Source organism: Neltuma alba, unplaced genomic scaffold, assembly GCF_004799145.2.
Source record: "Neltuma alba isolate B1F8T4 unplaced genomic scaffold, ASM479914v2 tig00012699_pilon, whole genome shotgun sequence".
Taxonomy (NCBI): Eukaryota; Viridiplantae; Streptophyta; class Magnoliopsida; order Fabales; family Fabaceae; genus Neltuma; species Neltuma alba.
The window spans coordinates 1-70,763 of NW_021637126.1; the positions used below are offsets into that span (position 1 = coordinate 1).

General features: G+C 34.1%; 6 protein-coding genes, 1 non-coding gene and 2 pseudogenes across 8 annotated transcripts in view; 2 read left to right on the top strand and 7 right to left on the bottom strand.

The window, feature by feature from the left end:
• Positions 1-4,717: 4,717 nt before the first annotated feature.
• LOC114730034 (phosphatidylinositol 4-phosphate 5-kinase 8-like) lies at positions 4,718-7,461 on the bottom strand (annotated as a pseudogene).
• A 7,469-nt stretch (positions 7,462-14,930) lies between these two features.
• On the bottom strand, positions 14,931-18,674 carry LOC114730035 (casein kinase II subunit beta-2-like; annotated as a pseudogene).
• A 3,642-nt stretch (positions 18,675-22,316) lies between these two features.
• On the bottom strand, positions 22,317-26,387 carry LOC114730036 (calcineurin B-like protein 1). 2 transcript variants are annotated; one of them, XM_028917058.1, is made up of 9 exons: positions 26,194-26,387; positions 25,374-25,507; positions 24,436-24,518; positions 24,164-24,223; positions 23,647-23,755; positions 23,492-23,544; positions 22,991-23,071; positions 22,680-22,792; positions 22,317-22,591 (listed from the first exon to the last, which is right to left on the bottom strand). In XM_028917058.1, the coding sequence occupies exons 2-9, from the start codon at positions 25,450-25,452 to the stop codon at positions 22,528-22,530; spliced, it is 642 nt and encodes a 213-aa protein (XP_028772891.1). In that variant the 5' UTR covers positions 25,453-25,507; positions 26,194-26,387; the 3' UTR covers positions 22,317-22,527. The 2 variants fall into 2 exon arrangements, with proteins under 2 accessions (XP_028772891.1, XP_028772890.1); XM_028917057.1 differs by having other exon boundaries at positions 25,374-25,536.
• Positions 26,388-34,809: 8,422 nt separating this feature from the next.
• On the top strand, positions 34,810-38,059 carry LOC114730049 (serine/threonine-protein kinase SAPK3). Its single transcript, XM_028917069.1, has 10 exons — positions 34,810-34,945; positions 35,075-35,284; positions 35,803-35,877; positions 36,244-36,345; positions 36,442-36,495; positions 36,577-36,669; positions 36,755-36,847; positions 36,951-37,055; positions 37,160-37,258; positions 37,508-38,059. Exons 2-10 carry the CDS (start codon positions 35,162-35,164, stop codon positions 37,772-37,774), a joined length of 1,011 nt encoding a protein of 336 aa, XP_028772902.1. The 5' UTR covers positions 34,810-34,945; positions 35,075-35,161; the 3' UTR covers positions 37,775-38,059.
• Positions 38,060-41,203: 3,144 nt separating this feature from the next.
• Positions 41,204-41,275, bottom strand: TRNAW-CCA (transfer RNA tryptophan (anticodon CCA)). Its single transcript has one exon. It is a non-coding gene; the product is annotated as a tRNA-Trp (tRNA).
• A 534-nt stretch (positions 41,276-41,809) lies between these two features.
• Positions 41,810-44,910, top strand: LOC114730039 (uncharacterized). The gene is made up of 5 exons (XM_028917061.1): positions 41,810-42,529; positions 42,865-42,963; positions 43,789-43,833; positions 44,245-44,382; positions 44,497-44,910. The coding sequence occupies exons 1-5, from the start codon at positions 42,128-42,130 to the stop codon at positions 44,836-44,838; spliced, it is 1,026 nt and encodes a 341-aa protein (XP_028772894.1). The 5' UTR covers positions 41,810-42,127; the 3' UTR covers positions 44,839-44,910.
• A 358-nt stretch (positions 44,911-45,268) lies between these two features.
• On the bottom strand, positions 45,269-47,117 carry LOC114730041 (protein TIFY 10A). Its single transcript, XM_028917062.1, has 5 exons — positions 46,859-47,117; positions 46,198-46,270; positions 45,828-46,096; positions 45,684-45,741; positions 45,269-45,568 (listed from the first exon to the last, which is right to left on the bottom strand). The coding sequence occupies exons 1-5, from the start codon at positions 47,028-47,030 to the stop codon at positions 45,472-45,474; spliced, it is 669 nt and encodes a 222-aa protein (XP_028772895.1). The 5' UTR covers positions 47,031-47,117; the 3' UTR covers positions 45,269-45,471.
• Positions 47,118-57,182: 10,065 nt separating this feature from the next.
• LOC114730044 (light-harvesting complex-like protein 3 isotype 2, chloroplastic) lies at positions 57,183-59,400 on the bottom strand. The gene is made up of 3 exons (XM_028917065.1): positions 58,938-59,400; positions 57,642-57,779; positions 57,183-57,533 (listed from the first exon to the last, which is right to left on the bottom strand). The coding sequence occupies exons 1-3, from the start codon at positions 59,332-59,334 to the stop codon at positions 57,280-57,282; spliced, it is 789 nt and encodes a 262-aa protein (XP_028772898.1). The 5' UTR covers positions 59,335-59,400; the 3' UTR covers positions 57,183-57,279.
• Positions 59,401-64,804: 5,404 nt separating this feature from the next.
• LOC114730042 (GATA transcription factor 26) overlaps positions 64,805-70,763 on the bottom strand; it is a 6,543-nt gene continuing 584 nt past the window's right edge. The window contains exons 2-8 of the mRNA XM_028917063.1: positions 68,730-69,101; positions 67,747-68,176; positions 67,482-67,545; positions 67,016-67,119; positions 66,504-66,690; positions 66,296-66,407; positions 64,805-65,555 (exon numbers count right to left, since the gene is read on the bottom strand). Of these exons, the coding sequence (XP_028772896.1) occupies positions 65,251-65,555; positions 66,296-66,407; positions 66,504-66,690; positions 67,016-67,119; positions 67,482-67,545; positions 67,747-68,176; positions 68,730-69,101 (1,574 nt within the window). The 3' untranslated portion in view covers positions 64,805-65,250. The remainder of the gene's footprint in view (positions 65,556-66,295; positions 66,408-66,503; positions 66,691-67,015; positions 67,120-67,481; positions 67,546-67,746; positions 68,177-68,729; positions 69,102-70,763) is intronic.

A 70,763-nucleotide genomic window follows, 5' to 3' on the forward strand; every position in this document is an offset into this window, starting at 1 on the left:
GCAAAAAAGATCTAATGTGACCTTGAAAGCAAAACAAGTCACCAATCAAGGTAGGTATGAAGGCGAAAAAAGGAAAAACAAGAAGCATTAGAAGAGAAAGTGATGGCTCGGATGCTAAGAAGCTTCAAATGAAAGATAGAAATGAGGTAGGTCAACAAGTGGGCCTATTAGAGAAAGAAATAGAGCCTAAGGTGATCTGATTATGGGCCCTAAAAGAGTGCAAGAAGTAGGCAACATAAGACTAATAAATAGAAGTGGAGGAGAAGTGCGAAGATATTCAGGTGTGCGATGTGTGAGCCTGGAGAATGAGTTTCATGAAGCAATTATGTGGGTTGGACCAAGACCTCAATCTGATCATCACCCAATCTTCATTTTCCTTTCGGAATCACAAAAAAGGAATAGAAGACACCCACTTAGGTTAGAAGCTGCGTGGCTGAAGGATAATGATTGAAGAGAATGTTAAAAGCAAGTTGGATAGGGACAAAAGAGGTGTGGCATGAACTTGCAGACCTAGAACCAAAACTGCTAACCTGGAGCTAGAATGTTTTTGGGCATATTGCGAAAAGGAAAAAGGAACTAAGTTGAAGAATTGAAGGAATCTAAAGGACAAACCAAACAGGGTGAGTCATCATCTTGAAGATCTTGAAAAACAACTATCTACTGAGCTAATAGAGGTTCTTGATCAAGAGGAAGTACTTTGGTACCAAAAATCCAGAAGGAAATGGTTGAATGACGGCAACAGAAACACGTCTTTCTACCAGACCAAAACAACAATACAAAGGAGAAGAAACAGGGTACATATGTTAAAGATGAGTCTGATCAATGGATTAGGGGGATGAAAATGTTGGCTGCCTCATAAATAATTTCCTTTAGAAGCTTTTAAAGAAGAGGAACCTAATAGAGGTTGGGTAACTACTAGTTATTCCTGACTGTCAATCTCTCAAGAGAAATGGAAAGGGTTTGTAGATGAGATTACTCCTAAAGAAATAAAGCATGCACTTTCTCCATTGGTAGTTTGAAAGCACCAAGAGCATATGGCTTTCTTGCTATGTTCTTCTAAAGGAATTGGGATGTGGTGGGAGAAAGCATCACCAAATATGTCACAGAAATGTGGCATGACCTGGAGAAAATTAAAGAGGTTAATAATACTCTAATAATGCTTATCCCAAAGGTTGACTCATCGGAGAAAGTGAACCAACTAAGACTAATTTCATTGTCCAATGTTACTTAAAGTGTTTGTCAAGATCATTATGCAAGGTGGAGGTCTATCATTGCAAATCTTGTCTCGTCATTCTAGGTCAGTTTCATGCCGAGTCAGAACATACATGATAATATATAGTTGTAAATGAGATGATACATTCTATGAGAAACAAGAAGGGCAAAAAATGTTACATGCCAATTAAAGTGGATTTGGAGAAGGTTTATGAAAAAGTGCTCAAAGAAATCCAATGTTCTACAGAAATGATTTGTAGATTAATGAATTGTATTGACACTCCTACCACCATGATCCTTTGGAATAGAGAAAAGCTTGAACAATTCAAATGTTATCAGGGGCAATGACAAGGGGATCACATCTCTCCCTATCTTTTGTACTTAGAATGGAAAAACTCACACACGTGATATTAGATAGAGTGAGAGAGAAATGGTGGAGAGGATTGAGAGCTAGCCGGAGAGGCTCCATTATATCCCATATGATGTGTTTGTTGATGATCTTGTTCCTTTTTGCATAAGCTGATTCTCAACAGATTGAATTAATTCTCAAGTATATACAGGAATTTGGTGATATGTCAGGACATAAGATCAGTGAGGACCCAAATCTTCTTTTCACCCAATGTCAACAATCAAACCAAGAGGAGTACATGTAATAGAAGTGGCTTCAAACAAATGGATGACCTCAGGAGATATCTTGGAGCAACCATTTCGGGGGTGTTTAGATTGCTCAATAATCACTTTTAAAAAAGCACTTTTATGCAAATCGAGACAAACTCTTTCACATATTTACTTTATATACCGTAAAAATACTATTAAAACCATGATTTTGTTTTATCCAAATACCTCTAAATTTATCACCAAAAAAGAGAAGAAAAAAAATAAGTACAAGATTGTGGTGAAAAGAGTGAAAAAGAGAATAGCTAGGTGGCAAGCTTTGAGCCTTTCACTAGCAGGACGAATGACACTTGTTAAATTGGTCACTAGTTTGATGGCTCTCTACCCAATGCAGCTTTATAGGTGGCCACAAGGAATAGTTGAAGATATCCAAAAAGAGCAGAGGAGGTTCATTTGGGGAGAACAACATAGTGCTAAACGAAGACATGCGGTTAGCTATAAAGGAATGTACAGAACTAAAGAGGCATTGGGTATAGGACTTAAGGAGTTTGATGAGTGATGCACGATTACCCAAGCTCCTGTGGAGAATGCAAAATAATCCTGACGAGCTTTGGGTCCATGTTCTTAGGGGAAAATATGGTAGAAACAATGATCAAAGAGAGAAACCAGAGACAAAAACTGGGGGCGCAAAACTTTGGAGAGAACTTGGCAAGTTGTGGGACAAGCACCAGGAAAATGTAGTGGTAGAAGTGAAAAATGGTAATAAAGCAAAATTCTGGGAAGATGCGTGGACCAAAAACGAAAGAAAATTAATCCAATGTGTACAAGAACTCCGAGAAGCAAAGTGCTCACTTGAAGTCATTCAAATGGTCAAAGAAGATGCTAGTTGGGACTCGGAGGCCAGAGAGGATATTCTTCCTGCATCTATCATTGAAAAAATCAAGCATATGTGGCCACCGAATGGAAAAGAGGAAGACGAACTCAAGTGGAAACCGAATGGGGATGGCAATTTCAAGACTGGAAGGACGTATAAATGGCTTCTAAATGTGGCACCTCCAAAGCTATTGGAAAGACATTGGAAACTTAAAGTGCTCGAAAGGGTTAGAGTGTTTATTTGGCTTTCAGCTCATAACAGACTTGTCACCAAAATTCTCACAGCCAAATGGGATGGAGGGAATGGAATTTGTGAAATATGTAAATGTGAAGTAGAAGACCAGATTCATGCTCTACTGGACTGCTCGCAAATTGCTGCAATCCGGAAACAACTAGTGCCTTGGAATGTACAGGGGAAATTCTTCAATGAAAATTGGGAAGACTGGTTTACCAAAAACATAAAACTGAAGGGGAGGAATACTGAGGATATTACCTGGCCAGAAACATTCGCTATAACGTGCGTAGTATATGCGGAAATGGAGAAATTTAAAGATACATGCAGAGGATTTCGAGATGTCCTGCCTGGAATGCCATAGAAGTAATCAAATCTCAGTTGGAAAGCGATAAGAGGAAATGGGAAGAAGGTTTTTGTCAGCAAAGCCCAATGACGTTATCATGGTCTCTTGGAAGCCACCACCACAAGGATGGTGTAAGTTGAATGTTGACAGTACTGCAAAAAAGGGAGAGACTGGATGTGGAGGCGTAATTCGAGGGGATAGTGGGGAGTGGATTAAACGTTTTACTGTCAGATTGAGGGAGTGTGACGCCACTGAGGCGGAAGCTTGGAGCGTGTTCCAGATCCTTTTAGTATAAAGCATTGAAAATTGAGGGATATGGATTGAGAGTAGAATTAAGAAAATCTATTTAAAAAAGTTTAGCATAAGAGATTGCTTGTTACATGGGATTAGATAAAATTACGCATGTGAAACTGGGGAATATCATAGGGAGAAGTAGTATTTCCTAATCTCATCTCAATAAGTTTGCCTAATCCCATTTAACAAAAATTATTCATATTAAATTTTTTATTGATTTTTTTCAATTACAATCATAGTCCCTATTTTTATTTTCAATACTTTGTACCAAACGGGATCTAAGGGTTAGAGTTGTGCTGGAAACTGGGCTTTAAGAAAGGCATAGTTGAATGCGATGCGAGTATAATGGTGAAGCAATCAACCATGGCAAGGCAATAAACGGATACCATCTACTTTCAGTGAAAGATTGGAAAGTTGAAGCGCACCACATATATAGAGAAGTAATAGGAGCGCTGATGCTTTAGCGGCGTCAATACAAGAGCAAGGCAATAGGAAGGCTATCTGGACTACCCCCCGTCAGTGTTTTAAGGACGTCTTGCAAGAAGATTGTGCGGGAAGGTGTTTTCCGCGTAGGATTTGCCAGTTTTTAGTGTTTTTTGTCGTCACCAAAAAAATAAAAAAAAAGTCTTTGAACTGTTGGATCACCTTATAATTAAACAATGCATTTATGACCGTAATCCTTTAATGGGAATTGGTTATATTTTTGAATTGAAGTGATCGTGTTTGTTCCTTCATCCCAACTTAATATGTTTTTTTTCAGCTAGTAATTTAACTAAACAGCAATAACTTCTTATGATGTAACTAATAATAAAATAAACACACATATTAGAAGATAGATAATGATACATTTCATAAATTGTGATGGAAAACAAAACCACCATCTTTATGGCACTTTTGCTTAACCTTGGAACTCGAAACACTCTTGTTCTTAGTCGTCCTGTACATACTGAAGCCGTCATATAAGGCAAAGGAGGAACCTGCCTGCTCCACAATCAACCATCGAGTCTTAATGACAGAATGTGGTTCCAAGCAGGCGCCTCGTAAATTCCATCAGTATCACAATACTATAAAGGAAGCTTCGTCCCCCAGGAAGAAGGAAACGAAGCAGAAACACTTATATTAACAATCAAACTTCGGAGAAATTTCATTAGTTCGCCTCTTCTTGGTCCATCTCGTTTCTCAATGTACTAGTGCTCTGTAGTCTAGGACAGAAGATGACAGCGCTGAGATTTTCATTTCTCATTGTTGTTATGATGCATTCTATTCTGCACAGCTTTTACAGCTACAACTCTCGCTGCGTTTGCTGCTTTATTAGCAACTGCAACAACTTTATTCACCCCTTCATCCAACTTTGCCAAACTTTGAGCTCTATCAGCTGCACATCGAGCATCCTGTTTGGATTGAAACATTTATTATAAAATGCCTTAATAATTATCAGCGCACCATTTCAAAGTCAAAGAAATCACACCATTTGGCTTATGAAGAAAGCTCAGCCTGACAAGATCAGGGAAAGTAAAGGCTGTCTTGATTTCATTATTTGAATGCCTTTCAAGATGTCAATATATATGATACAAGAAGGACGAGTTTTTTGTGTTTTGCACAAAACTCCCTAAATTAATTTATTGTAAATGTGTAACTGGACTAATTACCTGGACTGCTTTAGAAACCTTGGCATGATTCGCCACACATGGGGATTCATCCACATGAATTATCTGCGTTTCAGACTCATATAGCATCCCATTTTGCCAATAACCAGACTGCGTTTCCCCAGTTCTGAAAGTATACATTCCAAATCCCTGTCTTCTTCCTTCATGCCATGCCCCTTCATAACGGTGCCCATTTTGAAATTGATAGACGCCAAAACCATGCATTTTGTCAGAAAAATACTCCCCAGCATATATGTCTCCGTTTCTGCAGTACAGCAGCAGCATACAGAGAGTTAGCATAATGGCACAATAGAACAGAACTATGTTCCACATGTGACCCTTCAGGCCTTGCATAACTAAATCTTACATATTTAATCACAGTGCTTCATTAGCAATGCGTTTAATATAACATGGAAACATCAAGATAGAACGAGGGTAACACGGCCAGTTAAATCATGCGAGAGCAAGCTAGTTCAATGATGACAATAATAATCTAATACTCACATTCAGAAAGTTGGCTTTTTTTACTCTCCATAAATTCAAAAAGGAAAACATGTCTTGGGAAATGTGTATAAGATACTGCAATTATAATTTACCGGAAATGTGTATCAGAATTCAAATGCCCAGTTTGAGGGATTCAGCCATTAAGATTTAAAGGTTAAGAAAGATAAATAGGAATAGTTGAAAGGGCTAATGCCTAATAAGGAAAACAATGAAGAATGGGATGCATTCATTTGATTCAAATCCATCTTTAACTTCAGGCTATGTTCAGACATAAAAGCATGGCGGGAAAAAATTTATATGGAGTTACTTGCATCCTCATTATCAGATTTTTCATGATAAATGTACGGTTTCAATAATAATATGAGATTGCATTACTTTTGTAAATAAATTTTACACGGGCCTTTTCATTGAAACCATCCATTGTTACATTTTAATTAGAATATCTAATGAGCGAAGATATAACAGCACTTTATACAACCCTAATCTAAACATGTGAGACATTTAAAGACAAATACACCAGTTGAATTCCCCAAATGTTCCAACCAGAAGATCAGACTTAGAATATGAGAATTCTCAATATTCCCAACGCTCCGAAATCTAGATCCTCTACTATTAAAGTGGCATCCGGGGATGCTGTTCATTAAAATATATAGATCCCCTCCACAGAGCAAGCACTTCAAGCAAGGAATTCAAAGTACTTTCCCAAGCTGTATTACAGCGCCAAACAGTTAAGTGCGCATAACCTAATTAAACGCTACGCCATCACTGCTTAAAACCTTTAGCTACACCAAAATGATAAACTTGAACAATGTAAATTGTGTAGAATATGGAGCACAATTCCATTCACACACGGGCTGCCGCCGATCAAAGAACTGAAACATACCTGAAATGGTAATGGCCGACTCCATGTTTCAAACCCCATTTAAATTCTCCAATGTAATGGCTGCCATCATTGCAGTTATGAACTCCACAACCATGACATTGGCCATGGACCATTCTCCTGCATACATATCGCCAGTATAAAATTTATAGATGCCGATTCCATGCCTTAAGCCCTGCCTATACTGCCCACGGTACCGGCTTCCTCTAGCCCATGTCTCAACACCATAACCATCGTACTTCCCATCAATCCATTCACCTTCATATCTCCCACTCAAGTGATAGTGATAGACCCCCATCCCAGAACACTTTCCCTTGTGGAATTCACCCTCATACACGTCCCCATTACTGTAAATTTGCACCCAGGGTCCTGAAATAGTGGTTTCCTCTGATTCGGGTTTCGACCCTATAGACCACAGAATGGGCTGAGGAGAATTTGTTGCAGAAAGAGACGAAGAGAGTTTAATCGGCAATGATCGGGCGAGGAACAGGCGAATTGAGGGTAGACGAGGGAGAGCTAGATTGAGAGAAATGAAGAGCACGGCTGAGAAACCGATCACGGAGAAGAAATCGATCAAGAGAGAGCGAAGGTCTTGAAACGAAAAAGAAAATGTACGGCAGTGAAAGTAGAATAAGGAACCGGAAACGAATCCTGTGTGGTCGCACGCAACGAAAAAGGGTAAGTAACTTGAAGTTCTGAAATTTCGAACCAAAGGCAAAGGGGTTTGCAAATAAACTACAACACGAAAACGATGGCCAAGACGACTTCGCACGCAAGCATGGCCTCTGATTATGGCAAGCTGAAGAAGAAATCATCGAAGAGGAAACCAAAGAAGAACCCTGATTCATGGTATTCCTCTTGTGGGAGAAGAACCGGAGATTGTGAGGCTGATGGGTATCAAGGAAGCGATCATGGTGAGAATATTGCCGGCATGGTTTTGTCGGGTTGTTGGCGGTGGTGGAGGTGGATTGGGTGGGAAGTGTGGGAAAGAAGACACGGATTGTCCTTGGAATGAGAAATTAGATTGGGAGTTGTGTTGGGTGTTTGCAGGTTGGGGTCAAATTGGGTTTGAACACGGAGGTTTGGAGGACAAAAAAGAGGCGGAGCTGAAGTTGAATCGGAAGAAAGGCCTAAGCTTTCTTTCCGATCTTCACCGCAGATTTCTGGTGATGCATCAACTTGCAATAAGGGTATGAAACTTCTGCTTTTTCCTCTGAACTCTTATCTGTAGGAGTGAGTTCTCTGAAACATGTGGATTATGGTGGTTGCTGGATGAGGAAAGGCAAGTAGATTGCTGCTGTTTCCGGCCTCCGGAATGCGATGAATGGATTAATAAATAGGAAAACTGAAAGAGGTCGCTGAATTACGGCAAATTGCTTGATCTGTGATGTACGGGCCGACTTTTATTCCCTTTCATGTATGTTTAATCCTCATTGTATCCGCTCTTTTGACAATAAAATGAGACCATAAGAGTATTAGTATTATGCTTTTGCCAAGTTTAGAGCCTCTTTTTTGAATTTCTTTCTACGAGTCTTTGGTAGATCATCTAAACCCCCTCTTTTTATCCATTATGTGAAGCAGCAGTTCATTAAAGACTTTTTCCTTAAGTTTAATTCTTATAATGTTTACTTATTGTAAGTTGTAACTCTCGTTATTCTTAATATATATCATTTTGTCGCGCTTAAAAAAAAATTATATTAATATCCATGATATGAGTTTATATTATTTCTTTTATTCTTTATTTATGTTTACAAATTGATGGGTTTGCAGATTTAAACAGCATGAATAACAGAGTATGTGAAATATTACTGGAAATAAAAGAAAAATAAAGTGAATAAAAAGGAGTTAAGTCAAAAATATATGATATATTAGAAGTAAAGTTAAGATTAAAATTATTAGAAGTCAAAAAGGAGTTAAGATTAATATCCATGCTTTCAATTTTTTTTAAAAGTATACTAACAAGGAATGGATTTAGCAGAAGAGACTAATTTCTCACAAACAAGGACTAAATTTAGCAGAAGAGACTAATTTTCACAAATTATAGTTATGAATAAAATTACACTACTGAAATTAGAAGTAAAGTTACTCATTTACCCTCAATAGCCTCAATTTGAGATACATATATCTATTTCCTCCAATTTAATATAGGGAGACACATAATGGATTTATAGATATTGAAAAAATTAATTACTTTAATTATTCGTAACAAAATATATATTTATATATTTGAGTACAACTAATATATATTGATTTCTCTGAAATGCCTTCTTTTATTATTATTCTGTTCATAAGAACTCTCTTTCTTGGTTCACAAGGATAATTGAAAAAAATTTATAAAATTAAATATAAAATAAATTGTCTTTTTATTTTTATTTTTTTCCAATGAACAAATATTCTAATTAGCTCTTTTTCTTGTCAAGAATATTCTAATTAGTTGTTATATTTAGAATTAGGAGAACATGCATTATACTTCTACAGATGTATTTATTCATAACTCTCCATTTCGATATATTTAGAAGGTTATTTGGGCATCTTTAGAGAGTTATTAATGACATTTTGAATTATTTGTATGAGCTAAATAATTTGAAACATTAATTAGGGGTTTCTTTTTAAATATCAAAAAACAGAGTTACTTTATTTTATTTTAATTTAATTTCTTTTTTATTGGGAAAATGACATAAAAGAATTAAGAAATTGCAATATTTTAATTCAAGCATTTAAGAGATCAAAATTTCAAGGAGGAAGTGGTGCTTGATCTGGTATTTGCAAATATAATCAATGACAAAATATAAGTTCAAAATATTTAAATACAAAAAATATATTTAATTAGAGATCAGTATATATTATATTAGTTTCTTGTGTAACAAATGTAACTATGTCATTTAGTGTTAACCCTTGTTATACCAGTTCACAACTAGTGATAAATAACTTGTCATTACCAGTATATTTTTGTCATTGCGTTTAACACTTGCATTGTAGTTTCAACTTGTTAATAAACTCTTTGATACAATGCATTTTTGTCATTTAACTACATTTGCAAAATACCTGATAAGCATCACTTTCATGATCTGCTATTTTGTAAATGTAGTCAAATGACTAAAATGTCCTTATATCATATTAAAAAAATATATCAAATTTGTCATTGTCCGCACATTTCTTGTTATTAGCCATTTAACACTTATCATTATCAGTTCACAACTTATTACTCCTTCCGTTCCTTATTATAAGAGACATTTGATGCTTATGGCATGTTCCCATATATAAGAGACACTTAAAAGTTGTTTTTTTTTGTATGATTTTCTATTTTACCTTTTTATATTTTTGTCTTCAACTCATACTCTCTCTCTCCCACTTCTCTCTCTAATAATTTAATTGTTTTATCTCATACTCTCTCTCCTTATTAATGGGGGGCATTGTTGGAAAAAATATTATACTTTTTGCATATTAATTGTTCTCAACTAATTTTAACTGTTTTTTTATCAACGTAACTGGTTATTTGTCTCTTATAATAAGGAAGGAGGGAGTAATAAATAAACTCGTTATTTTCATTACACTTTTTGTCATATTCTGTTCAACACTTGTCATTGTCAATCAAATGTTAATGAATTTTATGATATAAGGAAATTGTTGTCATTTAACTACATTGCAAAATATCCGATCAATATTCACTGTTTTTTTTTTTTTGAAATTTTGAAGTTTTAGGTACTTGAATTAGAATATTGTAAATTTTAATTTTTTTATGTGTCAGTATTCCTTGTTTATTCAACTTTTACTTATTTATGTTTCTTTTCCCACAGGGTGCTCCGTTTTGGATGCTTTGGAACTTGACGATGGATGCACATGCTTAGAAAACAATTGGAATGAGGACAGGAGGAGACGACATCGTTTGGGAGGAGATTTTGAAACCTAAAAGCTACTGTAGACTTTTTCTTTTTTCTTTTAAGGCACCCAGGGTAATTATGACTTATATCAGTGGATTGAGCTTTGTTTTTACTGATTGAGGATGTTAATTTAATAAGAAATTGGTTACTCTAGGTGGTCCTAATTGTTCTAGTTAATTTGATAAAACTTTGTTTTATTTTATTTTAATTTCTTTTAATTCAATTTACATTTAATCTTGATTTTCTCAACATAAAAAAGAGTTTTATTACTTAATCACTGTTAATTGAGTTTTTTTTTTTAAGATCAACCTTGATTTGTTATACTTTGTTTACAGGCCCGTATACTTGTAGTGCTTATCTATATTTGATAGCATCATTTTTCCAGTTTAAATGCTACTTCCAGTCCTTAATATAAGATCTTACTCTTCTAGTCCTTAATATAGGATCCAATTCTTGAGTTGGTTTTGGTTCTAAATATAATACCCATTTCTCATATTTATCAATTTTCTCTAAATTACTCCTATGGATACTCCCTCAACTATAATTAAGTAGAAAAAGAAGAGGGGTATTAAGAAAGATGATTATGGTGTTTTAGGAAAAATATGTCACTTTTCTTATAATTAATCAACTTATCTAACTTCCTTAATCTAATCAAATAAGTTAAATGGGTCTATATTAAAGATCAGAGGAGTATTTGATTTTTTTGATCTTAAATATAAGACTTCAATCCACATTGTCGTTCATATTTATTCATTTTTTTAATATGATCCTTGTAATAATGATAGTTCTAGCCAATACACTTGATTAATAAAGATATTTTAAGAAAAAAAATACATATTTATTATAAATAACTAATTTAACTAGTTTTTTTTAATCTATTCCAATTATTATAACTAAAATACTACTAACGTTAAAAGAAAGAGCGTCTTAATGCTAATAGTATTTCTAAAATGACAATATAGTTTAGGGGATCCTAACAGACCAATAACGGAACTAACGGTCACTGTAAACTTTGCTACGTGGCGAAGTGATTAACTGCCACGTATCCAAAAAAAAGAGTTTTGTTGACTGTTAAGTCTAAAACGCCACTTTTCTCCGCAGCTTAGACGAAGAAAACCAGATGTTAAAAGGTTACGGGTCACGTGCTGATTCTAAATTACGAAAACGCCACTCTGCCCTTTTAAAGAAAAAGTCACAAGAAAGTCAAAATATTTTAATTTTAAATTTGATAGAAAATTTTCAATTCTTTTAACCCTCATAGTAATTGTTTTATTAAAAATATTATTGACATAGGGCTGTGTTTGGGTGCTCCAAAACCGTGGTTTCAGAAGCAATTTCCGTAAAACGAGATAACCTCCTTCATATATTTACGTAATCCGTAATCCGTAAAAACACTTCTGAAACCATGGTTTGGTTTCTATTCAAACACTCCCAGAATAAGTTTGGTTATTCTAAAAGATAACAATTATTGACTCAAAAATATTATTTAAAACTAACGGAGTCAGGAGATTGAAAAAGTATTTTATAAAACGAGGCCACGAAACTAAAACATTTTATATGGTTATGTGATTGGTATATGTCAAGAACTAGGGCCAACATTTAAGCAACACAACACACATAGGAAATTGCAGTCAATTGCAGTCAGCTTTGAATTATAATTATTGGCGAGGTAGCAAATCTCACAACGTCCTTCTTATCCAAAGGATACAGCTCACTTAATTTAATTTAAATTTTATAAATTTTAACTTAGTTTTGTTTTAATATTTAATATATGTTTGTAATGTTGCTTTAATTATTTATCTCTTATAACATTTTTCCATACGTTCTCTTTCATTATTTTTCTTATTTATTATAAAGGCATCTTTAAAAAAAAATATTTCTAACCTATTTATTATTTTAAATTGATTTTAACTAATTATTAATTATTTGTAATTAGCTGTTTGAAGATTATAATAAATATAGAAGGGAGTATTAACAAATAATTGAGCAGAAGCATGGAAAATTGGGGAGTGATAATAGAGGAATATATTATTATAAATAAAATATTGTGATAAAGTTGCAATTTTTTTTTTTTTAGTTACAAGATAAAGTTGCAAGTTGAAGCAAAGGGTAAAGCCTCCACGTCTGAGTGAGCGTGTACAGGGTGGCCTTCCTTTCTTCTTATCTTTCTGTGGGCGTGTGGATGCATTTCTCTCTCAAACATGTGGGCCATAGTAGCCCTTTTTTTGGGCCAAAAAAAGCATCCACCTGAAGTTTTTTAATTTTAAAAAAACAGTTTTGTGTGGACGGATTTAGGCAAAGAGGTTAATCCAAGTCACTTAAGAAAAATTCGATACTTTAAATATTAGGACTTTGACACTCAATGACTCAAATTTATGAAAGTAGTGGACGAGTCATTTGATTAAACATGTTGGAGAAAAGGATATAAGGCTTCACCCTTCAAGGTTTTAAACCTTTTTTTTTTGGTCCACTAAACTGAGTTGGGTTTTAGGATCTCATTAGGGACAGGACACACCTCCAGACTCAGAGTACTTATAGAAGTATTTACATATCGCTCATCAACAAAGTACTCGCATCGACAGTGAAATTCAAATTCACAACCTTATAGGTTATGAGTCATTCCTTACCAATTGAACCAACTCTTGTTAGATCAAACTTTGTACTTCGGAAAAACTGCACGAAGAAAGTATTGTTGTTTACCATAATTAAATAAGAATATGGTGTAAGTAGTTGACCAAAATCAAATATGGTGTAAGTGAAAAAAAAATGGAGATAAAGGCCTTATTTGTTTCCTATTTTGAAAACAATTTTTTTAAAAAATAAAGGAATATTACCATTTTTTTAAAAACTTAGAACAAAAACATTTTTTTTTGCATTTCTTTGCATTGAAAAAGTTGAAATTTAATATAATCGCATGGGGGAAAAAAAAGCTTCCTTTAAAACTTGACCATACCCCTTCTCTAAGTTCACCATTGAAGCATAATATGTGATCCTACTCTTTTTTTTTTTTTTAATATCTAACTTGTGCTTCTGGTTTGCATATTTTGGAACAAATAGGTTCAAGAATTTCAATTCTTACGTTAGTTTTGTTTATATTTAATTTGACATGAAGGTTTTCATAACAAAATTGACCAAAAAAACAAAACCACAGTACGAACAAAATTGTAGGAACAAAGTTCCTAGCACTTGAAAACTAGCAATTCCTTTGTCTTAATGTGACCAGATACTGTGGATTCACGATGAGGGGTGACGTTAGAATGGGTACTTTGCTGCTGGGTTAAGGTTATAAATCCCAACCCCTTTTTCCCCCCAAAACGAAGTGTTCCATCTTTTCCACGGATTCTATTATCACTAGAATTGCAAAACATAACAGTAAAAGTAACAAAAATGAATATTAGTAAAAAAGCATCAAATGGTATCAGAGTCTTGTTGTATGGGTATTCTTGTTTTTCTGCTATTCAATTATTAGTTACCAAAAAAAAAAAAATCCTCGCTTGAAGATCCTATCTTGCCTCGACAAAGTCTCTCTCTTCTCTCTAAATTAGACTCAATCAAGCTCTATGCTCATACGTTCTATTTTTAGGACACGATTTGCAGAAAATTTGTCAACAATTTCACTTTATAGTTGTGTTAAATTACCTTTTTATGTTCACCAAAAAAAATTACGTTTTTATTTTATGCTAATTATTGGATTGGCAACAATTTCATAATTGTTCCGCTGGTCAACACGTCTGTCTTGAATTAAAATAAAATAAAATAAAAAAACAAGCCAAAAGTATCTATCACTAAAATGATTGGTGCAGTTGAGCTACTATTACCACAAATTTAAATAAAATAAAAAATTAACGCACCTGTCGAGTAAGATGATCATTTTTATGTTTGTTTGAGCCTTGGCTGGCAATATAATTATGTTGTTCGTAAATGCCGACCGGTCCCTATATTGAACAACCGGTTCACTTAGTCCTTGATATTTTATTGCTTGCAGGTGATTTTCTTTTGTATACTTAAAAATGTTACAGGCATAACACGAAGTTCAGATTCTTTCAATATTATATGCGGTGCCATCAAAATATTATAAGTACTTCCACACTAATGTTCAAAAATACTTATAAACATATTTCATGCAAGTCAAGACAAAACTCTTCTCATACAATTATTTCATATTCTGTAAATCACGAATGAAAAGATATTTATAAGCTATTCCACACAGGTTCAAAGTAGAAGGGGAAGCCCATCTCAATAAATAGTCCTTAGGGACATGTGTCCTGATTCTCCTCAAGCTTTTCACCAAGATAAACCTCTCCAGAGTAGGATGTAGTTTTCTGTTACCTTGTGCCTCAGTTCTCAAGCTCTAGCTTGCCATTTGTATCCAAAAGATAAAAAGAAAATTCACTCCAACGCATTTGAAAAGAAAAACTTCACAAAATGGAACAATACCTCAACCATATAAAACCAAAACAAAGGTACACGAATCTACATGCTAACAATGATAAATCTTATTCACACTTTTCAACCAGGTCTGGACAGATGATAGGTTATGACGACACAGAATTTGAATCCAGTAGGGATTTGGTATAAAGTCAAGCACCCCAAAAAAAAAAAATTTGGATCAAGCCATTAAAACACAGTTCAAGTACCTGTTCTAAAAACCTATTTATAAGATGAGGAAAAAAATTTACAAAAACTGACCGACTTTGAAGCTGAAAGCAAAATTAACCACTTGCTGGAAATGGTGGACATATCTTTATATGTTCCTAAATTAGTAACAGGGTAATCTGACTTGCGCTGATTTGGGAACCTAGTAATCCACTGATATTTTTGAGGAATACAACAAAGAAATAGGTGATTAAGACATAAGCAGACTCTCTGATGCATGCAGCCTCATGGCTTGTGGATTTTATAACCAAAAACTCTTGGAACATAGCTCTGAGACGGCTTTTGTGACTTCAGATGCCCGTATGTCATCAAGAAGAGGTGAGGAAATGTGGTTCCAAAGTAAGCTCCATCATTGTCTAGATATAAATTAAGGAAACATGGGTCTAAAACGAAGCGTAAAGAGGGAAACCCACAATTATAATATTGATAAAAAATATTGAGTGCAAGCTACTCAATCCTAAAAATCACATACATCTCATATAATCACAATGAGAAAAGCTCTAAGGAATGGTCACTAGACTTGCAATCCGAAAAATATTTGTTCGTTGAGTAATAGGGAAACTCAACACACAAGTCGAGCAGAGCTTCTGAACCTCAGAATCAATATCAAGATAGAAGAGTCTACTAGAAAACCATCTAAAAGAACCGGAATTCTAAGATGCCATTTTTCCGTTACTTTATTTGTTTCAAGGCAAAAAAGGAAGCTACTTTTGTTTTTATCACTTTAATTTCAATATAATTTTCATAAATTCTTTGGAAAGTGCTCTCTGATAGAAGTATATTCCGCAGCAAAGCCACATAAGCACTTAGCCTAGTCTTTTGTCTAGTGCAGTGCATCAAATTTCAGATGGAATCATAGAGAACGAAAAATGATATACGTTGAGGGGGAAAAAAAACATAAAAAGCAGCATGAGTGAATTTAGTGAAAAGTGGAGCCCCAATATAAATATATAAGGATACTACCTTGATACTTTGACCGAGGGTAATAAGTGTCTTCACACTTGGGGCAATAGATTTTTACAGTACTACAACGAGGAATGTCTGACAGACCAAGTGGAAGGCAGGGTTGTCCTGAGCAGTAAACTCTGGACATCTTCCAAAGTCATAGTTCTTGTACTTGTCCAGCTGAAGATGATCCAATTCCAATATCAGTGCTAGCTAAGCATAAAAACGTGGATATTGGAAAGCAGAAAAATCTTACCATAGCACCCATCCCTTTACTGGTCAAAATGTACCGAGCATGAATCAGGCCATAAAGCATCTCTGCTGCCGATTCTATTAATTCATTTTGTTCCTCTGTGACCATGTCAGCTTTATGTTTCAACCGACCCAAAGTAGCATTAAGAAAACAAATTAAAAAATGGCTAGGCATGTAAATTGGACATTCAAAGCAAGTCACATCAGTGAAAAATTCAAATTCACCTTCAAGGGGAAAACCACCTTCGTTCAATCAAAATATTTCCATATCATTAAAACAGAAGTATATTCATCACATACCATCACTTGTATTCTAGATTTGCATCAGAAAATAGAAATATGCAAAACTAAGCTTACCATGACAGGACTCAACATCCAAAATTAGATCGAGTGCATAATCATAATAAGGCACTTGACTGCTTAATCCACAGAGGTTGAATTCATCTTGTATGTAATCATCGTCTATCTCGCAAAAGAACTCATTTCCCCTGAGATTGCAAAACCATGAGATCCAAGATGTATCATCCTCATCAGAACCACTAACATCTGATGCTTCAGTGTCTGTTTCAGATTCCTCTGCAGCCAATAGATAGAAATTTAAGTAACAGATCAATGTCTTCCTCAGCAACTCTAAATCATGCAAATGTGTTCTGTATTTCCCTATCTAAAACACATGCACTTAGGCCTTCATCTTCATGCTGACCTGACAATCTCTTTGGTGAACTAGGTCCAGCTATGGTGTGATAAATGCTCGTGTGTGAATTTCCGCCAATTCAAACTCAAGACTAGATGAGTGGAAACAGCAAGCTCTCACCAGCAAAATCCAAGTTCGATAGGCTTTGATTTGATAAATGCTAGCCTTGTCTTTTCTTTTTCCTTTTTTTTCCCCTCTTTAAACCCTTGTATATTTAACAACATACAAATTTGCAGATAGCCAAAAAAGTATAGGACAGAGTGTCCACCTCGTGCATTTATGTGAAATAATAATCACTCAACACTTCTGCTAATATCAGCCTAATTTATTTTCCCCTTCTTTCTACAAAATACTCCCTCCGTTCCTTATTATAAAAGACATTTGATGCTTATGACATGTTCCTATATATAAGAGACACTTAAAAGTTGTCTCTACTTTTTTGTGTTAATTTCCTATTTTACCCATATTTATTGTCTCCAAGTCACACTCTCTCTTCTCTCACTTCTCTTTCTTTTAATAATTTAATTGTTCTCTCTCATGCTCTCTTTCCTTATTAATGAGGGCATTTTTGAAAAAAAAGTTATACTTTTTACACATGATTGTTCTTAACTAATTTTAACCTTTTTTTTAATTAACGTAATTCGGTTATTCGTCTCTTATAATAAAGAACGGAGGGAGTACACAATTATGATCTTACATATCAGACATAAGAAGTTAATAAAAAGAACTCTAGACATTGTCTTCTCTTATTCAGCAATAACTTTGACTGTCACTAGAAAAGCTCAATCGCTGAGTTCTTCAGGGCATTCAAGTGAGTTGATGTTTTAATGGTGTAATAATAGAGTTTAGGCATTCTCACATGATTATAATATAAAGATTTGGAGAGTTGACACTTGATACTATTTATCCAACACTAAGCAGGGGAAGAAAGGGAGAACTACCAGAAAATAATATAGAAAATACCCGCGGTAATCGGCCCTCGCACCATTCAAAGGAACTCAGAGTAAAACATAAAACGTTGTGAACATTCCAAACCAGGATTTATCAAGCTATGAGAAAACGAGCATGACTCACGTCCAAGAAATGACGTTTCGGTGCAGTCCATAATCGAATTAGGTTTTATGCATATAACACTGTGAGATCAAAGTTCAACTATTGTTTATGCAAATTGTTTGGGTGGAGGCCGAAAAGCACCCAGCACAATGTAGGCTTTTACCCCTCATATATTACCAAGCAGATATATTTATCAAAGCATCACAGATCAGATCCTAATGTTATTATTCAGAAAAACCAAATCACAAAGCGGTTCTAACATGTGAGAGCACAGTTATTCTAAACATGCAAGGGACAAACAAGCCAACCAAAGGAGAAGGGTAATCATGGGTCCTAACCACGTGAAGTGTTGGAATTCTTAGAGATGGAGGCAGGGCGCTGCGAGTCCCTGGGATCGGAGGGCGGCTTAGAGGGGAAAAGCGATTGATCCGACGACCTATCCTTGGCTTTGATAGCCCTAGAAGTGGACGGAGACGATCGCTCGAGCTGCTTATCGAGGACGTCGTTGATTCGCTTCCGATCGACGGCACCCACCTCGGACTTGGACCCAACGACAGCTCCTTGCACTCTGTACATGTGTCCTTCCACCTTCTCCCTCCTCACCCTAGCTCGGTTTCAAACAAAATGTCACTCAATCATCATACTTTCGGGCTTGCAATTGACACACACGCCAGATTCAGACACACCCAGAAAACCTCTCAATCTGCAATTTTGGTGGAGAACTCGGGGGTATCGATTGATGGGGGAAAATAACAGCGGAGAGAATAACAGAGAGGATATAGAAAGACGAAGAAGGGGCGATAACAAATATGAATACAAGTATAGTTTAGAAATAACAACTCATAGATTTGTGAAAAAACCTTGGAATTTCAGAATATCTGTTGCCCATAAATCGGTGGGACAACACTGTGCTTGGATTTAATATGAGGACAGTACTATATCTCTATCCCTCCGGGACGCATCTCGGATATGCACCAACATCACCATAGCTTTTGATTGTTTGATTGTGACTGTGATCCTTCAAAAGTAGTTTTCTGTGTTACGTGTCAGTACTCTGCTTCATCACCTTGGTCCCATTCAAGCTTACATGAGATATTTTTGGGTGGGATTTGTTTTTATATACAAACCAGAGTTGTATGACACTCATTCTTTTACTGATTTATGTGTATCTTTCTCTTTACAAAATATCTATTTTTATTTAAATTTAAATTATAGTATGCCCCATGAATTTAAATTAGCCTCAGATTATAAGTGGCGACTGGTGAGTCTCTTCTTAACCCATTTTCGTATCATTAAATTATATTAGTGCGGCTTTTTTCTTGTTAGGAATATTGAGTGAAAAAAGTTTAATGTTTTAGACAAAACATCTTAGAAAAGCTGATGGAAATCTTTATAATGAGAATTCGGAGGGATTACCATTTAAGAGGGGCCAAGAAACTTTTGCATTCCTAAGGCAATACTTGTACGTAAAACTGAGTTTCATGCGTTAACATGCAAATTAGTTTTTATATTCTTTAACCCTATGCTTCTCTTTTATTTTATGGACTATGAACCATCTGATATAAGCATACATAATTTAAATTTAATATTTACAAAGAACTCATGATTAAAATTGCATGTTTTGAAACTTGCTTGTATAATCATAATGATTTGAATTATGTACCTTTTAACAGTTTATAGTTGGAAAAATCTCAAAAAGTAACTGTTGAATTTCAAAATGACAAGTCAGAGATTACTATAAAAATATGTTGTTATTTGTTTTGTAAGTGTAATCATTTTCTTTATAAGTGTAGTAACCAATACTAATTTGTTATTTTGAAATTCAATAGTCTTTTTTTGGGATTTTTTCTTTATAGTTTCAGTCTATAAAATTTAAGCACAGTGTGATAATTCAACTGCATCATTTGACATGATGGATTATTTTTGTTAAGAGCGAACAGGTCTTATGTAAGCATGTAAATGCGTGAAAATAGTTGTTTCACTTTACGTAAAAAAATTTAAAAGCGCTCATCATAAGTAGGTACAAGCCCTGTATTATTTTGGTGGTTTTTTTTTCTCCCAATTTTTTCTCTTTAAGGGGCTCATCATTCAGCTCAAAAAAAAAGGGGCTCATCATGATGAGGACCCACTTGACAATTTTCAAAGAAGGTTTACAGCACATTTACAAATTCTCTACCAAGAAGATCTTAACAGCGACATCATTCATTCATTCAGAGAAGTGCGTTTTTGGAAGATTTTTTAGTTTTTTTTTTCTTTTGTTAATGTCCTAACATATACTGAATTTTAAAATCGTCAATACTGTTTCACCGGGGGGAAAAAATAGTCAAAACACCCAATTTTATCCAGGGCCCCATAAAAATATTAAATGTAAATGAAATTAAAAAAAAAGAAGAATAATAAAAGATTGATATCCTCCTTGATTCTTTCTTGGAGGCTAAGTTTGAGAAATCTACCATATGGGAAATAAAAAAAAAAAAGAAAATATCCCTCTTACAATAAATGACAATAAAATAAAAGGTAAGAATTAAAAGCCAATTTGGGAAATATGAGGTGGACACATTAAAGAGGGAAATAAGAAAATCAGAAAATAAAAATAAAGATTTTTCATTTAAGATGATTGGCTCCTCAATTTAAAAACATATTTTGGAATTATGATAGTAGAAAAAATAAAAAACGAAAATTAAAATAAAAAAATCACAATTTGATGATGATTTGGTGCTTAAATAGGAAGTTATTTTATGAGTCATAATTAAAGAAAATAAAAAAACAAAAATTAGAAGAAATTTGGAAAACCCTAGTTAGAGCCTATAAATTGGAGAGTAAGAGTTAAAGGAAGACAGTTAGAGTTTCCCAGTGAAGAAGGGAGGCAAGGTAGAGAGCTCTTCTATTATCTTATTTCATTGCAATAAGTTGTTTTGGGAAAAAAGAGAGAAGGCCTAACTAGAGAAAAATCTTTTTTTTCATCTTCTTCTTCCTTTTATCCGAGGAAAGCCTATGCTCTTGTGATTGATATTACATTTATAAGCTGGAGCAGTGATGGCTAGAAGGTTGGATCTAACATAATTTTAGTTAATCCTCACTCCCTCTTTTTCTTTGGGATTTATTCAAAATATGTCTTTATCTATTTATCCCTACATGTACTCATTCCAATATCCACTTCCTTCTTTTTTAATTTCCATTTTATTTCATTTATTCTATTTTTGGTTCATGCCTTTTTACCAATATGTGTATATAATTTTTATTTATTGACTTATTATACAATGTATTTTTTAACCAATTGATAAGTAAGCATCAAGTATGAATTTTCATTCCCATCTATTATGCTTAACTTGAGTCTTATGTTGACTTTTTTTTTGGTTCTTTCTTTTTATTTTTAAAAGTGCTTCTCTTTTTAAAATCTTTACCGTGTGAGGTTTTTAGAACCTCCGCAGGTATCTAGATTCATTAGTAAACGTGTGAGACTATAGGAGTCTCTGCAGGAATACCAATATGGTTGTGCAAATTTTCCTTTTGAAATAAAAAGAAAGAAAATAAGTTTGACACCATCTTTATAAATAAATAATAGAATAGAATTTTTTTAATGTACAAGTAATCACAAAATGTTTTTTTAGAGACGTGTGAGGTTTTTAGAACCTCCACAGGCTCAAACAATTATTCCCCCGTGTGAGGTTATGAGAACCTCCACAGGAAGGGTAATCCAAAATCTCTTTTAAAAATACTTTTAAAATAAAAAAAACTTTGTTTTCATATATTAAGAAAATACAAACCCACCAAAAACACTTTTTTTAATTGAATAAATATTTTCTAAAAAATACTTACCAAGTGACACGCATTTTTACCTTCAAATTACATGGGTTTTGATCCTTTTAAAAGGTATGTAAGTCCTAGGTTCTTATCCTAAGTCAAGTCCAACTTCATAAATAATTTTTTTTTAGTTTTTGTAAATAATTTTTTCTTTTTTAGGGTAATTAAAGTATAATTAAAAAGGCTATATTAATTTTAGGTAGTTGACTTATAGTAACCGTTCTCCTGAATGGGCGTCGTGGGGTGCCTAACACCTTCCCACACACAATTGACTCCCCAACCATATCCAGTTTTCGTAGACCATATATTTTTAGGTTCCCAAAATTATCCTTTTAAAATTTTAGTGGCGACTCCTCTTTTCTTCCCTTCTACGGATGACCAAGATCCGAACACGACAACTGTCATGGAGGCAAAGCTGACGCACCTGACTGGAAAATAACGAAGGTTGTAAAAGCATTACCAACAAGAATGCTCACTGGAAATTTTCAAGAATGTGATTTACAGATTGCTGAGAAAAGCTAATTACATTAACACTATATTACTCTCTTCAAACACTAATATTCAAAAACAAAAGAAAAGGCACTCGATCGCTAACTGCATAAACTAAACCCGCATGCCCTCGAATCTCGAATCGCAAATCTCAAGTGGCAATTTCATCAACTTCGGAATTAAATACAAAACTTGGGAACGTAGTTGTTATGTCCCTGCATTCGTTTCACAATGAAGGTCTTTAGAGGCCTCGAATGAAAGCAGTTCAAAATATCAGAGCTATATGAGAAGTACAGCACATACCTCAGGTAGGGTAGGGTCATGATTTTGAGTAGTGAGGGATTCTTTGAAACGAAGTCTTGCCATTCAGCCTTGTCTATTTTCCCATCTTTGTTCAGATCAGCGTCCAAAAATGTCTGACCACAACAAATATATTATTGACTTGGTTATGTTTATGCCATTCACTTTAAAGACAATTCTCCAGGAGAGAAAAATAGGTTATAGTACTGCTTAAATAAACTTAATACTTCCCAGAATGTTGATCCGCTTGCTAACTTAAGTCAGTTTATAACTATGTTTTGTATGACATATGATTTTCTTTTTCACAAACTCACCTTGTCAAGAATTGCGTCTATGGTCTCATCCGCCAGCTTCATTTCAGACTCACAAAGAAGTGCAATTAGCATTTGCTTGACCTGGCAAAAGTCAACTGATAAATAAATAAAGAGATGCTCGATGAATTAGTGTGCTCATTGCAGGTTGGGTTGCTTTTATAAAAGGAAGGGATTGGGTTGGATCAGTTCTATACCATACCAGGCTAGATACTAGGCAAAGTGCTTGCCCAGCACGGGATGAACCTAACACGCACATATATATAGAGGTGAAGTAGTTAAAAGCAGTGGCGAAGGTAGGGTGGGGTAGGGGCAGTGGTTAAAGACTCAAATCTTCTTGATGTTGAAAGAAAAAAGAAGTAAGAATACCTGATGATAATAGGCTATAGCCATTAATTGACTCAGGCTAGAGAAGAATACAAAATAAGATCTTTCCTAAAAGGGGGTTGTCACTACTTTGGTTACTTTCAAAAGTAATACACAGATAAGAACTGGGTTACCTACCTCTTGCCGCTCTATGAAGCCCGTGCTATCCAAATCGTAGAGCCTAAATGAAACTGAAAGACAGTCCGGGACATAATCCATTAGTACAGCTAGATCACAAAACAGAAGCAAGGATAGCCTAGCCATCTAGATTTGAGAATTTAATCTTCGACTACAATCTATCTTGTCTTCTTGTGGTGCATTTGGATGGAACACATTGAGTGATCTAACGAAATCACCAAAATCAATGACTCCCTTCTTTTTAACATCAAACAGGTCAAAGATCTGCAAGCAGAATGAATCCAATATATTACAGAAATGGCCCCTAGATGCATATATTACAAGCAGTAGAGCATAAAATTTCAATGATATTATGCAATTACAAAGCAAAACAAGATGTTGTTTGAGTTTGCAGAAGATGAGAGACTTTTCTCCTCTTTCAGTTAACTAAAGTTATCTTGAAGATCTGAAATTAACTAATAATTGGAGCCAACCAAACACTAGCTATTTAACAATAATAAGGTGGAGGAATTAATTTATTAAGAGTTTCTTCCAGAAGTACGCAGTAAAACAGCAAATTTCTTGAAGTTGTGAATTACAGATACAAAGACAGCATCTGTGAGCATCTGTAAGAACTTAAATTGTCACATATTATGGCATTTTTTAACAAAGCAGAAGGATCCTTTTTTGTACCCGATTTGCAAAGAGATTCTCCCTTTTCCTATTCTTGAAAATTGCCAACTGAAATTCTTCCTGCAAAGATAGAACACTATGATCACGACATGAAGAAAGATTCCAATGTGTAAAACACGTTATTACAGATATAAACTGTAACTGGATAGGCAATGATTCATAACAAAGTCTATAAAATGAAAAAGCAAAAGATAAGTTAGAAGAACCACAACAGTAGCAAAGCAATGACTAATTTTTTAAGTGGGGTAAAAACAGCATTTTCCATACTGCACCTTGCTTATTAATCCATCATCGACAACAGAACCACTGATGCTCTTAAAAAGTTCAAACAGCGCTTCAACCTCGCTAACAGTGACTGAAAAAACCAAAAGATGAACACAACACTTTTAGAGTAAAAAATTAACAAGGGTGCCTGAAAGCAGAAAAGAGATAGAGGAATTTCATAACAAATGCATCAAATAGGTGAGGATAAAGCCATGATGGACAGTTATTTTTATTTGTCTATACTCTATAAATATTAACAGGAAGTAGAACTGAAATGCGGTCACCATGTCCATTCCCAAATTGATGCGCTGAGCCGCATATTACATCCAATTATTTTTCTACGTTCTATGCTTCAGTCTACACCTTCAAATCGAGACAAATTACATTATGACCTTGTAATAGTATACACCCTAATAACCCTATGTCAATACTGATGAAGAAGCCCACATTAGGATGATCAAAACATGATGGGCTAGAGGGGACTTGCTTCTTTCTCATTCAAGCAGCAGCCCATTTTCAATTTAAACCCAATAAAGTGAACCACAATTTGTTTGTCCCCTGCAACCCAAACACAGCATGCAAAACTACAAGTCCCCACAGAATATCTCCTTTCCCAGTTTATTTTTCCTTGTCTCTTTCTTACTTAAACTTAATCATTATTGAGCTCACTTGATAGAGTTGTACAGTGCATTTAGACAACCTCAGTGGAACAAGACTTGTTGATTTTAAATCATCAATCATCATTGAGCTCTTAAGATTCATTCAGCAGGGGGGAAGTGAATTCAGAAAGAATCAGCAGGGAAGCATGTATAGTAAAGCAATTATAATTCAACAGTGGAGTTGCATCATATCAAGATTTTCTCGTCGTGCAAGAATTAGTTTTCCATGGTCAAATAACCGATATCAAGAATTGTACTTTCACAGGAGGGGAAAAGTATCTACTTACAAGCTGTCTGTGATGCGAGAGTCACAGGATCCTCATGCCCCGGAAATTGCCTTCTTACTTTAGAGCCGAAACAACCCATTTATGCTATGGACGGAGTGCAGGTAGCAAGGTACTAGACCAGCGCCCCGGCTTCACTACAATATATCATCAAAATCATCTTAACCTTGCAAATTCAAACCCAAAATTGAAACATCACGAAGTCAAATAATTAGTAATTAAATCAATCACAAATGTTAGCATAACCAAAAAAAAAGACCCGAAACAGAACGGAAAAAGATACGTGCGCAGCTCAGTGAGTGATAGAGTAGCAGTTCAGAAAAGATAAGGTGACCACGAATTACCATTCATTAATTGGAGATTTTAGAACAAGATGGGGCATGAAGACACGGGAATTAGGACATTAAAAATCAATTTTGAACTAAATCCAATGGTAAACCATGGAACAATATTACAAAAAAAAATGATAAAGAAAAAAAAAACCTCGACATCGAAGCAAGAAGAGAATAAAGAAGTAATCAAAACAAAATTTTCCCATAAAGCGTAAAGCCAAACAATCCCCTGGATCCTGAGTAAGTAATCAGATACAAAAATTTAGTCATATACACATAACTTTCAGAGGAAATCAAAGATGCAAACTTCAAGAAGATCCAGTAACAATACCAACTTTCACCGATCAAGATAAAAGCATCAAAATCCCCCCATAGCGAAAATCTTAACAATGTCTCAATCAAACCAAACTCTACTAAAGTTCCAGGGAGAGAAATCACCATACAATTGGGAAGAGGGTAATTATGAGGAGGAAAGATAAGCTGGGACTCACCTGAAGAAAGGCGAATCCGACAAAAGGGCGCCGGCGGCTGGCGAACAGACCCCAAAGATATAGAAAAAGCGAGCAGGTAAGGAACGCGGACTTCTTGAAAGGGAGAAATGGCTGGCGAGGTGAGATGGAAGTGAGGTAGGGATCGTGGGATTCCAGAGCGATTTACGCTTCCGTTGTCTCAAACAGTCCAAAATCCAACTTGTAAAAATGCGAACGGAATGTTTGGGACGACGATCACTTTTAGAGATTAACGGACCAGTCTCCCACCCGTGACCCGCACGTGATTCCAAATCAAATTCACTTTATCTTTTTTTTTATTTACTTTTTAAATATTATCAATTGTTATTAAAACGCAATAAATAAAACTGATTCAAAATTTAAAAATATTTTTTTAGAATTCTTAGATGTGGCATTTGAGACTTCTAAGTGCTGTATTTGGCAAAAAAAAAAACCTATTGGAGTTGTCAAAATATTTGACATTTGATTTTCAAATCTCAATCTCATACACAAAATCTATTTAATTATGACATTAAAAAATGTCGTGTGAAAGATAATAAGAGGATGTCTTATAAATAAATCTAGAGCCTATTCCTGTAGATATAGTTTTACATTTTGGCAACAATTCTCATTCTGAGTTGACAAAACAGAAAACATATATATTTGAGTCGTCATCCTGACATCACATTCCTAAGTTACATACATTTGTGAGATACTGTTTGGGTCCTAAGTTACACACTAGTATAAGGATCTTATATCCGGAATAGTAGTTCTATAAAACGTTTGTGTTGCCATTAAAGTGTATTTTTAAAAATATTTTAATTACAGTTTATTTTTCTCTTTTTCTCATTTAGTAAGGTTATTCGTGATGACGAATATGAAGTGTACATGCTATTCACTGTGTAACTAAAGGTGAGGACATCATTTTCCCCTTCATCATTTACTTTACTAATGTTTGTGGTGCTTTTGTTTTTGAGATCTTCTCATGAAGATTCTTCGGCAACGAGAACAGTTGGATTCTTGCCAATAATACAAAAAAGGTGGGTCTTCGAAACCCCACCTCTTCCAATGACTTCGAATCCAGCGACGGTGTTTCTCTGCCCGTAATTTCTGGTGAAGGGATTCTAGCATCTTTGGTGGCTATGGCGGCTCCCCTCTAATCTTCGGTGATAATAGTACTCCTTTCTCCATTATTGAGATTTATTTTTGGTTCCGGATCGTCTCAGCGGCCCCTCTCCCAGCGTCCCTCACCTTCTCAATATGCTGCGTCCAGATTGGTTCAAGCAGCGGTGCTCAGGTGGAGAAGATGATCCCTAGTGAAGATCACCTCCAGCTCTCTCCCAATGTGTCTCCCAGGTCACGTCTCTAGTCTTCGATAAAGATGATCGCTGATGCAGAAAATAACGTCGCTGGTTGATGGAAAGAAAGAAAAACTTCTTTTATAATTTTGTTCAGAACCGTAAATTATTACTACTATTTGATATCCAACAATATGTGATGAGAGACACGGGACACATGACTTTGTGTCGCTTAAAATATTTTTTTTTAAAGCTTTTTGGCCTCTTCAGGAAGTGTACTGACAAGGATTTAAAATTTTTTTTTATAAAAAAAAAAAATCACTAAGCCGGGGCCATTTCGGGCTAGTTCGAACAGGCTAAAAAATTTTGGATTCCGAGCAAGTTAGCCGGGTTGAGGATTGTTTGTTCAGCCCTAGAACAAACAACGTTATTGTTGAACCACTTTCATCGGGCAATGTAACTATTGTTGTCATTTTCCCATGCTCTGTATTGGATGAATTAAGTAGTACTCTGTTTTTCTTTGTTAGAACTATATAATTTTATTTTTTAAATGAACACAAACTAGTGGACACAATTAAAATTATACCATGCGATTGTATGTATTCTTTTGTCCTTACTTTTACGAATTATATGAGTTTCCTTCAAATAAATATAAGGTTAGTATAATCTTTAATCTCCTAAGTTTGCACGAATTTTAGTTTTAATTTCTCAAGTTTTAAATTTTAGGTTTTGGTCTCTCAAGAAATAAAATGACTCAAATTTTTATTAAATTATAGAAACCAATGGTTTAAATAGAAATAAACCTAAATGATCAAAACCTATTATTTGAGATTCGAGAGACCAAAACCAAAATAAAGACAAATATAAGAGACAGAAAATTATATTAACCCTAAATATAAAATTGGTCAAACCTCAAATTCACTTTATATTTTACAAATATGCATAAATTTTTAGTAAAACCGACAAGATTAGCGTAAATCACTTTTAAGTTTAGTGATAAAAATAAATTTTACATAATTTGAATCTAATTCAAGCGGCGCCTATGTAATTTAATTCCCATTGTTGGGAATAAAACTATTTAATCTTAATTTTTATTATTTATTTGAGGATGATACAATCACAGGAAAGGATTACACAGAAAGGGCCCCAGCCACTAAGATAATCTCAGGACCGTCAATGAAAGGAGTGGGCATGATTAGCAGTTGAATATGCTCCCCTGATTTAATTTAATACTCCTCCGGTCCTAATTATAAGACCCAATTGACTTATTTGAGGAGATTAAGGAAGTAAGTTAAGTTGGTTATTTATAATAAATAAGTATTGTTATTCCTAAAATATCTTTGCTAATTAAGTATATTGGCTAAAACTATCATTATTAGAAGGATTATCTTGGAAAAAAATGCATAAATATAAGAGAGAAAATGGATTGGGTCTTATAATTAGGACCAAATAAAAAGTCAAATTGGGTCTTATAATAAGGACCGGAGGAGTAATTGATTTAAAGCCATTATTGGAAGAATATATTTATTAAAAGGAAAGATAGGACGGTGGAGACTGGAGACTTGGAGGGCACATGGGCCAAATGTAAGGACGCCATCTACTGACCACTCAGAATTGTTCAAAGTTCAAACCATGGAGTCTTATTTTTGATTATTTGATTGATTAGTACTTTTTTTGTCTCTAATGTAATATCTATTTAATTAATTTAATTAGATTAAAAAAATAGTTTAGTTAATAATAAAAAGTAGAGTCAAGGTGCGTCTGCACCTCGAAGTATTTTCCAAAGTATACCCACTCGAAGTATTTTCCAAAGTATACCCAGTGTATTAAAGTTATTTATGGCACATTTTTGCTCATGAAGTATTTAAAGTGATGCGCCCATATCCAATACTAATAGATCCGTTTTCTTTGACTGTCAACCGATGACTTAGCTTTAATTTGACCAAAATACTCCTATCTGACATGGCCATTAAGAGGTGATGTGTACTTCTTGACAAGAATTCTTTCATTTTGTTAGAATGGTTTTAATTTTGTTTAACAAAATTTTTTATTACTCTGAATTTGCCCAAAGAGAATTTATCGAAGAGGGAAAAGAAAGTAATGGCAAAGGCGACCTTTGGGTTTCTCCTTCAGCAGTTCAAGTTCATGTACTAGTGAAGCTAGTATGGTGCAATAGATTGAGGTAAGAGTCGGTTTCTCCATTTTTTTTGTTTGTTTGCAAGTGGGTATCAGTATTGAGAGGTTTTTTAAAGTAGAACATAGGAGAAGATGCGAATCTCAGGGACGATGTGGATTGGGGGGCAACATCTGATTCAAAATTAAAACACTGGAAACACAAATAACTTTTCATATCAAAGATACCAGAAGCAGATAAATCAAAGAAATTGAAATAAATTAATGTTTCGATCCAAACCAAAAAATCGAAGATCTAGGACTCAATCGAACCAAAGATCCAAATCAAACATATATATCGAAATCAAAATGACTGTGAAGCACTTGACTAAGTTGCCTCTCAGCTTGTCTCCGTCGCAGAGCAGTAAACACTGCTGTTGTGGCTGGTGGTAATGAGTTACGCTGTCGTTAGCAGAGATGAGTCGCCACCGCCACATTGCAAATCAAAGGACGATGAGAAGACAAAGAGCTAACGTCCATCGTCATCCTCACCAAAGTCGCTGCTGTCTTTCGTCGTCTCACCGAAGTCACCGTCATCCTCTCTGGTCCTCATCAGCGTCCTTATTGTTGAGGTATGACTCAAGAGGTAACATGGTTAGACCCTCTATTCTCAGCTGAATTTAGCGGTGCAGATGCTTAGGGCTTTAAAGAATGATCTTTGCCTGAGACCAACAAGTTTCATTAGCCACCATGGGGAAGACGACTGAACAAGCCCTTGGGATTGTGATTTTTAGATACAAAATAAAACAAATAAAAGATTTCTATTTCTATTAAAAACAAAGCCATGTCATTAGCTTATGTGTACAGAAAGTTAGGATTGTTTTAGTCAAACCACAGTTGAGTCATCAGTTGACGGTCAAAGAAAATGGATCTGTTAGCAATGAATATGGGCACACCATTTTAAATATTTTAGGGGCAAAAATGCATCACAAATAACACTGAATGCACTTGAGAAAATACTTTGTGATGCTGGACGCACCTTAACCTTAAAAAGTATGATTTTTTTTTTCTAAAACATTATAATTTTTTTTAATATCCTCTATCATTTTTACCTGGTTATGATTAAAAAAATATCAATAGAAATAATTTAAGAAAAATAATAAATATAAAAAATAAGGTTATATTTAAAAATAATATCAACTCAATAATTATATCCTCTATTAAAAATCAGTGGAGTATTCTCATTGCCTTGTGGCTTATCTTTAAGATATTCCTTCTTCACTTTTGCCCCCTGTTGGAATGTTCCCTTCACTTTTTTTCACCTCCTCGCTTTAATGTTTTTTATAAGAGAAAATCAGTAATCTTATCCCCACAGTGTAATTGCACATGGCAAATGATATGTTGTACTTACAGATCATACTTATACTTACACTATTCAGGTCTTTATGACCTATTAAAATTTCAGATAGGGATTTTTTTTTGCTAATTTTCCCTTTTATAAAGAACAAAATACGTTATAAATAAAAATAAAATATACAAGAATTAAAAAGAACTGAAAAAAAGGACCTGAAAATTGAGGGTCCTAAACTTAAAACAGCAGCAAAGGCATCTCCTCGCTTTAATAACAGCATGAAAGTGGACATATCTCATATCATGGTTTTTCCCTCTTACCTTTGTTCAATTGTAGAGTTATCTTGTTCTCATTTTAGCGGGGTTTTTTTTTGGTATTCTTTTACTTAGTTTTTGCAAGGGTTAATATTATATTTTTGTAAGGGTTAATATTATATTTAACATTAAAAATTTGATCTCATTTTCATTTTGATCCATGAAATTTGAAATAAGTGATTTTAGTTCCTCAAATTTTGTTTCGGAATCAAAACCAATGTTATGGCTAAGGACAAAAAAAAATTCAAATTTTAGAAACTAAAATCAAAGTGGGTCAAATTTCAAAAATTAAAAATAATATTAACCTTTTTAATGAATAAATTGTTTTCTTATTAAAAAAAAACATGAAAGCGGATAGATCAATATTAAAAGGGCTTGTGCTTGTTTGAAGTTTTGTTATATAAGTGTCCCTTCAATCTGTATTATATGGTGTCTCCTAGAATTAATTCAGGGTCCTTAATATAAATCATCTGAAAAATTATCAATTAACATACTCCTCCGGTCCTAATTATAGGACCCAATTGACTTATTTGAGGAGATTAAGGAAATAAGTTAAGTTGATTATTTATAATAAATAAGTGTTGTCATTCCTAAAATATCCTTGCTAATTAAGTATATTGGCTAAAACTATCATTATTAGAAGGATTATCTTGGAAAAAAATGCATAAATATAAGAGACAAAATGGATTGGGTCTTATAATTAGGACCAAATAAAAAGTCAAATTGGGTCTTATAATAAGGACCGGAGGAGTATTTGAATTTCACTTAAATTGCAAATCACTAAAAGAAGCACATGTACAAAGGGGTTTGTAGAGGTCATCGTTAGGTGCAAGAAAAGCAAATACCTGCTTAGTGCTTGCAATTTTCTAATTCTTTTATTGGATTCATACAACATGAACTCTTGAGATGCTAAAGAGCAAAATGAGTATGGAATTTTGGTTTCAAATATGTATAAATATTGGTAATTTAAGTTTGCCCTTATTTTGATTTTGGTCCTTCAAATCTCAAACTATAGGTTTTGATCCCTCAAGAGACAAAATAGTCTAAATTTTTATTAAATTCTAGAAACTAATGTTTTGAATGAAAAAAAACTTGAGGGATGAAAACCTCTGGTTTGAAACTTAAGGAACCAAAATCAAAATGAGGGCAAATTTGAGGACTAAAAATAATATTAACCCAAATATTTTTAAGAGAATTATATCCAATCAAGTCTAATAATGCTCAAATTTAATATAATAAAATTAAATATCATATAATCATATAAAAATAGAATTTCAAATGATTGTTTTCCTTCACGAACATGTGTGAATTCAAGCAGAGAAGCTTAAGCTTTACTTAAATTTAAATTTATGTACACGTAGAAAGCTTTTTTAGGAGTGGTGTTCTTATTTAAAGTCCAATATGACTGGACCTAAGTTACCATGATTTTCTATAAGAGCTATCAAATCAGGCCGAGCTCATCTTACTACTTCCGGTCCTTAATATAAAATTTTTTTTTATTTTGGTCCTAAATATAAGACTTCAATTTAATCTACTTTGTCTTTCATATTTATGCATTTTTTCCAAGGTAATCCTTGTAACAATAGTAGTTCTAGCTAATACACTTGATTAGTAAAGAATTTTTAGGAAAAATACCACCTATTTATTACAAATAACTAACTTAACTTCTTTCTTTAGTATTCTCAAATTAGTCAACTAACTCTTATAATTAATATCGAATGTAGTATTAAAACTCATCTAAGTGGAGGGCTTGGCTTATATTTAGAGGATTCAAAAAATTATGCTTAAATGGACTTGTTCTTTAGGACTCAAAAATAAAAAAAGATTAGCCAATTAAGAATAAAAACCAACCCATTTAGAGCCTATTTTTCATTATTAAAATTTGATGAATTATTAAAATAACCTATCGCCACTATTCACTAATCACTACTACTCACTAACGATATACGTTATGCAAGCCTCTCAATTTGGGGGGAAAAAAAACCTATGTCCATCTTCAATTTACCCACATAACTTGCGTCTAATATATGGTGTCATTCTTAGTTCCAGTTCTATAATCACATTCACGTTCAGTCGGCAATCAGATATTAATAATAAAGATAAAAGTCTTGATATTTCTGCCACTGAAGAAAAGTCTGTTTGTAATTAAAGACAATCTAAGTTTGTCTATCTTGATGGTAGTGATAAAAATAATAATCATGTTGATATTCTCGACAATGTTGTTAAGCTTTAGAGTATCTATTTGGTTTCAATGTTTATGATTGGTCTACTTTATTTAACTTTGGTCCTTTTTAAGTTTGGACAATAGTTAGTTAGGATTTAAGGTTTGATTTATATTAGTTTTGGAACTTTGAGCTGTAAATAAGCAATCATTTTATATACAAATCATGTAGAAGGGTATGAACTGTGGAGACTGTTTCTGATGTAAGTTTGTATTTTAGATCATCGCAAGTTACTCATTTAACTATTTTTTATTGTGATTATAAACTTGTCTGTGTATGAGTTGATGATTTTATCAAAAAAGGGGGACTAACATGCATTGATCACTCTCAAATACTCCTTTAGTCTTTAATATAAAACATATTTAATTATTTTAATTAGATTAAGGAAATTAGGTAAGTTAGTTAATTATAAGAAATATGATATATTTTTTCTAAAACACCATAATCATCTTTCTTAATATCCTCCCTCCCTCACTTATTTGATTATGGTTGAGGAAAAATCGATAAGGATAATTTAAAAAATTGATAAATATGAAAAATATGTCTTATATTTAAGATTAAAATTAACTTAATAATTAGGTCTTATATTAAGAACTGGAGAAGTATCTTTTAGATACATTTAATGTTTTAAAATATTTTATGATGTAATTTCACTCCTAATATATTAAAAAAGGATATTTGTGAAATTACACTACAAAATATATTAAGATGGTAAATGCATCTGAAAAAATATTTTAAAATACTCAATGCACTATTAAAAAAACAAATTCAACCGTACAAACCAATGATACCATAAAATTCCTGATGCTTATAAATGTGAAAAAAATACAAAAGAAAAGAAAATATAAATGATAGATGGGGGCTAGTATTTCATTAACTAAACTACCGAATCCCACTTGGGGGGGGGGGGGGGGATATCCTAACTGCCCACTCATCTACGATGTCGTCTCGGAAGAGATAATTGCGTGGAACCAGAAAGCCACTTTCGGCAACCTCAGGATATCTTCACAGCAACTTCGTTCCGAGAAGGAACCAAATTATCATTCGCCAACACAACCCTCTACGTCCTCCTCTCATTACATTCTTCAAGACACAACCTTTCCTCCGCGTGTCCTAATGTCACAATCACGGTCTCTCCCTTCGGAAGCGACACTTCCAGGTGACCCCTCTTCTCTTGCAGACGTGTTCCTCAATTCAATTCTGCCTCACCACAACAAATTCACATCCTCCGACTTTCCTTTTCAACCGTCCTTCTCGTCCTTCACATTTCACTCTCATTTGTCGCCATCCCTTTTTTTTTTTTTTTCCCTCTCTTTCTCTCTCCGTGTTTATCTCTTTGTTCTTTTCTATCAGTAACCGCCACGCTCAGTAAACTCCTCAAGAGTTTTATAATTATATTATGTGTAACTTGCTTTTTTGCTCGAGAGCTGTTTGATGGTTTGTTAAAAAGAGGGTGAGGTGAGTGCTTCCTCTGTCCTGCTTCTCCTGTGGGTCTCTTTTCAGTTATTTTATATATTTGTTTGTCTGAACTTTTCTTGGCTTGCGTATATGTGTTTATAAAACTAGCCATGTTGTATTTTTATATAGAGTTCTTCGTGTACCTGTCTGAGTCTGGTGCTTCTCTTGTCATCTGTTGGATTGCGAAAGCCGGTTTGGTTCTTTGGGAGGGGGGAAATGGAGGAAAGGTATGAGGCATTGAAGGAGCTTGGCTCTGGGAATTTCGGGGTGGCCAGGCTGGTCAGAGATAAGAAGACTAAAGAGCTCGCTGCTGTCAAATACATTGAAAGGGGGAAAAAGGTAAAATCTTCGTCGAGATTGATGCTACAGTGGTTAAATCCAGAAAGGGACTGATGATGTTTGATCAAATATTTCTATCCATTGACTATCCTTCTGTTATGCAATTTGAAGTTGAAATTTTGTTCTATCTCTGATAGTACATGAAAAGGCTTCTGGGCTACAATATTGTTATCATTATTTATATACCGGCTTTCTCTTTTGGTGGGATTATCATTTTGAAAACGGTAAGAAATTTTGCTAGATTGATTGAGTGGGTATAAAATTCTGCGACGTAGCGCTGTTAGATGAAATATTTCTGTTCTTTGACCTTCCTATCGTTGAGCAATTTGGAGTCGAAATTTGAACTTTATCGGCTACAAGATATTAATTTCTCTTGCTCTGCTCTTTCTTTTTTTGTTTGGTTGCTTTCTCTATGCATCGCCGCACTGCACTCAAGCCTTTTCTCTTGTGTAATAGTTTCTTCCAAATTGTTTGTTAACTCTGCTTTTCTTCTGAATTAATTATGTTTGTTGTGTTAGATTGATGAGAATGTTCAAAGGGAGATCATCAACCACCGATCTCTAAGGCATCCAAACATTATCAAGTTCAAAGAGGTGAGAAAGAACCTATTCCCAGTACCTTGAAAATATTCCATCATCGAGTTTCAACTTTCAAGGTATGGGATTAAGCATAATGAATTTATTTGCATGGTAGTGTGCCATTCTCCATTATTTTTATGCATGCAGCTCTCAGATTCCATCTTGCTTGGAATTGTTCTGAAAGGCAATGTTAATTACCAACTCAGAGAAACTAACAGTAGCTCATAATGTCTTTTCAATTCCATATCTCTTTGTGCTTTTCCATTTGAAAAAGACCAAACTTTATTCCAAGTGATTTTTCTGAGTGTTTGTGATTTGTTTCATTGAGATCTTTCTGAGGTTGTACTCATCAAAGTGCTGAATAAGATATCTTTTATGCAGATTGTGCTGACCCCAACCCATTTGGCTATTATCATGGAGTACGCTGCAGGTGGTGAACTCTTTGAGAGGATTTGCAGTGCTGGTAGATTCAGTGAAGATGAGGTTGTAGAATCTTTTTGAATATTCATTTAGACATGCATTAATGCAACCGCGTTAAAATCTTGCTGACTTTTTTTATGGTGAATTGTATATACACAGGCAAGATTTTTCTTCCAGCAGCTAATTTCTGGAGTTAGCTACTGTCATTCAATGGTACACACCCAATCCATTCACCATGTGCTCTTTGTTTCAAGATTTTTCATGTCTTGTATCAACTCTTGCTTCATACTTCAGGAGATTTGTCATAGAGATCTGAAATTAGAGAACACTCTCTTGGATGGAAGTCCGAATCCTCGGGTTAAAATATGTGACTTTGGTTACTCCAAGGTTGATAACTTCTCTCTAAAATGATCCATCTCAGAGATATTCCTGCTAATTTCTTACCATTGTTCAATTTCATATTCATCTGCAGTCTGCTTTACTTCATTCTCAACCTAAATCAACCGTTGGAACTCCGGCTTACATTGCTCCAGAGGTTTTGTCCCGAAAGGAGTATGATGGAAAGGTATTGAGAGTTCTCTACTATTCTTATCTGCTATAGCGCCTTGAACTTTATGTCATATGGTCTTCAGTGTACAGTTTTCTTTCCAATTTGGCTGTTTCATTAGATTGCAGACGTATGGTCCTGTGGTGTGACTTTGTATGTCATGTTAGTTGGAGCATACCCGTTTGAAGATCCTGATGATCCTAGGAATTTCCGAAAGACGATTGGGGTGAGCTTTTATATATAACTTCAAATTAAATTCCTTTTCCATTCGAATCTTTGATCTGCATCAGTAAACTTCAAGCTCTGATCACTTTTGTTGATACTTGACAGAGAATCTTGAGCGCTCAGTACAGCATCCCTGACTATGTGCGTGTCTCTGCGGACTGCAGGCATCTTCTTTCTTGCATATTTGTTGCCAATCCTGCCAAGGTATGTGTATTTTTTCTTATTTCTTATGATTCTGATGACCTTATCCCAAAAGTTAGCTAAAGAAGTGGGAGAACCAACCCACTTAAATATCCCATACTCGATCAATGTGGGACATAGTATCCACGCTATCGAGTTTTCATCATAATCATTCTACTAACCTACTTGGCCACTTAAATATCCCATGCTAACACTTTAGCTATCAAATAGACTATTTATTACTTGACGTAGTCTCGTTTGTTGATTTTCAAGAGGATAAGCATACCAGAGATAAAACAACACCCATGGTTTCTGAAGAACTTGGCGAAGGAGATGGGGAAAGGGAAGGACGAAGCAGAGAAAGAGGAAGGAAGGCAGAGTGTGGAAGAGATAATGAGGATCATACAGGAGGCAAGAACTACAGCGGGGCAAGGATCCAACGGTGGAGGCGTAGTTGGTGGAGGGTCATTGGACGGTGGGGATCTTCAGGCAGATGAGGAATCTGAAGTTGATGTTAGTGGTGACTATACTGAGAACTAGATTGCTTATCTATATCTGGTCTCAGCATTCTCTATTTCTCAGAAAGATCAAGTGGGGAAAAGGGGAATTAAAAACAAAAACAAAAGAAAGGAAAAAGTGGCTAGCTTTGAATTGGAGTTTGTATTTATTTATTGGAGTACCTGATTGTTGTGTAATTTTTAGCAAAGCCCAAGGGCAGAATTATATTTTTAACTGAATTATTTGTATACAAAGTGTATGAAGAAAAATATGTTTTCTAGTTTCTTTCATATAGTATACATAATAAATTATACGTATTTTATCAAATGTCAATGTATTTTGTCAGAATAAATTGTTGGTATTTTATTGGGAAAATTGCAAAAAAAAATAATGAAATCTGAAAAATTGCAAATAAGGACTCATTATAACATTACTATGGGTTTTAACAATAATAGTATAGATTTTGACAACAATTTTTGTAAACCGGTCTTCGTCTGCAATTTTTCAAATTCTATGGTTTTTTTTTTTGGTGATTTTTCTTATTTTATTTATACTCACACTATTCACATCTAAATTCATTAATTTAAACGAAGGTTGTTAAACTCGGGTCTAAACAAACTCGTGATAGGGATGCAAATTTGAATTTACGAGTTTAGTTTTATTAAAAAATTAGTATTAAAAGTATGCAATTAAATAATTAAAATGTAAAAAATAACAATAATTTTCTTAAATATATTTTAAATCTAAATAATTAAAATTGAATTCATCAACTTTCATAATTTATCATATTTAACAAAGAAAGTTTTATAAAATTCATATACAATGTTACTAAACATATCTAAATTTAAAAATTTAACACGAGTTTAAGAGGGAGTTGGTACAATTTTGCAGGTTAAAAACATTAAAAAAAAAAGTAAGTAAACTCACAAGTTTGACCGAATTTACAATTAACACCAGTTTAAAAATGACTCGACATGATTTTGTAAGTTAAAAACATAAAACATTAAATTTAGAGAGTCAACTTGTGAGTTTACAACAACGATTTAAACCTTTACGCTATATTTGGTATGGGTTTTCATATGAGAGGAGAGGGAAGGTGCTCCCCTCCCCTCATTTTGCTGGAACATTTTTAAAGAGATGAAAGGGAGTTGCTTTTCTCCTCTCACTTGGCCGAAACAATTTTTAAAAGGGGAGGGGCTTTTATTTCTTCCTTTCTTCTTCCTAGCCTTTTGTTTTGAAAATGGGGTTTTTCTTAGAAGAGACGAGAAAAAATATTTTATTTTATAACTAACCTTAATAAAATAACATGATTTTCTTTTTATTGTCTCTTTGGCCCTCTCACTCTACTCTTCTCTCTTACTACTGCAATTCTAATAACTCTAATAAACTCAACTTCATTTTCCTCCTATATTCAACAATTCAATTAGAAAAACCAAACTACTAAAAACTTTGTTAAAAATATGAAATAACAAAAATCATTGGAAAAAAAACCATGAAGAATTATAATATTTTTGAAAAAGTCAATATAGAGTAATGTCAACTTAAACTAGATTAAAATATTAATAAGCATCTTTTAATCTTTTAATTCATTAAGAATTTAAGAATAAGGAAATAAAAGATAAAAAAAATGTAAAAGTGTAATTTTTCTTTAAGAAAATTGGGGATAAATCCTTTAAAAATTAATTGGCAAATAGTACTTAGGATGATGGATTATATAAAGAAAGATAACTTGTACACATAGGGAAGATGATTTGCAAGAATTATAAGAGACTAATTTACACATAAGGATGATAATTTGTACATAAAAAAAAATGGGTTGCAAAAAAGAGAAGTTCAGTTGCATAAAGAGATGATATAACACAAGAAAGGATTGATTGTACATAAAGAAAGTTAAGTTGCACAAAATTTTTAAGTACTCTTATAATCCTTAATATAAGACCTAATTATTGAGTTGATTTTGGTCCTAAATATAAGATCTGGTTTTTATATTTATCAATTTTTTTCTAAATTACCTATATGATACTCCCTCAGACCCTCAACCATAATTAAGTAGAAGATGGAGGGAGGATATTAAGAGAGATAATTATGGTGTTTAGAAAAAAAACATATTATACTTCTTATAATTAACTAACTTACCTAACTTTCTTAATCCAATCAAATTAATTAAATAGGTTTATATTAAAGATCAGAAGAGTACTATTTATCAAATTAATTCTCAATAAAGATTAATCCCCAATTTTTCCCTTTTCTTTTGAACCGAATGGAATTAGTGAACAACATTATGGAAAGAAATGAGATTTTTTTTTTTGAATGAGTTGTGCTTGTGGCAAAGCACAATCTTTTTTTTTTTTTTAAGTTAGTAAATTGTCTCATACATATTTACATATTAATAAAATAAAAAATAGAAAAAAATTTATTTATAAGAGTAAAATAGTTAATTTTTAAATAGCTTCCTTTCTTCCTCTCTTATACCAAACAAGGTATCATTAAAATGTCTCCCTCTCCCCTCCAATAAATCTAAACAAAGGATCATTGAAATCTCTTCCCTCTCCTCCCCTTCCTTCCCCTCCCTTCTATATCTTTCCTCCTCTTCCTTTCCTTCCATCCCCTCCTTTAAAGTATTCATCAAAATCTTCTAGTTAGATTGAAGCAAACAAATTATATAAATATTAATAGTTTTAATACAAGAGTTAGTAGTAAATTGGATTTGATCCAAAATAAAAAATATCTATTCATTTTATCTCTTATATTTATTATCATTTAAAAACTAATTTAATTAACTTTTAAATTGTTATATAATCTAATGTTATACATGCTTATTTTAAAAAAGATGTGATTACATTTACTATAATTACTAATAATTAACTAAGTAATTTAAATTTTCTAATCTATTTAAATTAATTCTATAATTTAAATTTGTTTTACCCATATTAAATAAGTCAACTGCCTTTTTTTTTTTACTTATATTGTAGACAAGAGGGATTATCAAATTATTTTGAAAACTTAAGGATTTAATGTTTGGTAGATTAGGATAAAATTTTACTGCAATCAAATAAGCTTCTTAGATAAGAGATCTTTTAAAGTATTATCATCGAATTTTAAAAAGGAAAAAATGAAACCAATACAAAAGAAATTGGCTAGAGGCAATTACAGTGAAATACTACCTCTAATTATTAATATAAAATCTAATTTAACTTTTATTTGATTTTTATAAATTAGTTAACTGAGTTTTTTTTTAGGGATAACAATGGTTGGATGGCTAAAAATGAGAATTAGTTAACTGAGTTTTGTATTAGGAATAAGAGGTAATATATGACAAACAATGGCTGCACGGCCAAAAATAAGAATGAAAAGAAAACAAGGCTGACGGCATCCAACGATGACAAGCTGAACGCGGGAAAAAGGTAAAATGCCGTTAAAACGGCAGGGGGAAAAAGATGATCCGTTAGGGTAGCTAACGGTTCGGGGTTTTGAACCCGACGTGAATCGAACACGCAACCTTCTGATCTGGAGTCAGACGCGCTACCATTGCGCCACGGATCCGTTGGTGGTGGGAGGCCCATATTAATTATATTTATTGTAAATAAACAACCACCATATTTCATCTCAAGTAGAAGAAAGATAAGAGATAAACCACCTTAATGTATATCTTTTGCCAGTATAAGAGCGATTTCGGAATGAAAACTAGGGACCGCATATTTAATTTAATAAATTTTCGTTCATTTAGCAAATAAATAGTTTATACATAATTTATCTGCACAAAGATTCTTTTGTTTTTTCCCTCCTGAGTCATACTTTCCCACAAGACTTTCAAGCAAAGTCTGGCCAAACTATGCTTTTCTCCATAACCATCATTCCTCTTTTTTTCCCCCATTCTCCATAATGAATATATCTATAATTATAATTAGAATACTATTTGGACGTCTTGAATTTCATCATGAATTAGGAATTAGGCCTAACAACCCGCACACCATAATTCCAGAATAGACTACGAGGCTTGGGACCAAGTGGCGCATAGCCGAGTGATTTCACCTTCAAGTGAATGATTGAGGCCATATCATTTCAAGAAACAAACAAATAAGCGTTGGGAGAGGTAAAAAAGACAAACTTTTTCAGATTATCTGAACAATTATTCATTCATTTTCCTTCAACCACGCCCTCGATTCGAACTGAATTCTCAACTTCTCAACAAGTCACGCTGCTTTCTACTCTCCACGCTATGAATCACACAGAATCAGTATGACTACTCTGTGTCGCATTCGTTCCGTCACTCCTATAACTAGACCTCTCTTCCTGGTCAACGAACTCTTACTCTTTGTCGCTGCTCTATTGCTCGATCCACAAGCTTAATCCTTTTTCTGGGTCTTCATCTTCATCTGCTTCTCCGTTTCTCCAATGGCTCGTAGGCGAAATGAACCAGAGCTCACTGTTTCTACTCGTTTGATTCTCCTGATGGTGTGCTTGGTTTCATGCGGCATGGTCTATGCTTTCGTCACTTCTGTGCTTGCAATCTCTGGCGGTAGCTCTTCAGGTTCAAGCTCTGATTCCATAGCACTGGCCGACCAAGATGGTGCTACTGCCAGGGCGGATCAGGGTCATGGAGGATGCTGTAGAGGAATTGATAATTTGGAGCTCTGGGGTGCCGCTGTGAAGTGGGGTTCTGAGTTTAAATTCAACAATTCTGAAGATTGCTGCAACGCTTGTAAATCCATGTGTACTGGGAAGGATGGGCCGTGTCTGTGTGATACATGGGTGTTTTGTGGGAATCGTGAGACCTGCGGATCCAAATTTGGTGAGGCAAGTTACTTTCTAATTCTTGGTTCAAGATCCACCCTTTGCTGAATGGCTGTAATCGCCTGACCCTTCTTATGCTGGAAGCTAATTTGACAGATGAATATATACGTTCATTAACATATTACTCCTTTAGTTCTAGATCCTATCTCTTTATATTGATTCTTTGCACGAATGTTGATTCAAACATCCAATGTAAGAAGTAAAATAGAGCACTGTTGGTCGTCACACTATGGTAGAAAGAATTACATTCATTTCCAGGTTTTAGATATATTATTTCTTTTGGATACTTATTATGACAATGAGTATAGAAGTCAATGCATTTATCTTCATTATTTCAGTGTTGGTTGAAGAAACAAAAGGACAGCTTAGCCCCTGAACGGCAAGGAGGAAAGGACATAGTTGGCTGGACTTCTGGTATCATCTACGGGAAAGGGGAGGTACGAGAAGTTTGATATTTTAGAATGAATGGAGGAATTACTATTACATTCTCCACCTGAGGCAGATATTTTAGGTGAATGTGTTGTAAAGAACTGCTATTAACAAATGAAGCTAAGGCATGCTTTAGCCTTCGCTCTTCCATACTGGCCCTGAAATGTGTGATGAACCTAAAAGATGCTGACCAAGTCAACGTGGAAGCCCTATTGGCTTGTCAATTTTATGCTAATTATCTTCAAAATGGAGTTTTCTTTTGGTCATTCCCAACAAGTCTTGAGATGGGGTTTCTTGCTGAGAAACGAACAGTTGTTCACCATTATCTCGTGCTGGTAACCTTCTGTTGGTAATGCTGCTGAGCTGAGATGGCCTTGCATACTTATTCCTTGAATATGTATTTGATCTCAATGGGGCATATTGCACCTTTGCTAAAAATTTGATGACAGAACCTTTGGTAAAAGCATGCCATTGATCATTATGGTAATTAGAAGGTGCTTTGATATGCACAATCTTTGATGATTGTGTTCTATATAGCTTTGCTCACAAGATGTATCACCTAGCCAACCTACTGGCTATTTTAGATTATGTACTAAGGTGTGGATTGCTTGATGGGGTGAGTATGATATATCGGAGTAGGACACCAACTTTGGTATCAAATACTTATGATTATTGAATATTCTTGGGCAGATTACACTCTGTAAAATTCTGTTCTCTCTTTCCATCATCAGTTATACAGGTCCCTGTATGATGCAATACAAAGTTTGAACTTTACATGTTTATGAAAGTTTAAATTATTCGTTAATGTACTTTTCCCACTTATTTACTTGCAGGGCATTATTGGGCTAGAGACAGAATATGGAACTCTTCATATAAAGGTAAGTGCTCATGCCTATGCGTCTGAAATCAAACTGGAGAGGTTGTGTGCTTGAAGGTGCAATTGGGAACCCTTTTCCAAGTACCATAAATTTAGTTGTCAAAATACAACTTGCATGTTTGTCTGATCTTGTAAACTCTTGAAGCATTTCTCTCTTTCCCAATGTACAATTGATAGCACAGAAGTGCACAAAATACCCGTTTGGCTGCTAACTTGGATGAAATGTCTCTGAAGATAATATCTGAGACAGTGGGTTTTTGCTCCCTCTCTGGGGTAGAACCTGATGCAGTTATCAACCCAAGAGATTGTTATTTAATCTGGCATTCATCATGATGTGCTGTTGTCATCTGTAGATTAACTTTTCAGTGACTAGTTTTTTATGTACATCTTGTACTAATACTATATGGTGCAGCTTTTTCCGGACTGCGCCCCTCATTCTGTTGCTTACATTCTAGAGCTGTTGGCTTTGAGCCATTGTGCCGGCTGCCACTTTTATCGTGCTGAGAGCCGAGGCGAATCGTGGGATTCAGCGGGAAACCACATAGAAAATGTAACATTGTGATTTGCAGATCTAATGCTTTGTGGCACATAAATGCATACTCGTACTTTCTTTATCACGCTACAAATCCAGATTCTGTAATGGAATAATCCTGTTTTCTTTCAGGCTGTTTTTGGACCACCATATGGATTGGTTCAAGGGGTACTAGAAGCACAAGGGACCACATTCAAGGGAATCCCCATAGAAGATTGCCCTATTATTAAGAGGGGTTCAGTTGCTTGGGTTGGTTCTGGCCCCGCATTCTTTATTAGCCTAGCTAATCATGTGGAGTGGGGAAATTCGCACACAGTATTTGGATCTGTTTTTCCAGAAGACATGCATATCGTCGAGAGAATTGCTACACTTCCCACTACATCTGATGTTTGGAACAATGTTAATGTTACCGTCTTGGAAAAACTTGTCCCCTTGTTCTTACGAAGAATCGAGAAAAGCTACGGAGAGTTTTAACATTAGTACTAATTCAGATAGAAACATTCTGTTGATGCAATTGTGAACTAATAATGTGCGTTTCTAAGAGCAGACGTCTGTGATTCCGCAATTTTGTTTTGTTTTGTTTTTTTTTTTTTCCAAGACACTTCTGCCATGTATTTTTGTCATCATGTGATTCTCTTGCTCATATTGTCTGCTACAATTTTACTGTGAAGCAAGCATTTCCAAATTCAAACGAAAGAATAGTGATATTCCTTGAAAGAACTATGATTGGGAAATTGGATTATTTAGTTTAGTTATTCTATAGTGGAATCAAAATTCTTGACTAGTTACGTTGCATAGGATATCTACTACGGGTATCATACTTCCGAGCAAACCGTAATGAAATCATGAATAGAGATTCATGTACCACAGATTCAAAAATCAATTTAGAAGAAGCAACGTAATTAGATTTAATGGGGTAGAGCCAACCCCTAGGGGTTTAAAGTCTTGAATACATGAATGTTCTTGATTGTAACTTCTCTATAGATGTAGGGAATTAGAAGACCAAACACGGAACCTAAGCAATCGTCTCATATTCTTAATCCTAACAAATCATCCATAAAAACAGTCACTAAGATCCCAACCACTAATGATGTGCTAGTTGCAGCTTCAGACTCGTGGTGAATTAGGAGACGAGCCCGTCCATGGCATGGCTTCAGCTGGCTTCTTGGCATTGTTTGTTTGATATGGAGCTCTGGCAGCGATTCTGAAAATGCAAAAGAACAACAAACTTGTCATTTAATTGAAACAATAATATAATATAAACAGAGATGGAACAAGCAACATTTCTTGATCAAAGGTATTTGTTTGAGAGAGCCTACCTATCCTTCCTCTTCTCCAAGAACCGATGAAGTGAAGCTTTCCTAGCAATTGGTAGATCTGTATGGAAAGAAAATTGATGATCAGAAACACAATATTTCTTCCACTGTCACAAAAGCAGGCATGCGAAGACAAAAGGGAATTACCAGCAATAACAGGTCTGGGTTGTGCTTGAGAGTGCTCTTTAACCAAATTGCTGGCAACATTAGAATCAGCAGAGATTGTGACCAACTTAGGAGGAAATGAAGGATATGTATAAGCAGATCTGTTTTGAGTTTGGGAGATTCCTTTGCGTGCAAGGGACATGATCTCCTTGGCTTTCTCAGCTGGAAAATCATCAAACACAAGAACTTGTCCCCCATAGAAGATAGTTAACTGTTCAGATTTGGGCTCCTTACTTGCAGAATTCATCACACTGTACATCAGGAAAAGAGATCTTACATCAATAATCAAGATTATTCGGTCATTATGGTTTTTGAAAATCTTACCAGAAATTGAAGAAACAAGGTAACACACCTGGGATTCGTGGCAGTATGGGTCGGAAGAAGGTTCTTCATTGTTGCAGATTGACAAGATGTCTCAACAGACCCTGTAAAGATGATTTCAAGTTCAGCGATCTCCAAAGGCATACAAGTCAAGTATGGAATCTAACCCATGTCCCAAAATATTCTCCAGTCTACTCAAATATCTCAAACCTTGTATTGTTCCCAATTTGGAAACCAAGGACAAGGAAAAGAAGAAAAAGTCCAACGTTTCGGCTAACATAAACAGAGTTTTTATGGGAGTGAGTTTCGAAATGTTCACATAACTGTTCAAAAATATTTAAATTCTAAGCTCCAAATCTTATGATTAGGACATTAATTCTTCTCAAGTTAGGGAAAATTACACAGGCGCATGATGCATTTATCAGATCTATAGTTTCAAACTAATAATAAACAAGAGGAAAACGAAAATTAGAAATGGCAGGAAACTTGTCTCCTATAATTCTATCCTAGGATTTCTTCAAATTACTTCAATGGCGAACGAAGTAAGAGGAAAGGAATTACATCTCTTTTTTTCCGGGGAGCCAAACAGTGAACATGCAGCACCCGATACTTTTCAAGGGGCAAGAAAAGGGCAAGGGAAAGAAGAAGGCGGCAAAGGAAAATTTTAAAACCTCAAGAAAATCAAACCGTACCAGTTCCATTGATGTTGCCTGTCATTCCAAGACTAAGATCTCCGAAGCTGAAGCCGCCTTTTTCCTTGAGGTACTGACTCAACAGGCTACAAGTCTGCGAGAAGGCAGACTGCTCCGACGACTTGACCGGCTTCAAGTCAGAAACCTCCGAGTTCTCCGACGAGCAGGACATATTTGCCGGCGAACACAACCAAAAAGGCTCACCGCTCTCTCTCTCTCTCTTTCTCTGTGACTGCAAAAATCTGAAATTGCGGAGAGTGAAGAGAAGGACAGGATTATATAATTTCTGGAGGGCAAAAAGAAAGATAAAGAAGGGGAAATTAAAGCACGAGGAATAAATGGGGTAATTAAAAAACTGAAAAGTCGCATATAGTGGAAGCTGTACAAAACAATTCAAAACAAGTCGTGAAGTAGACGCTCCCATAAACATTTTTATATTAATTCGATTTAATTTAATAAATAAATAATCCTAATAATTTGTGCGGTGGTGGGGGTGACTCATTTCCACACGTGTTCCTTGCGGTGGGTCGTCACAACTCACGACATAAATGAAAACGGCAAAGCCTGTCGCTGCCTTTGTTTCCCTTCGTACCACTGGAAAATGACAATCCATCTTGGTTACAGATATCTTATGAATTAAGTTTTTTCCCCTTAGAAACTTTATTAGTACTAATTACATGATTAATTTTCTTTATCTTATCTGTTTTTGTGGACCTATTCTCTTTTTTCCTCTCTTATTAACACAAGATCTAACTAAGTCTTATCTGATGATTGCATATCATTATTTTAATGTTGTGTATAATGTTTTAGCAGATTATAACATTGTTATACACCTAAGAACTAACCTTTTAAGATGTATTAAATTTCAGGGACTAAATATGTGTTTAAAATTTGATAGATTAAAACTAAAATAAGTCCAAATTTTAGAGATTATAAATTATATTAATCCTACTTATATTATTAAAATTAGGCGAACCTTCTGTAATTATCATACAGCTGAAAAATAATTATTAATGTCTAAAATATCTTATCAATTAAATTCTCTCATCAGAAATTAAAAACTATCAGTACTAATCAATAGTTACATGACTAATTTCCCCCAGCAATTACATTACTATTACCTCCGATTCTAATTATAAGATCTCGTTTGTAGTAATTAGACCTCGTTTGTAGTTTACAAATGAGGTCTTATAATTAGGATCGGAGATAGTAATTTACTTTTACTTAATTCTATCAGAAGGAATTAACACTATTACTAATCAACAATTATATTACCAATTTACTTTTACTTAATTAAATTATTAAAACTGCATGGACTCTGTAATTTATATTGTCATAGAGATAAAAGCAAACTCATATGGTTTACTCTCTCTATTCAGTTATAAGGCATTTTCTACTCTTTTCATGTTCAAAATTATAAGGCACTTTTGGTTTTTTTTAAGGGGTAGCTAATGAAGTTTTTATTAAAATATCCTTAATTAATGCTCCCTTTATTATTCTAAATTATAAGGCGTTTATCAAAAGCATTATGTTCAGAAATATAAGGCATTTTTTCCTTTCAAAGTGGAATTAATATTGAATGTGAAATTTTAAAGGAAAAATTAATTTTTTTTGTCCTTATAGTTTTAACCCGTTTATAACTCAATTTTGACACTTTGACTCAATACAATTCAGTTTTATAGTTTTGACTTTATTGTGACTTAGTCCCTAAAATTTGATTGGCTGCAATTCAATCCCTATAATTTTACCAATTTTATGATTTAGTCTTGTGTTTTAGAAAAATAAAATTATATATCTAATAAAAGAAGGGACTAAATTATAAAATACTTAAAAGCATAGGAGCCGAGTTGCGGCAAGTCAAATTTCAAGAACTAAGTTACAATTGAGTCGAAACTATAAAAACTTAATTGCATCGACTGAAAGTATAAAAACTGAGTTACAAATGAATTAAAATTATAGGGACCAAAAGATTAATTATTCCAATTTTAAAAGCCATTGGCTAATTTGTTTGGAGTGTAAATTAGTTAAAAGTTCCTTATAATTTTGAGTGGAAGAACTATTTGAGATTATGATATTTTCATATTTATTTGTGATCAAGTTACCTATTAAATAATAAGAGGGTACATGATTTCACAAGAAAAATAAAGAAAGAAAAGAGTGAGTAGGCTTTAATAATATTATTTGTTTTTTCTGACTTGGAAGTTAGTTAAAAGTTTCTTATAACTTTAAATCAAAAGACTACGGTATATGGATGCTATAACTTCTTATAGATTTCATACTTGATATTTTTTTTCGCACAAGCATACTTTTTATCCTATTAGAAGTAATCTTAATCAAAATAATATTAGTAACTAAATGTAGGTATTCTCCCTAATGAAAATTTGAATATTGGTTCTTCACGCATTAAAAATGAATAATAATTTGGAAAAAAATCAGGAATCATTTCAAAAAGTATAAAAAAAAAAAGTTTTTCAAACAAAGTTAAAATTTAAATTTTTTGGGGATTATTTTATTTTAAGAATTTTTATTAATTATTATTCCTACTTTATGATTAGACTTGGTTGGTTCTTTTTATTTTATTTGGCTCTCACCCCCACAACTCATCATTTTTGTCTCTCGTTTTCTTTGACCCCATGCTGGTTAAAAATTATCTCTTTGCCGCTAAGCAAGATTAACTTAATCAGTATGTTTAATTAAGCAAGGTTTAACTTCATCACTTCGTTAGGAACGTCCCTTGTTAAGATATCAAGTTTACTAAGGTTTTCATTTTTAAAATGCGATAAGCTCGGGTCTACTATTGACTACTGGTTGACTGATTTTGACAGAGCCATCCCCTGTGCGTGGAGAGGGGAATTCTATTTTCCAAAATAGTATGCATTATAAAAAGATATGTCGCGGTGAACCGACCAGTACAAATATAAGTCACCCCTAAGTCTGAGTGCCCGTTTGGATGAGCGATTGGAAAAGCTGCTTATTGAAAAAGCAGCTTATGAATAAGTGAAGTGGGGTAAAAGTTAAATCGGATAAGCTGAATTGTGTTTGGATTGGAGTTCAGAAAAACCCATTTACAAAAGTGAGATTGGTAAAAAGTTGTCTGGATTATGGTTGAGTAAAAGTAAGTGTAGTTGTAAAATGATCAAAATGGGTATGAGTTTTAATAAATAATAAAAAATGGAAAAAAATAATTTCACATAATACAATGGAATTAAAATAAATTAATATGAATAAGTGAATTAAATTTAAAAATTTAGAGAAATCAAAAAAATTAAGCTCCTACACAGTAAGCTCCTACACAGTAAGGAAATAAGCCACAAAAATGTAGAGAAATCAAAAAAATTAGGCCCCAGCTGAGTGAAAATGACCCGCCCCTACACTTTTCAACGGTAAAAAAAAAAAAGCTCCTACACAGGAAGAAAATAAGCCACAAAATTCAGCTTAAGACAGACCGCACGTTTTGGAGCTTAAAGTGTATAAGTTGCTTTTTTTTTTAAGCCCAACCAAACACAACATCTTCAGCCAATTGGGCTGATAAGTAAAATAAGCTGTTTTAAACCCAAATAAGCCTTGCCAAACGGACCCTGAATCTAGTGAAAGAGATTAACTTCTCATAATATAGCAAACTACCTAACAGTACTTTGAACACAATTATTTTTAATAAAACCATATTTATATTTAGAAAAAATATATAAATATAAGTCACTTATCACTAGTTCATACCCATCAATAAAAATAATTAAAAATATTAAATTTGTCATAAAATTCAGGCAAACACCAACATTATATTAAATTTTTTTACTATCCTCATCGAATATGAAATACTCATCTTCACTCTGATGAAATGTACTAGTAAAAGTAACTTATAAGTTATAAATTGCTTTTTCCTAAATAAAATAAAAAAATATAAAAAATTTATTTAATACTCTCCCGGTTCTAAATATAAGACCCATTTTATTGTGTAATTTATACCATTTTGTTATATAATTTATACTATAAAATAATCCTTATATTTAGAATAGGAGGGAGTATTTCTTAAAACGGCCGGATGCCTCGTAAAAACAGGCACCTATTAAAAAGCATCCCATGATACTCCCTCTTGTTTTTTGGGTAAATTTGGAGGCATCCCCTTATCAAATTAAATTAAAACAAAACGTGGGAAAGCAATTTCCAAGAAATATCAGGATGAAAACCAAATCATAATTTTAAAAATAATTTTATGACGTACAAATAAATATGTAAAGAAATTTGTTTCGATTCATAGAAGTACCTTTTTTAAAAACACTGTTAGAGTATTCCAAACATCCCAAAATCATAGTATAAAAACTCCATTAATAATGATGTGTAAATATTGCACGGACAGCTCTTATTGACAGGATAATTGGATGTACTAGGCATAAGCAATTGGAGGTAAGTTTTACCCTAATCTTTATTCTTTCACTATCCTCATTAAATATGGCCATATCTTGTAAAAAAAATATTTAATACTCATTTAAACTATCAAATTTCTTATAAAAATACTAATAATCTCTTCCGAAAGGGATCCTATAATAAGTAAGGAGCAGAGGGAGTAATAAATAGTAACCATAGCAGGAGAATATTAAAAATTAAAAAAAAAATTATGTTAAGCATCACTAGACACTTGTAAAAGACGCACACACGCCTTTTTTTTTTTTTTTTCCCGAATTATTATTATATAAGTTAGGCTTAGGATAATGTGGGGAGTTGAGTGGATTAGTTAGGCAGCTATGGTCCACGCAAACGCACTGTGGACTAGCTTCATGTGATTTACTTTAAATTTAAGCCAATAATTGATCTGATTAAGATATTAATATACTCCCTTCGTTCCTTATTATAAGAGACATTTGATGCTTATGGTATGTTTCCATATATAAGAGACACTTAAAAGTTGTCTCTATTTTTTTGTATTGATTTCTTATTTTACCCCTATTTATTTTGTCTCCAACTCATACTCTCTCTCTCTCCCACTTCTCTTTCTTTTAATAATTTAATTGTTCTATTTCATACTCTCTCTCCTTATTAATGAAGGTATTGTTGGAAAAAAAATATTATACTTTTTACATATTAATTGTTCTCAATTAATTTTAACTGTTTTTTTTTATCAACGTAATTTGGTTATTTGTCTCTTATAATAAGGAACGGAGGGAGTAATATTTAATGGATTAACTATAATTAAATGAACAGATAAAAATAACCTTTTAACTATATAGGTTTCATCAGTCAGCATTTTCTGATCTATTCATAACACCAATGCATCTCATTTATCTGTTTATACTATTGGTAAATACTTAGCATGACTTAACTAAGCATAAAGTAAAAACCACTACCTCTGCTCAAGCTAACTAGATATTCGATTTAATCCGAAATATAAAACCATAATAAATGTTGTTTCTAACACGTATTCATTTTACCCCAACTCATCCTTAATTTTTATGGCGATTGCACATATTAAGAAGTTTTTATCAGTAGTTTCAATGCACATCTGGGTATTTTAGGAAAAACAACATTTATGTGTTACAAATAACTAAATTAACTAATTTTCTTATTATTCACAACTTATTTATCCAGTTTTTATATTAAGGATGAAAGGTAATATCATACATCTTGTGTTTTATATACAGCAAGCAAAAAGAATTTGTCGAAACCATTTGGTTCATATTGAACTAAATATATTTTTTAGATCTTAATTAAATATGATATGTGTTCCGCTTTTAATAAATACGATCTGAACGGCTATATGGGCTTCTTTCCTCAAGCGAGATAAGACCTATCAAAAAGAGAGAGAAAAGAAAAGTTTTCATCGGACATGTCCAAGTACAATATGAGGTGGGAGGCAGTGTTTGGAAACATCTAAAAATATTTTTAAGAAAAACTTTTCTGTAAAACGAAATAAATTCCTTTACATATTTATTTCGTAAACTGTAAAAACAATTTTAAAATTATGATTTAGTTTTTATCCAAACATCTCAAAAAGCGGACAAAAACATAATTGTGATTAGAGAAATTGTAGTGTGTGGTGTGAAAACAACAAACATGTCCAACTTCATAATTTCTTGCCTCTATTACAAGTTTAGTTGATGAGCTACCTTCTGAACAACTGGTTTTTCACGTGATTTAAAGCATTCATATTTCTTTTGGTATTTTTCTAAACACATGCGTTACTATTGTTGTTTTGTCTACGTTTTTTATCATAGTTGGCCCCCACCAAAATAGAGTGTTTTTCGGCGTCACTAATAATCTAATCACTATTTAGACACGCTTTTCCTAATACTATCTCCGATACTTTAGGTTCCTTATTAATTTTAATTTCTATTACTATTTTATCTTATATCTTATTTTTATTAAAATTTTAAAACCCCAATTTTTCTATTTTTCAAGTCAAGCTCATTAAAATTTTTTGTTTCCTTCTTTTACCTCTATTCTCCTCACCCCAAACATAAGGTTAAAATAAGAGTTGGTTAAATATTCAATTTAGTCTTAAATCAATCCTCTTTGTCTCTAATGATTATTTATTTTACTCTTAAGTAATCCCTATGATAATTACACATGTTAAGAAGTTTTTATCAAGTAATAGTTAGAATACACATGATCAATAAAGATATTTTAAAAAAGATAACATTCATTAATTAGAAATTATTAATTTAATCAATTTTCTTAATATTCTCAAATTAATTATTTACCTTTTATATTAAGAAAAAGTAGTACCTCTTTAATTACATTACTTTCGTAGCTTAGGAATAAAGAAAATGTTTTGACATTTTTACAAAATAAAAATTTTCTCACATTTATATCTCATATAGTGTAGAATTATTTAACACCGGGGTTAAGTAAGAAATTTATTCTAAAAGTTTTTAGTCAAGAGTGTTGGATATGCAGAAATTTTTATGATAGCATATTTGCTCCGAAACTTTAAAACCATAGTAATATTGCCACATATTGTTAAAATATTAACAATTGACATTACTATTTTAATGGTTAATATTAGTTTTTTTATGATAGGACATGACATTGTTTTGATTTTAAACTTTTAGAACAAATTTGTTCCAAAAATTACACTTTAACTCCCTTTTTTTTTTTTGGACTGAATATATGTTTGTTTCGTTTGATATTTGCTTCGCATTATGCGGAATCCACCATTCCAGATTCCTCTAAACCAACCATTCTTTTATTTTCTTTTGTCTTTTTTGGGTCCTACATATGTTTGTTATGATTGCCAAATTCCCAAAATAATACGGAACCATATTCAAAATGCGGGAAATGTTTGGGATGGGGGGCTCAATTATTAAACATAAGCTTTTCTGACAAATTTTTGGATATATTACAATATTTTTTTAAAAATATTTATAAGTCTATATTGTGAGATCTATTAATTGTTGTTAAGAGATTTTTTGTCCTTATTGTTGGAGGTGTCTTTTGTTTTCAAAAAAAATTTTATTTTAAATTAATGATGATTTTGTCTCAGCTTTAATGCACTCTGGAGGGGGAAAAAAAATTACAAAACTTGTAGGAATTACATATTTTTTGAGAAATTTGAAATGATGTGAGGAAATGCATAGACATCTATATATAAGTATTTTATATATATATTTTGCCAACTATACAAATATTATATTCATAACAATATATATAAATTTATTGAATTAATAATACTACCTCCGGTCCTAATTATAAGACCCAGTTGACTTATTTGAGGAGATTGAGGAAGTATGTTAAGTTAGTTATTTGTAATAAATAAGTGTTGTCATTCATAAAATATCCTTGCTAATTAAATGTATTGGCTAGAACTATCATTATTAAAAGGACTATCTTGAAAAAAAATGCATAAATATGAGAGAAAAAATGGATTGGGGTCTTATAATTAGGACCAAACAAAAAGTCAAACGGGGTCTTATATTAAGGACCGGAGGTAGTATTATTTATCCTTACAGTTTGATCAACTTTTGATTTTAATTAAGATAGTTTCAAATCATGATTTTTTATCTATATATTTTCATAAAGACTTAGTATGAATGTAACGACGTATTAGTTAATGTTGTTAAGTATAGAAACCAAAACCAGAGATTATTAAAAATATAAAGACTAAAATCAAAACTTGTTAATAGTATAGGGACCAGACGAGTCTTAGTTTTAGTCTTTATACTTTTAATAAGTTTTGATTTTGGTCACTATACTTAATTGCATTAATTGAGATCAAGCTTTTATAAAATTATATGGACAAAAAAACCATAATTTTTCAATCATATAAAAAATCACAATTTAAAATTATAAGAATCAAAACTAAGATTTGATTAAAACCGAGAATGGTATTAAACCAAACTACTACTCCTCCTCCTTCATGTACAAAGAAGATTTAATTTTGCCACAGTTTTCAATATTTCAGTATTGGCAACCGTTTGAATTTTTGGACTTGGATTTGTCGTTGATGAATTAACTATTTGACTAGATATTAAAAAAATATTTCAATTAAATATCTAAATAAGATTATGATACATTTGACTCGGTCAAACAACTTCAATTAAATCTGATTGGTTACAATATAAATTAAATCAATATATATTATCCATATTAAATATATATTAGAGATATATCTATTTATTTAGAATTACTTGAGATTGATTCTAGATTTAAATATAAACTCATAATCTTACCACATAAGAGATTTTTCATTATACTTATAGGTTTAATGGATATTTAGCTTTCCTGAAATATCTCTAACCAAAGCTATATATTAGAGGGGATCTGTAAATATCTCTATAAGCGCTCTCTAAACCTGGAGGCATGTCCTGACCCAACAAACTCCCAGAACCCAACTCATCTAAAGTTTTTTTCACAAAAAAAAAAGCTATATATCAGAAGCTTCTATCCATTAGTTCAATTCTTACCATCTCTCTCTTATTTTTTTTCTTGCAAAAAGTGTTTTACTGTGCACATGAAACTTAATTACGTTTCCTAGCTCTTCTTTTATTATTCTGACAGCAACAATAGCATAACTTTTGATATGAAAACATAAAAATTATAACAAATGTTTATAATTTATAAATATTATTATTTATTTTATTAATCGTGGTACAGTGCATGGGGAATGTGTCTATAATTGAATAGATTTTTATTGAAAAGGATTGGAAGCTTTAAAAATGGATCACTTTGTCGTTAATGTTGGTGGGATTAGTTGGCAAAAAAAATGTTGTGATTAATTGAAGACCATACACCTGTGGAGCCATATTCAAATGTGAAAAATGTTTATGATTCTCCTCTCACTTTTTCATTGAAAACGATTGACGGAGAATCATATGCAATGTTTTAAAAGCTGCACGAACGTTGAATTGGAAAAGCCAGCAGGTTTTTAAGTTTTATGGTTCAACGGTTTAAATCAGCTATGAAACTAATCACATAAAATCTGATTAAAAAAATTTATATCCATATACAATAATATATGTAAAAAAAAAAAAAGATACATGCATAATAAGTCTATTTGTTAACATAATTAAACAGTAACGTATGAAATTTTCAATAAAATAACATCATGGGATTATAAATGGCTTGAAATACGTTATGACTTTTTTACAGTTAATTTTTTATTCTTTGTAGGCTTTTCAGCTCTTTCAACTCTCTTGTCTGGAGAATTACTCTAAAGTTTTAAAGAAAAATAACTACTAAAAAATTTTATAACAACTGAACAGCTTGTATTAATAAGTTTTAATACCTAACAGTATCTCAAACAGAAGTGTCCTGATAGAAGAATGTCTGTGTTTGTGCGAAGAAAAAAAATAATAAATAGTCTATTGTGTTTTAAACCTGGGCACGACTGTTCAGTTCTCAACAAAGTGCAGTCCATTTCATCTTTGGTCCAACACCATCAGTCTAGTCTAGGACCCCATTTGACATCCTAAAAATTCTTTGATGCAATCCAAGCGAAAACAGGAAAAGGTATATAATTGGTCTTTAAAAAATTGCTCAGTATGATAGCATATCAGAATTTAAGTATTTAACTCTATTCTGAGAAGAATTGGACTTGGTTGTAGAATATGGCACCAACGAAGTCCAGAAATAATAATCACAGATACTGCTTCGACAAACCGAAATCTCCTTCTCGTAATTCAGATCCCACTTTGCAGAATCCTTCTTCACACGACTGTTTTCCAGCTTTTCAGTACTTTGTTAATGATGGTCCTATAACCACCATTGAATATAGTCTATAAAAACAGAGTCAATCAACAGCCTTAAACAAACCATCACATTATAGATTCAGAAGGGGACAAGACAAAGGAGGCTATAGAATAAGATTATACGGCTGATTCATGTTTCTGATGTTCATGTCACGGTTTTGCACCAGCAAGATAATAACACTGCTATGTAGATACAGAAGGTGGGGGCCAAGGGAAGCTATAGAATATAGGCACTTTGCATTACTCTTTTCTGGAACTGCTTGAGTTTTCATCATCTTCCCAGGTTGCTTGCCACTGTTTGTCATAGAATGTAACCTCGTCCAGAAGCTTCTTAATACTCTCAATGTCCTCATTCTTTCGGATCACGAGCACTCCCACCACTGATATGAACAGAAGAGTTTTGCAGATGAAGTTGTTCGTTTGATCTACTACGCCTAACCCTGTCAAGCTATCAACCACGTATGCCATAAAGAATCCTATCATTGCGGCTCGGCCTGCAACATGATCAAAACAGAAACAGAACCAAATTTAAGGTTTTTATCATTTTGGCGCAAACCCAGCATTTTTCTTAGCTCCATTTCAGAAAAGAAATCAGAACAAACCGTTAAGCCGTTCAGCTTCTGGAAGATGGAACCTCTTCATCCATGCCCACCACGGTATAATGGAGGTGTCAAAAACTACAGGGTCTTCGTTGCTGGATGATTCGGGGTTATCCTCAAGCCATTTTCTTCTCCTAGCCTCTGAAAACAAATACGAAAGGAGATACTAAGATTAAGTGGTTTAGAGCGTGTATAAACAGAAACTTTGGAGAATAATAACAAGAGGGTCAAATCCTTGCGCCAACTCTTCCTCTTAATCGGCGAATATACTTAACCTTGTTTACCAAGTGAAAGAGGGCTTATCAGGGGGAATTCTTTTTGAACGGCTTACTTAGTTCTTAGGAGAAGTTGCTACTAGCTAGAATTCTTGACACAAGTACTAACTAGCAACCAATCTTCTCGATTAATTATCTCCAAGAGTCGAGACAAGGAACAGGTATATATGTTGGATCATCTAATGTCATACAATCATACACATATAACAGAATAATGACAATGAAATTGTATATTTGATCCACTTGACTCTATCCCCATCGACCTCTTCTCCCTGTTTCTCTCTGTTTGTTAAGTGTGTTAAATTTGTGAATGAGACCAAGACTTGAACAGTTGACAAGTGGAAGAACTTATTTCACGAGTTATGACACTTAACTAATCAAATATGAGAATTAGAAAGAGAGTAAGAATTCAATGGCCTACCCTATAGTTAGAAGTTGGCGGGTTCAATCCTGCTAGTGGGTAGCTAGTGCCTACCCCTTAAATTAAAAGAAAGAAAGAGAATAAGAAGCTGCTATAGACAAAATCACCATATATGGCTCGTACAAGAGAATAGCCCAAAAGCCCTAATTCCTTCTTCTTCTTTTTTTCAATTTTCTTTTCTGGGTTCACAAGGGTATGTCTCAAGACCTTGGGAGTAAGGAATGGGGAGTGGAGAAAATGGCATAGAATTCATTAACTTGAATCTTGAGAAGCATATGGATTTAGCTTTGTTTTCCAAATTACCGCTTCCTGTTTACGATGCTCGCGGCTACTGATTAGCTTGAGATTTGATGAAAGTGAAGTCAGGTTATGCTTTAGTTTCTTCTTTTCTGAATATATCAATCCATATGCTTCTCAAGATTCAAGTTAATGAATTCTATGCCATTTTTTGAAATATTATCACAACCACTTCAAACATGAACAGAACCCCAATGTAACCATGATCTAGATTCAATCAATTCAAAGCACTCATTCACAAGTTACGCTTAATCAGCAACTCTGAGCACATTAATTTGGCAAGCAAAACAAATCTCATAACCTCACCAGCATCAATAACAGCATCCCAATCAGTACTTCCATTTTTCTGAAACTGCTTCAAATCCCATATCCCATTGACCCATCTTGCATCCTTAAAAGTGAAACTAGCGAGCGCCTTCGCTTCTTCGGCGGCCGCAGCAACGGATCCATTAGTTCCCACAGAGCCATCAAGGTTACCTGACGCCGGCGGCGGAGAAGTAGGCTCGGAGACAGCCTGCAGCAGCGGTTCCACTTGAGTAGCAGCTGAAGCTTCAACCCCATTGTCAGCTGAAGCTTTCAAAGTAGAGAGTAAAAAGAAAGGGTTTTTGGATTTGAGAGAGGCGAAAGGCTTGTAGATAAGATGGGGTTTAGAATATGAGGCAGAAGTGGTGGAAAAATGAGTAGGGGGAGAAAAGGAGGCCATTGTTGTGAACTTTGCTCTGTGATTGCAGAAAGAGGAGACACGAGTTTAAGAAGTGAGGATGGAGTTATGGCTGCGGAATCCTAATACTTGATAGGATGCAATAAAAATATTGAAAAAGCGGAGCAGACAGTGACAGGAAACGATTTCTGGGAGCTTCGCATCGCAATTTTCTTTTTCTACCATTTTATTGGCTTAAAGCGAATCCTCATCCAATCATCGAAAAACAAAAAGAGACAATGGTTGATTTTTGACAGAAAGGTCATTGGCCGATGCGCCCATTTTGGGACTGTATGGAGCACTAGCGACTAGCGAGTGCCCCGTGAATGTGATCGCTATTTGAACAGTAAAAATTTGAAATTGGAATATAAAATATGAAGAAAACCCCCATCAAATTTTCTTGAAATATCAAAATTTGTTTCCATAAAAAAAAAAGAAATATCAAAATTTGAGTTAAGGCTTTTATTTTTACAAATTCATGTTCAGGAGATCTTATTAAAGATTTTTTAATGTTACTAAAATACTAAAATAAATTTTTATAATTTAAAATGATATTATTTCAAAAAATTAAACCTTGAAAACTTGATATTATATAATATTTATTTATAAAGAATATTTTACATAAAAAAATTTGGAAATACTAAGAATAAGAAATTGACAATGCATAATATGAATTCCCTACTAACTTTAATATATTGACAAAAAATTTACAGAAACAGCAACTTTTAATTACTTGATTTTAACGCTATTAAGTTAATAATTTTTTAAAGCAGATTTTTTTTTCATATAATTTAAGAAAACCACAATCTTAATGTATTAGTAAATTTTAGTATCAAATTTGTCATTTATTTTTTTAAATACTTTGTTATATTTGCTAGATAGGCGTCTCATTATGTTATATGTTATTGAAATTCTTACTAACACTTTATTCGGTTCAAAATATAAGATAAACTTTATTTATTTATATTTATTAAAAAATTAGTTAAAATTAGTTTAAAACAATAAATATGTAAGGCAAGTATTTTTTTCACAAATCTATTCTAATTAATAAAAAATAAGTAAAAATATAATAAATAAATAAATAAAAATATATGTTAGGAATAAAATTAAAAAAACTCATTAAATATTTAGATATAAAATAAAATATATATTTATTACATCTTTTATATGACTAAATGAGTTCTATTCATAAATTTATTAGGGCAATCAATGTCATTACTGAAATTCCAACGTTTTATGCATTTGGCGGCATCTCGGAGGAAGGAAAAAACAAAAAAAAAAACAAAAAACAAAAAAGAGGTCATAAATTTACCGGGCAATCGCCGATTTGCCCTGGGTAGCTCGTCCCCTCGCATCGGCGTCTAGCCTGTAACTTCGTCACGGCTCGATTCATTTGCCTTGGGTAAGCCGCTAAAGAGAGACGGGATCGAATGTGGCGGCGACTTCACTCTTCTCTCATCGAGTCCTCCTCTCTCTTCCTCCGTTACCTAACGCGACTGTTGCAGCTTCATCTTGTTGCATTTCAACTTATGAATAGATAACTTAAACCCTAGGCTTCGATGGCGGCGGCTGAGACGAACGCTGCATTGGACGATATAATCGAGGTTTGCCAAACATCTTCCTCTCAGGAAGAAATCCTTCGTCATTGTCGTTTTGTTGACCCTGACGACGGAGCACCGCTGAGCTCCTGTGGAGTCCCAGTGGCTTCCACCGGCATTGCGATTGCGTCTCTTCCGGAGACGTTTCAAGACGCAGCCAAAGATAGGGGTTCCCAAGACGTTTTTCATACTCCGCCTGAGCAGCAGTCATCGCAGTCCGCATCCGAAGGTCATGGTCGCGTAATCCATAAGGTGGTTGAGACTGATGATGAAGCACAGGGTTTCTTTGATTTCAGTGAGAATGCAGAAGCAGCAGAGTATGTTGATTTAAGGGACGAATCGGAATTAGGGTTTCCACAAGGCGTATTGAACCAGGGGACTGGACGCACATTGGTGGCTGAATGCTTGGATGGTAACGATGGAGCTCATATAATCGAGATTTCCCGCTCTGAAATAGACAAATTTCGGATTTCAAAGAGGGAATTGCTTTCAAAGGACAGTTCAGGTGAGCCACCACAGAAATCAATGAAGAATTCAGAGCAAAATCCAGGTTTTGAATCTTCACAGGCTTGTTTCGGGATTGAACCGCAGAAAATCAAACAGCATTTGGATAATTCCAAAAGGAATTTGGTTTCTGATCCTAAAGATCTCTGCAACTATGAGGCTGTTTCCCAACTTCGACAGAACGTTAAAATTGGCAAGGAAATGCACTTGGGAGTGGGCGACAAGAAAAATCATTCTGACGGAACTTCAGTTGAGAAAAATTCAGGCTTTTGTGAGAATCTGGGAAGACCCGTTACTCAATCGAAGATTGCAAAAGGTGCCACGCAATGTGTTGAAAATATTGAAAGCGAAGAGGCGGGTTGTGAAGCAGAAAAACGCACTGATGAAGGGAACAAGGCAGTGAATGAGACTGCTGAAACTTCTGAGCGGCAGAAAGGAGGCGACGAACACCCAGAATCGAGTGTTATTCCTTCCTCAGCCGGTGACTTTTTGAAGAATATAGCTAGAATAAAGAAGGAAATTAAGAATGGTAATAATTTTGTCTTTGATGTATTTAAAGCTCTGAGGAAAGAGAACTCTGCGGAAGATAGTCTAGAAAATGTTAATTTGCTGCATCTTGCAACTAGTCGTGGCTTCAATTTTCCCCGTCCATATTGGTGGAAGGAGAATGACAACGAGAGGAACTGAATTGCGCAAAACTCATATGCAAGTCATATGTGAGGAAGGAAGTGGGACTTTTTCAATGGTGTACTCAGGAAAGAAAATTGAACCAGAGAAATAAAAATGTGAAGTGGTTAAGTTTTATTCGAAGGGTGCGGAGGGGAGTAATGTAGATGAGTTGGGATGTTTTTTGCCCCCATAATTTTTGAGATATAACAGAAAACTACAAAGAAATAACGTAGTTCTGGAAATCTTCGTATGTCTGTGCTATTTCGTGATCCAATCATCTTCATGATTTCTTTTCAATGTTAGAAGAAAATTTTGGGTCCCTAGCAAGGAGCTTCTTCACAATTCATATATACTCCCTTGGTTATAATGAGTCCGGGTGTTCAAGAACTTGCTGTTTGTGTGGTTTGTTCTGTTCGCTGGAAGCTTGTCTCTTGCTCTGGTTGGTGTATGGTTTTGTGAGGAGGGAATGGTAGTTAGAAGTTTGGTAGCTGGATTTTGCCCGCCTATATTATTCACATGCCATGATCTTCCCCCGCCCCTCCCCCCTCTTGCTATATGATACGTAGAGATGAGGATGTTGGCTGTTGAGATGGAATGAGGTTATACAAGAAAAATTATGATTCATAATGAATACATATCAGGAAGAACGTGGCATTAACTGAAAAGGAAATAGAAGAAAATCCTTTGAAGTGATTTGGATATGTACCAAAAAAAAAAAAAAAAGCTATTAGAAGGACTGGCAAGGAGGATGGATAAGGCACTGTAAAGTTATGTGAGAATAAAGAAAACACCCAATAAAGTTATTGAATTAAACTTTTTAATTAATAAAATATCTAGAGATTTAGTTGCAAATAGTATAATAATGTTATATGATTTATGTAGCTGACTTCATCTATTAAAATAAAGCGTGTTGATTTATAACCATTTGATATCTAATGGTACCAAATTAAATTCAAGCGTGGTTAATTATTTGGTATTTTGTAGTATGAAGATTAAATTCCGTAAGAGTTGTTTTGTTGGCAACATATTCTATTATCATTCCGATTTTTGGCTTATTCCCACATATGAAGCAATCTCAATCCTATCTAAAGTTTGAAAAATTGATGAAGCGTCCATAAGAATTGAAAACATAACTTCGCTTGTCGTTATTTTATTGCTTTTGTTATGGGCACATTGCTATGTTTATAATTTTACACTTCTAGTGCGATTAGATGGTTACCCATGTGTGGTTCAAGTGTAGTAGGCCACTACAAGCTGGTGGTCTAGCGTACCCTTGAACAACACATGGGTTATCATCTAATGACACTACAATATAAAATTACAAACATAGCCGTATTAAATTTCGTCACAATTCATTTTTGTTTTGCAAGCAACCATCAGCAAGCAGATGGTGTTTGGAGAATTCTGTGGAGATGATTGGTGCCAGAAAAGATTGAGTTGTTCATGTGGCTTTTTGCGGGGGCAAATGCATACAACTAGTGCAAGAGAAGAACACAATCTTCAAGATTCAGCGGCCCTTTTGATTGTACCCATAATGAAGATGTGATGCACTTAATAAGAGATTGCTCGAATGCTATCCACAGAAGCTTTTTAATACAACATGGGCCATTCAAGGGCTCAAGATAGTCTATTTCAAGCATGTCTGGATAAAGATTTTATAAGTAATTGAAATTCTAGGCCAACGAGTGATTGCTGGAACCAAACATGGATAATTTTCAAGGTGGATTTATTAAGCTTGAGGTGGATAGCTCAGTTTTCCAGAATGAAAGCAGTGAATGTGGTAGTGTCATTCAGAATAGTGAGGATAGAGAGATACGCGGTTATTGCTGTAAACTCACGATGTTACTTCAGCTATTGCAGAATTGTAAGGGGTCATTTCTCATGAATGGCCTCGATTTGTCTTGTCCGGAGATTTTAGCTCTTTTCACTGATTGTGCCCAGGTCATTAATTTGGTCACTAGGGGCGTGATAGCTCTCATCCTTTTAGAGATATTATTGATGACTTATAGCGTGGAGAAAACTACTATTGTTATGCAAGGGGTGGTGCTTTATGAGAAAAGTTAGGCTCTCACTTTATATTCACCTTGTAAATTAATAGATAAGAAAATCCCACAAAAGGAAGTTGAAAATTACTTTAAATTTCAAATTAAGATTGTTTTCTACACTTTGACAGGTTTTGATTACACTTAATTTGCAAAATAACACATTTTTATAGAAATTTTTAATTTGAGATTTAGGAATTTTTAGATTGCTTATGTGGGATTTTTCCTTAATAGATTTCAGTATTATACAAAAGAGTGCTGAATTGCAATTTTTTTAGAAAAATTATTTCTCCGTGCCACTATTAAATTTATTGACGGAAAAGAAACAGTAGTTATTCATGTTCAACCTCAACCCTCTAACTGATTTGCAAATTTGTTATTGACATATGTTAATTCGCAGCGTGACTTGAATTGAATGCCTGAGGGAAAAGTGTAAAGATTTTCGACCTCATCCCTACCATTGACTAATACCGCACGCCAATTTTCTTTAATTTTAAAGAAAAATTTGTGTAAATTTTCATTTTCAATCTTGTAGTTTTTGGTCATTACACATTTTTCTTTTCTCAGAGTGTAGAAAGAGAGCTTGATCATGCAATATAATTTCAGAAATTTAAATCCTTACTAATAATTAACTTACTAAATTGGTCTCAACTGCTATTCTCCCCTCCACTTGGAGTCCAACCTGGCCTTCTTTGGCTCATGCTCAATCTTACTTCCAGTCTAAACTACAACCTCCCATTATGTTTTTGTCCGGATGCCATTTTCCTTCACCTACGTTAGAGATGGTGGGGATGTTTATAGGGGAAAACAGGGGACTAAAATTATTCACAGCATAAAGTACAAGAGCAATCAAAACTCCGGAGATCCGTTGCTCTGCGTTTCATGCTATATGTTACAATCTGTCATCAAACCTATACAAAAAAGCCCCACCCAAATTTCATCCCTTAGCAATCCAAGCTCCAAAAGGTTGTATAATAACAAAAGCATCAGCCATCATATATCTTGTACAGGGGATTTTGGTAATTAAGATGCAAAATATGCATACCCCCATCAAGACACAAGGCTTAGGCCATGGCCACCCAAGAAACCTGACAAGACAAGAGTGATCAGTAATAGGCAACATGCTGGTATGCCGAGCTACTGCTATTGCTGGGCTGAGTACCAAATCTTAAGGCTGGATGCAGCAGTTCTGCTTCTGGAAAAGAACTGTTAGATCGCACTTCGAGCAACAGATCTTGATCAGAACTCTCGTCGACGAAGTTGAAAGAATCCAGCATTTGGGGGCTGCCATCAGTGGGCAAAGCCAATAGGCCTTTTGGACTGAAGCAAGAGCCATCTCCAAAGACTTCCTTGCCCTCACTACCAGCCCTCATGATCACCCTTTGGGGGCTCTTAACTGTTGACTTCAGTTCTGAAAAAACAAAAGGAATGTTAAGAATGACTCTTCATTTAAGCCATAATCACAAGAGATAACCAGCGTCAGTTCTAACTAACAGCTGTTCAATAGGACTTCAAATCTTCATTTGTATCACTAAGTAAGAGTTCAAATCCAAATGATTATGAGCTGAGGGCATTATTATTGCCAAGTTGTTTTAGTACAAATTTAAGACTAGTAGCAAGTCTTATTGCCCGCGAGCAAATTGAAAGCCTCGAGCCTCTAAGTCAGTAGAATAATAATAGTAACCAAAAACTTAAACAAAAGGAAAATTTATATGTGACAACAAAATTTAGCAAATCAAAGTTGAGGTAGGTTATTATAATTGTGCAATGTTAAATCATAAACAGTAGCACATTCGGGAAAAAAATGTCAAAGTGCCATGACTATCAATTCCAAGAGCAATGTGTTTTCACTAGTTTAAGCAAAAACTGAACTTTTTCGGCCAAATAAGCCAAACTGAAACAGGACCTTTTAGTGAAGGGTTTATCTAAAGAGATGGTTGTTAAAAGAACAAAATGGGTTAACACAATCTATATAGCTGACCCCATATAGTGTGATAATGTTTATTGTTTTTGTAAAACTGTAGTATCAGTTTTACACAATAAACTCAATTTTGCATCAGTGTGCAATAGCAAGAGAGTAGCTAATTTCAAGGCCTTGGTATACAGTCTTTTTCCCCCTCTGAATTTAGAAGAAAAGGATAATGGGCTAACCAGGAAAAGTTTGTTCTGTGCTGTCACACAATCTCTTCTCGTTTGCAGCATTACTGGATGCAGTGCCAGTACATCCAAAAGCAACAGATTTTTCATCTCGGTATTTGCATCTCTGCATTCATTAAAGGATGTGATAGCTGATAAGTATTATTATCTAAATTCATCACTTCACAACCAATGATGCCATACATAATAAGCCAACATTAACCTTAAGTAAATCGTATTGCTCCACCCATTTTGACTGTGAAAAATCACATAATGCGAGCCGTTTCAAAGCCTGGCAATCACCAGCGTTTGACCCCAGTGAAGAGGTATCAAAGACACCTTCCCCGAGAAGCTGTTGAAAGTAAGTTAAGTTCTTTCTGAACTGAAAGCTGTTGAACATGGTTTTAAGGCTGCACAGTTGGAAAAAAAAAGAACAGTCACTACGGTCAGATTCAGTCTGTACTTTAGATATTGCCTTGAAAATCAAACATCAGAGACACGATAAAAGCTTAGATACATAAAATTTATTTTTCCCTATTTTGAGGTGATAAAATGCATAACTTTCTTAAATATCCAAGACTCAGATCATAACACAGAGAAATTTTAGTTCACGATCTTGACAAATTTTGATCCACTTGGACTTGCTATCTAATTTAAAAAGATTTTTAAGAAAAAAAATATACACTAAAAATTCTTTACAAACCTAAAAGGATTCTGCGCGACAGAGAAACTGACCTGTCAGGAAGTTTAGCAGTATCAACTGCAGGGAGACACTTCAGTAATTTTTGCTGGTCCTCATTCGTCATGTTCGTGAAGAACACCTCAGAGTTTACAACATCCTATGCCAAACATGGGAGCAATTAAATAATATAGAACATTCCAGAATTTGAAAATTATGAAGTAGTATTGATCCGTATATCATTTGAAATTTTAACAACACTATAGATATACATAACCAAAGAAAAAAGGAAAAAAAAAAAAGCACAAGGCGAATAAAACATAAGCAAATTATATGAAATGAAAATATAGCTTGTTTTCAAAAGCCATGTTAAATTAGAACAGTTGACTGCAGAAACATGCAATCTTATCACTAGTTTTACTTATTTATCTTTTTGGTCAGTCACAATCTCATGAATCAACATATTTGTCAATTTATCTCTCACAGTGCAATCAAAAGGGACAAAATGGAGATATAACTCACCGTTAAATCTATCAAGCACAGTGGTGAGTCAGGATATCCAAGGATTTGTGAAGTTTCAGGCTCCCTGACACGCCAAAATAAAAAGAAATGTTAGTGAGAATTGAGGATATTCTCTCTGGCTCTTCGGTGCTGGAGAGTCAATATCTCCGCATTCATAATATTTCTTCACAAATTCATATGCATAAAGAAGCAAGCAACACGGGATTTGTTATATAATGAAGCTATGTATGCCAGACTAACAAACTAGAGACGGGAAAATACTTACCTTTTCAGTTTCTCCCGCTGAATTCCTGGGCTAGCAGAGTAGTTGATATTTTCAACTCCCTGAGATGGAAAATTCATGCCAGTGAAATCATTACGCATATCAACAGCACCAGAGTATGAATATGCCTCACTCGTTGGGCATTGCTTGTTATCAACTGAAAGGGAACTAGCCTCAGATTCTTCTTCACGGGCTATAGAGCTAGGATGCCTAATGAGAACACTTCCATGTCCTATCTCAACAGAGACCATTGGTGTTTCACTATCAAAAATGAGATCCTCTTCAGAAGATGCAGAGAAATAGGACTGCTGTTCATGAAGGATAGTATATAAATCTTTTGTGAGCTTCTCAACAGAAGATGGCTTTTGACGGTTCACACAGGATCTCTTTTTTGAGGGCACCATGCCATCCCTCACCACTGACTGAGCAGGACCTAAAATCAACACGCAGATGCTATCTATATTAGAATTAGAATTACATGTTTTATGCAAAGAAAATGAAGGGTTTATATGTTATAAGAAGCATGAGGTTACATATGTACCATGACAAAAGAGTTCTTATTCTAAGATAGCCAATAAAACAGATAAAGATGAACAGTTGTCAGTAAAAAATGTATTGCCTAAGAAATATTTTTATACACACATAACTTGATAACAGATAATCCATATCTAATTGCCGGACTGTTTATATTTATGTCACACACTGGATCCTTTTTGTCAATACAAAGCAATGCTAATTTTTTGTTCACTCATCTTCCTTGAAGATAACAAGCCGTTGTAAGTCACGCTGCAAATCCACAATTTATATCTCTCACCCTGCCTCCCTCATTTTTATTACAAACTTCAAGATAATGGATTGCCCATCATAAATATGAACCAGCAATAAAAGCCATATCATCTCACTGAAAAGATCAATGCTTCCATAGTCAATGATGAACAAATAATCCTCCAATTATAATAGCATATAGGAAATGTCCAAACTCCAACCTGTCAAGTCGCTAGCATCTGTTCCAGCAAATTGAGCACAGCTCTCTGAGTAAGAAACAGCTGATCCTGAACTTGATCTATTGCTTGCATCTTCATCTATAACCTTTTGAGATCCCTGGTTGTAACCAGAGGCAACCCATCCAGATACTAAATTATCATGGTTCTGCTTTCGTTTGAGCAATTTCACTTCTTTGTTCTTAATTAATGATATGTTCTTTGCCCTACAAAGCCTTTGATCCTCATAATCATCGGTTTCTGACCGAGCATGTAAAGGGGTATAATTTGCTAGGGTTCCCTTTGTCCTCCATCGAGATCCACATGCATTGCATAGCACTGGCTTTTCTGGTGGCCCATTGCGCCAAAGTGGTGTGCCTGTGGCAATGCTTATTTGTCAGAAATCAATAAAAATTTCCACTTTTGTTAACAAGAATAGCGATGTACTTCACATAGACAATCAAATGCACAATCCATACAGTATCAAGTTTATGATTCATTATAAAATAAAATCGGGAGTTTATCACAAGTCAAGACATAGCTTAAGCCTCTCATGGAAATTACAATTACAGGGAAGATGGACAAAATAAGTCTTAGCAGTGGAGAAATTGTTAATACTGGGAAATTCTGTTGAGAAGCATGCAAGCTTTATTTACAATTACTCAGCAACAATATCAACAACAAGATCCTTCATTGAGTATATTTGAATGGGACAACTAATATCCAACAGACCACAGCCCTATCTGTCTTTTTGATACCTCTCTTCCAAGAAGTACCATTTTTCTCTTATTAGAGTGCTCTAGGCTGTCCTCTAACTGAGTAGAGCCATTGATCGGGTAATAGGAGGGTATGGACAGAAGATGCATACTTCACATGAATTATAATCAACTTGCGAGGGAAAACAGATGCACCAACAGACCAAAGGAGGAACTATCAATTAATGTTCCCATGAGGAAATGGAAGGGGCCAATAGCTTGTATATACAAGGATAGCTACCTAAACTCAACAAAAATCGCCTGTCCAAACTGTTGGTTATTAGCTATTAATTAATAGATAAGCTTCAATTATTAATATTATGGAAAGCAACACCCTTTAGCAAGGAAATGAAGATCTTGGTTTACTAGGTGAACTCAAACATAGAAGAGGTGTATACTAACACTGAAGAGAATTTCTGCATTTGAACTGAAATGAATAACGTTATAGACAGAACATAGGTGCACGTCTTAGTCACCCAGTTATTGTCCTAACATTAATAGCTGAGGCTTACTTAAGACATCACAGTTGAAGAGAAATGAATGAATTAATATCATTTCTGTTATGAGTTTTATGACCGCAATCACTCAACTAAATATGAGAACACACACTAGAGTTTTAAATGACACAACACCTGCTAGGCCCTGAACATGTAGAACTGATTCAAATTCAAGATACACAGTCCCATAATTAAAAACAACTAATATCTTCAAGGCATGAGTTGAAGAATAAGGGTCGATTTTCAGCCAGAAGGCAGGAGAGAAAGAAATGTCTGAAGGATGGAAGCAATGCTGGGAGCAAGATCCTGTGATTCGATGAAGAATTGCTCAATTCAAGAGGCAATCACTATGTAAAACATCTTTCAGATCGCAAAGCTCGATCAGCTACGGCATTTTACAAATGCATGACTTTCTTTGCTCTTTTCTTTCTCTCTTTCTTCAATTTACCACTGCAAACGGTATGCGGATTGACTCTTTCAGATGAAGACCTTAACAGGAATATAATCCGGCAATCAAGTAATGAGTCCCATCTTGCATCCAGTGAAGGCCAGGCATAATTTTGCCAATTGCATTTGCTCGAAACTCAAAAGAGTAAAGAGAAATGACGACCAGAGTCCCGAAAGATAAACCAGGAGGAAATCAATAAAATTCCCAGAAATTTTGAACTTCAAATACACCGGAGAAAAGAATATTGGTGTTCGTGAATTCATTTACAATTGCAGAAGCCTAAATTCTTTATTAATATTGTTCATCAACTATTCCCGTCTCACACATCTATGTTGTGTAG

Bases quoted from the DNA above. Each gene is read 5' to 3' on its own strand.
- LOC114730041 (XM_028917062.1), bottom strand. From the start codon at position 47,030: ATGTCCTGCTCGTCGGAGAACTCGGAGGTTTCTGACTTGAAGCCGGTC. The intron at 45,742-45,827 runs GTAATTCCCTTT...CTTTCCATACAG, and splicing joins ACCCAGACCTGTTATTGCTG to ATCTACCAATTGCTAGGAAA. The intron at 45,569-45,683 runs GTAGGCTCTCTC...TTGCATTTTCAG, and splicing joins TTGGAGAAGAGGAAGGATAG to AATCGCTGCCAGAGCTCCAT.
- LOC114730039 (XM_028917061.1), top strand. From the start codon at position 42,128: ATGGCTCGTAGGCGAAATGAACCAGAGCTCACTGTTTCTACTCGTTTG. The intron at 42,530-42,864 runs GCAAGTTACTTT...TCATTATTTCAG, and splicing joins GCGGATCCAAATTTGGTGAG to TGTTGGTTGAAGAAACAAAA. The intron at 44,383-44,496 runs GTAACATTGTGA...GTTTTCTTTCAG, and splicing joins CGGGAAACCACATAGAAAAT to GCTGTTTTTGGACCACCATA.
- LOC114730036 (XM_028917058.1), bottom strand. From the start codon at position 25,452: ATGGGTTGTTTCGGCTCTAAAGTAAGAAGGCAATTTCCGGGGCATGAG. The intron at 23,756-24,163 runs GTACAAAAAAGG...TTCTGCTTGCAG, and splicing joins AGAATCTCTTTGCAAATCGG to ATCTTTGACCTGTTTGATGT. The intron at 22,592-22,679 runs GTATGTGCTGTA...AAACGAATGCAG, and splicing joins ATGACCCTACCCTACCTGAG to GGACATAACAACTACGTTCC.
- LOC114730049 (XM_028917069.1), top strand. From the start codon at position 35,162: ATGGAGGAAAGGTATGAGGCATTGAAGGAGCTTGGCTCTGGGAATTTC. The intron at 36,848-36,950 runs GTATTGAGAGTT...CTGTTTCATTAG, and splicing joins GAAAGGAGTATGATGGAAAG to ATTGCAGACGTATGGTCCTG. The intron at 37,259-37,507 runs GTATGTGTATTT...TTGATTTTCAAG, and splicing joins TTGTTGCCAATCCTGCCAAG to AGGATAAGCATACCAGAGAT.
- LOC114730044 (XM_028917065.1), bottom strand. From the start codon at position 59,334: ATGGCCTCCTTTTCTCCCCCTACTCATTTTTCCACCACTTCTGCCTCA. The intron at 57,780-58,937 runs GTGAGGTTATGA...ATTTGTTTTCAG, and splicing joins GGATGCTGTTATTGATGCTG to AGGCTAGGAGAAGAAAATGG. The intron at 57,534-57,641 runs GTTTGTTCTGAT...ATCATGTTGCAG, and splicing joins AGAAGCTGAACGGCTTAACG to GCCGAGCCGCAATGATAGGA.